Source organism: Ovis aries, chromosome 13 (genome assembly GCF_016772045.2).
Source record: "Ovis aries strain OAR_USU_Benz2616 breed Rambouillet chromosome 13, ARS-UI_Ramb_v3.0, whole genome shotgun sequence".
Taxonomy (NCBI): Eukaryota; Metazoa; Chordata; class Mammalia; order Artiodactyla; family Bovidae; genus Ovis; species Ovis aries.
This window is the reverse complement of record NC_056066.1, coordinates 31,498,303-31,559,250: the sequence shown is the minus strand read 5'-3', so window position 1 is coordinate 31,559,250 and position 60,948 is coordinate 31,498,303. Positions and strand designations below refer to the sequence as shown.

Sequence of the window (60,948 nt, the reverse complement as noted above, 5' to 3'; positions counted from 1 at the left end):
ATTTCATAATAGGCTTAGTCTGTTGTTGCCTCTCCTTTAGCTTGAAACAAGATACGAAAACAGTATATGCTTCAGAGCCATAATTATTTAATTTTTCCTTCAAATCAGCACCAGTGAAAGTGAAAGTACTATCAAGTGAACGTGCTTCTACTCAAAGTGCAGATATTCCTCATGGGGTCACGCAAACATCAACAAAAGGCTCAGGAGTTGACTAACGCAGGGGTCCCCAACCTCCAGGATCGAATGCTTGATGATCTGAGGCGGAACTGATGTAGTAAGAGTGCACAATAAATGTAAAGCGCCTGAATCACCATGAAACCATCCCCCTGACCCTGGTCTGTGGAAAAATAGTCTTCCACGCAACCAGTCCCTAGCGCCAAAAAGGCTGGGGACCGCTGGACTAACAGACATCAAGTATCCCAGATTACACACAGGGACTGTTATGACCATATGCTGGGAACATGTTCCCAAATTTCTGTACCTTGTCTGCTTCTGAGCTGTGAGGTAACAGCAGTGGCACAGATGAGCTGTCCAGGCTGAATGGCGAGAAGGCTGAGGCTCTGAAGCACAGAATTTCTGCAGCTTCAAAGGATCATGTAACAGTTATACTAAAGTGACAATTTATAAATAAGTAGAAGGCTGTGGAGAGATTCATGGAACTGCTAAGGATCACATATCTAGCAAGATAATTCTTTTGACAAAAGACATATCTGGGTTAAAATCTGAATTCCTAAGGGTCATGAACTAAAATGTCCACATCGTAGTAGAATAGAACCGCAATAAACTTGTGAAACATAATTTAGTTCTTATTCTTTTCTTCAACCAGAAGTATCACCACATCCTTTACAAAAAAAACCCATGTGGTCAAAAGGGATACAATTTACAGTGCAAATACTAAAACCATGTGTTTTATCCTGTGCCATCTACCATGTATAGAAATGGGCTTATTATAATGAAGCTTCCTTGGTAAATATTTAGTGAATTTACCTGTATTCTTCACTGCAACTTCTTTAGTCATGTTTCACAACTCCTTTAGGGTTACCATATTTTAAAACTACACAATATCAAACATATTCAATTGAAACATTTTTTTTCCCCTCTGAGGGAAGAGGAACAAAATTCAAAACCAGTACACAAGTATTTTAATCATACCATATGGATGTTTCATATTTGGCATCTTAAATACCTTCCAGATAGTATCACACACAATTAATCAAAAACATTCTCAATTGTTTACATACTAGATGTCTTTTTGAAGTATTAAGATATGTAATTATCCTGCACTTAAGAAATTTCATATAGCCTGACACAGAAACAATGGATTACAAATACTGGGTTTTTTTTTTTAAGCCATTAACCAACTGAAATAATATGAGGGTTTAAACCAGCTACTTAACAACCTGATAGTGTATATTATTGTAACTTGCATGTGTTTCTAACTTTACTCTGGGTATAAATTTTACTCAGCCTGATTCCAATTTGGCAACCAATCTCAGGAGAATAAGTAAAAACTAGATTTTTTAAAAAGGAAGTACTTCCCTTCCCTTAAAGTGATTTCAGTATCTTAATAGAAGATATGAATAAAAGGTAATGCGTCTTTTAAAACAAACATACCAAAATGTACACACCCTAAAACAAAGTTCTATACTTGTTGATGCCATTTCTAAAATACTTAAAAGCCACTGTGAGTGAATCAGGTACATACAAGCTTGAGAAAAGCTGATTTGGGTTTGAATGGGGATAGAAGGGAGCCAATTATTTTTAAGGGTTCAGATTTTCTTCACTGACTCTAATTGCAATTTGGTAAGAAGGACACAAAACTGTACTAAGCATTAGTGGACTGAGCACACAGCCTCTATTTATAAAGAATAACCACATCTGAAGGCTCAAAATGTTCACTTATATATACACTTTTCTGAGATTGAAAAATTTAGATTCACCACCTTTAACCATAAATCACATAATTCTGACTAACTTGTGAAGGGTTAATTAAGAAAAAAGAGGACTATAATGGGAACAGAGCATCAAATAATAAATAATAATTAACATAAAAAAAGAGAGATAAATCCAGAATGTGGGACACACTAAAAGACAACAGGTTTGATCTTTAAAAAGGCAAAAAGAGAGAAGAGATTAATCCAGACTCATAGAGAATAAAGGGACATTAAAAATGTGACCTATTTCCTGGAATTAAAAAAAAACTGTACCTATAAAACAGGGATAATTAGGGGTGATTGATAACAATTATATTATAGAATTACTACCTTTAATTTTCTTAGATGTGATAAAGGCTTAGGTTATGAAGGAAGAGGTATTTATCTTTAACAAAATACATGATGAAATGCTTAGGTATATAGTTTAGTGCAAAGTCTAACTTTGCCTATTCACACAATAAAATATATGTGGATATGCACATAGGGACACACCTATATACAAGCATGAATACACATACACACACACATATATATAAACATAAAAAGATAAAGTAAATGTAACAAAATGTTAATGATTCATGAATCAAGGTGAAGAGTACTCAGGTACTCAATATATTACTTCAATCTTTTTATAACTGAAAATTCTCAACATAGAGAGTGGCTGGGAAAAGCATCACTTATAGTATCAGATGCTGGCTTCCAAGGGCCAACCTAGTAACACAGTACTTCCCCTCTGTCTAATCGTAACCTCTAAATCAGTGGTCTCCAAATCGGGCAGATACATTCTAGGGTACCGACTAACGAACCAGAGATAAGTGAAGAAATATTAGAATTTCTATTAATAAATTTTCCTCTTATCCTTGTAAGATTTCTTGAGTTTCATAATGTACTACATGTATTACTACAGTAGAACTTGTACCATTTATAAATACACATATTTTGAGGCCATGAACTCAAAAATATTTGTTACTGATGGCATAAGATTAAAAAACTTTGAATATACTCTTTTCTAAAATACACGTAACTTTCTTAAGTCTATGAACACCAAAAGATATTAGAACCAGTTCCTTTCATGTTTATGCAGGAGCTTACTGACACTCAATATGTAGTCCTTACCAGAAACCCTGACTCAAAAAGAAACAGGAAATGGAGAATAATGGCATTGGCAAGTATTAACATAAAGCTAGGAGTAGGAAAATCAGCAAAGAACACTATGACCACAAGTTATCATCAATAAAGAGTTAGGCTTTGTTCAATAAGGAAATTTGTATGGAAAAAATATTTCTGAAGCTAGAAAAATCAGGGCGGGAAATAATCTCAAAAGAAGACCATATTAAAAAAAAAGTGCATAAAATTCAAGGCAGTTTTGATTAGAAACAGGGGCTCTAATCATAAGTAGCACAGAAAATAACCTAGGGACTTCCCTGGTGGTCCAGTGATTAAGACTTCGATTTCCAAAGCAGGGGGTGCAGGTTTGATCCCTGGTCAAGGAGCTAAGATTCCACATGCCTCACGCTCATAAAAAAACAAAATATAAAACAGAAACAATATTGTAACAAACTCATTAAAGACTTTAAAAATGGTTCACATCAAAAAAAATCTTTAAAAAAAGAGAGAAAATAATCTAGGTATTGACAAGAGCACTTAATCATGATTCTAAAATAAAAAGATAACTGAACATAAGGTCTTTGAGAAATAGCTAAGTAAGTTTTTTCTTTATGTTTATTCTAAAGGGTACAAAGATTCATTGACAATGAAAAACTTTTAAATTAGAAAATGATATGATTTTGTTATTAAATAAATAATGATACAACAGGGCTCTATAATTGCTAACTGGTAAGATGAGAAAAAGAATACAGTGATTTTAATGTCTTAAATGAAAATTTGACCAATTATACCAATGGACCTCAATTTAGAAAATAATTGTATAGTTTTTGCAGTTGCAGAGTTTATCATATAGGACATTAATTTATCCTTTATAAACTTGAAGCCTGGGACTAAAGATAAGTTTCATGCTGAATTATACATGTGTCATTTCTGAAAACTATGAGAAAAGAACGCTAAGGGTCTACTAAGCGTTTTAATTACAAAAATTAAGAGGTATAGAGACAAACTTTCAGAAGTCTTTAATACAGTGAAGAAAATCTCTGGCACAGAAAAAGGTTCCTCATGAGTAGGAGAGACAGTAACAGCAAAGCAGGACCACAGAGTTAGGGGAAATGAGGGGAAGGACGCACTATGCATTACTACTAGTAGGCAGGTTTAGGACATTGATGTATTAGCCATCCGACTGACCATGGGGTTTGTTGGCTACTCTTGCTAGACAGTAACTGGGCAGAATTTTTCCATTCAGATGTGACTGGCTTATGGATACACAAACTTTATAAAACTTTATAAAAGTAAAAAAAAATTTACTGAGAAGTAAAATTTGCTTCCCAGAAATTCATATTATAGCTAATTTATTTTATAAATAATTCAATTCCCTTTAAAAGGGGACAGCTACCTGTTAAACAAAAATTTTACGAAAGTGCAGCACATACTCTGGTTGCAGAACAAAATCACTGTGCTCCTAATTGGTCCTTTGCTATTTCTATCCTTGCCGTGTCACCTGAAAGATGGAAAATCCACTGCTTCCTTTTCAGTGGAATTTTTTCCATCTGGTATTTTCATACCTAGTAAGTGAAAGCTGTTTAGTTGCTAAGTCATGCACAGCTCTTTTGTGACCCCATGGACCATAACCCGCCAGGATCCTCTATCCATGGGATTTCCCAGGCAAGAAAACTGGAGTGAGTTGCCATTTCCTTCTCTAGGGGATCTTCTCAACTCAGGGATCAAACCAGCATCTCCTGCTCTGCAGGCAGATTCTTTACCGCTGAGCCACTGGGAAAGCCTAGTAAAAGAAAACTGCAAGCTTATAATATAGTATTAGTTTTAAGTATTCATCATTTAAATCTTTATAAAAGCCTAGTAATATGACTAGGCAAAGAAACTTACACATGCCTTGTAATAAGGGTAGCCTTTGCTCATTTCACCATTCTTTGACTTTTATAAGGCAAAACACATACTAGAGAATATGTTATTGATTTTACAGCACGAAGTGTATCAAAATAAAATGGGACAATGATACATTTTGCCATTGGTATTGGGGAATTCATCAAAAGACAGAGAAAAATACAGTATGAATTGAGACAAAGTGTATCACTTAAACTATTCAAATGGCTATGAAAAATATTACAATCTTTTGACAATGTTTAGCAAAAAACATATTAAAAGTTTTAATGTAAAGTTTGATTTCGAATTTTAAAATTACTGTTTGAGGGCAATGTACTCTAAACTCAGGAAAGCACAAATTAGGGTGATGTAAGATGGTGATCTAAATTTGAACCTACCTTGTCAAAGGTAGAATCATGGGGTCAAGAAGGAAAGCAAGTACCTGATCACAGTAGTCTCAGAAAATACAAATTAAATCTTCATTTATGGTGTGAAATCTGTTAATAAATCAATTCATATACTATGGTACTCAATTCTTCAGTTGTTTCAATAAGTGTTAAATAACAGCACAACTAGGGAAATTATAAATATTTAAGGAGATTAAAATATCAGTAGAAAACATATTTCATATGGATTAAAAGAAAAAGCATTCACTCGAAACTACTTCTGAATAAGAAGCCAAATTAATCTCATTCGGGAACTTTAAAAGAGAAGAGAGACAGAAAACAGCCTATAAATCCAGTTTCAAAGACAAGAATAAATATACAAACTCTTAAGCAAAGCCAGGAATCTCAATGACTTTGAAACGTCTACTTACACTCATTTTAATGAAGAATTAAAGGATACAATGTGTTGAAGACATATTTAAAAGGCTAGTAGCGGAATAAGACAGATGAACTGAATTTTGCCATAGCCTAAATAATTACAAGAGACTGAAATTGTAGTGTAATTCATGTTCTCTTTCCAGTTTAAAAATTTCTATCCTTTGCCTCTATCTTTGGTGTCACTGCCACCAATAAACACAGTATACAGCTTAGAAACCTAATTACTATCTTCGACTAGGAAAAAGTAAATTGACATTATCTCTTTAAAAGTTAAGATATAAAAGAATGCAGTCCGACTTGATTTTTGTCTCGTGGTCCCACAGTATTCTGATATATCATGCCAAAATGTCAAAGTTTAAAAGGGAACATCATCATTTGCTAGAAGTGCACCAAAAATTTAGCTACTGTACGCTGGTGTGATGACAGCTAGTAGTATGCAGAGGCTACAGAATGACATAACACATGTGCGTTCAGCTCCCAATTACTCCCAGGAAGGTTCAGTTGAATGGGAAACTGAAACAGGGACAGTAACACCTTCATGTACATATGCTACAGTTTTGTTCTCTTGCAGTTTAAAAGGATAGTGTAATTATCTTCAATTTACACAAAACATTATGAAACATGGTAGCTGCTCATGATTAAAATAAAATAGCAATGTCAATTAATTTAACAGTGTTAAATATATTCACATGATCACCACTCGTGATTCAAAATGGCCAGTAGTGAAGTTACACAGCAACCTATGTACACAACGTTTGCCACAACAGTGTTGGTAAGTTTGACTCTTTGCAGGCCAGGTGATTTTACGAGACAGATAATCTTACATTGATCCTTTCATATTATGAAAGGAATTATATGTTGTAAGCAGTTTCATTCCTCACAGGGGAGGGGAGGGGAGACCCTCTAAAAAGTCAGTACAAATTGAAGAGGGATCTCCCTTCTTGAACATTGGAACGTGTTGACCAAGATATGATTCCTATAAGCTGAGGGTAAACCAATCTTAAGATATTAAAGGATCTTGTAACATTGCCATTGGCGATCCGTGGGTATTTGCCACAAAGGGGACTCCAGTCCTATAGCAGAGCCTTCTGGGAGTACGGCTGCTGCGGCTGAGGTGGCTGCTGGCTGCCCCCAGGCTGGGGCAGTGTGGACGGTAATGTATAGTTCGGCACCTGGGACAGGCTGGTCCCTGCGTTCTGGTAGATGGTGACGTCGGGAGCAGCTGTGGCGGCAGGGGGAGGACTGTACACTGAAGCCTGGCTGGGATACGTACTTCCCGGGACGGAGCTGACCATTGTACTGTGGAGGGGAAAGAACACTGAGTTAGGTCAACACCGACTTACACAGCCATTCAGAGATCAGTAGGAAAGCTGTTCACTAAACAGTTACTCATTTAAGCGACCCATTCCATTAAGTATTTATTAAATGGCTAGAATGTGCCAGATACTGCTATTTGAGGCACTGGGATATCATAAAGGAAGACGGGGGGAAAGTCTCCACCATCATGGAACTTATATTCTAAGAGGAGGAAAAAGATGAGAAAAAAATGTGTAATATGTCAAGAGGTGGTGACAATAGGTGATACGAAGAAACACAGGGACTTCCCTGGCGGTTTAGAGGGGGTGACACCGACGACCTAGGAAAAAGGGCACTTCAGGCAAAGAGGACAGCAAGCCTGTGAGAAAAGGCCAGGCATGTTCAAGAGATAGCAAGGAGGCCTTGATGGCTGAGCAGGGTAGGCAGAGGGCAGAGCGGCATGAAGTGAGACAGCAGAAACAGAGGAGAGGAGCCTGCGTGCACAGGCCCTGTAGACTGCGGTCAGGATCCTGGCCTGTGGCTGAGGGGGATGGTTGTTTGTGGACAACCACAACTGGTTGGTTGTGGACAGAAGAGCAATTGGGACTTGGCTGGTTCAGTGGTTAAGAATTCGTCTGCCAAAGCAAGGGACCTGGGTTCGATCCCTGGTGGCGAACTAAGATCCCACGTGCTGAGGGGCAACTAAGACTGCACACCATAACCAGAGAGCCCGTGCGCTGCAACTGCTGAGCCTGCGCACCACGAGAGAGGCCCACGTGCTGCAACTAGGCAGAGAAGCCCCTACGTGCTGCAGTGAAGACCCACCACAGTCAAAAAACGGACAATGTGACGCGACTTGGTGTTAACAGGCTCACCCTAGGGTGACAGAAGTCTGGAAAAGTGACAACCCGAGAATCAAAAATCTATGTAAAAGAATAAGAAACTGTCTGCTAGATATGGACGGAGGGACACTGAAATACCTGCCTACCAAAGACACAGGAAAAAAATTCCTCTTGACTGTGATTTGCAATTAGAAACCTTGAGTCAAATGTCATATAGCTCTACGATGTGTACTTCCACCTCCATTGTCACTACTTCCAATTTTGTTAGCGTATGTTTGTTTTGCCATCAGTTTTCTCATTCAAACACACACAGATGCACATGTACCTACACACAACTGTTCCTAATATATCTTTTTAAAAACTGCCTCAAGGTGTTTGTGAAGACTTTTCAGTGACCGAAATATATAACTCACTGGCCTAATACATAATACAGCCCTTGAAACTCCCATCAAAACATTTATTTATCAAGTATCTACTGAGTCCCCACCAGGTGTAAAACTCTGTGCTACACAGTGTGGCTCTGAAGGTGATGGACCCCACTCCAGCTCTCAGGACACAACAGCCTAGTTGGGGACACAGACAAGATGATGGTGTCCTGGGGGCCTGGGACAGCAACAGAGGAGCACCATGCTGGCGAGGGAGACAGCGAGACAGCCTTGGAGAAAGGATGGAGCCTGGTGGGCTGCCGTCTATGTGGTTGCACAGAGGCGGACACAACTGAAGCGACTTAGCGGTAGCAGCAGCAAGGACTAGAGAACGAGTAGAACAGCCAAATGAAGAGGACTCAATATTTTGATATTAATGCTCTGCCAAAAGCACCTCTTGAAATGCACCTGTGTTTCTGCAGAGGTGATATTTACAGCTAGCCAATAGCCAGGCTGGGGGACACAGCACAGGCCATGGGTCTAGGACAGGTGGCAGGAGAGGACAGAGCAGTCCCCAGCCAACAGTGACACGGCACTCTGACTCTGCAGCACCTACTATCAGAGCAGCTCATTTACAAGGATAATACCTCAAGGCTCTGGACTAAGAGATCCAAGTCACCTCCAGGGATGAGAGCCACTAGAGCTGCACGTGACAGGGTCACCGAGGACCAGCTGGGATAGAGCAGTACCTCTGGATAAGGCTCAAGTTTCTAAGAGCGTCCTACTTCATTCTCGTACACTGGCTCACTTCTCAACAATTTCCACCTCTACTCACTTTGATCTAATTTTAAAGTAATATGTTACTCTCCTAAAAGCTGCTCCCTACTGATTTCCATGTAAGGGTATTTGCTTTAACAAACTGAGAATTAAAAAAAAATTTTAAAGTCCTTGGACAGACAGGCAGGGTCCCACCTAACTTCTCCCCTAAACTCTGTAACCCAGTAGGCAGTGCTGTCTTCTGCCTGCTGTCATCTGACGCCTGTAACAGGCTCCCCACTACCCTCCTCCTTAAGGTCACTTCAGAATACAAGACGTGACCACAAAATCATGTTCGGAATCCCTCAGCATCCCTAGAGTAGGGCTCCTGAGGTTGAACAGTACAACAGTGAAGGCAGGACAGGAGCTCTGAGACTACTCCAACGTGGATGCAGGTTCCCAGAAACTTCTGTTGTGAACTCTTAAGTCTACCTGTTTGAGTCAAAGGAATGACTTCTCGTTGAAGGAGAAAAAGCATTCATAAATTATGAATAATATAATGCATACATATAATCATTTACATGATGGGGCATTATATGTAAATGACCAAAACAATGAGCCTGACATTTCATCATCAGCTACTCGCCCCATGAACCATGTCAGCTTCTTGTTACTGTCTCCTTCCACGTGGTTTATTATGCTGTGATATATATATACTAACTTCCTACCAGGGTAAAAAGAAGGAAATATTTGTTTCTAAGAGACAGCTCAGAACTATAAATTGTAAAGGAATAATCAAAGAACACTTAGCTTTTTATGTGAAATTTGTATAAAATGTTAAATTACAGTAATCAAAATAAACAAGTTTCATTAAAGTCCTTAGCTAATATCACAGACTCAGAAAAAAACAAAAGAAATTCTGATGGGAAGGAATATCAAAAATACCTAGCTACATCGCTTCTCGGCCTTTTGGCTAAGATCAAGTGTAAAAATACCTAGCTACAGTCTGAGGGAGAATGGGTTCATGTATAGGTCTGGCTGAGTCCCTCTGCTGTCCACCTGAGACCATCACAACACCGTTATTTGGCTATACCTTAATACAAAACAAAAAGTTTTAAAAAATAATGAGGTAAAATCACAATCCAGCAGTTCACGGAATCAGTAGGACAGAGGACTGGCATGCTGGCTGGCACCGCCACACTGCAGGGGGTGCCAGAGAACCCACTTGCCACCACAGACAGGGCTGACCTTCTGCTATCAGTGATGACACCCATCCTGCATTTTTTAAATCCATTTTTCATGATTACAGACGATCGACGGCACTTGAGGGTTTCAACAGCACTACCCGCAAACAACAGTCAATAATCAAATTACTTGGGGTAGGAAGCCTGGGCTTGCTGAGTAGGAAGGGCTGGGTTTGCAGATGGTGGCACTGCTCCTTGGCTGAGGGAAGACAGCTGCTCTGGGGGCAGGCTGTAGCTCTGCAGGTGGCTCATCTGGGCGCTCCCTGCGACCAGGTAAGCACCACTCTGAGGAGGGTACACCTAGAACAGTTCCACATAAAACATGTTAGGTTCCCTCCGATTTTAACAGGCATGCTTTCAATTACAAACAGAACAACAATCACATCTCTGAAATCCTTTAAGTTACTTCTGCTGTCAGGCATTTGAAAAAGTTACTTTTCAGTGAAGTGGGCTTCTGATGATTTTTGTTCTTAGGTAAACAACAGCAAAACTCATGTTCCCCTCCATAGAGAAGCAGTAAAGAAACTGACCTTGAAATCTGATACTGATATAATCTCTCTTTCCATGTTGATACTGTATCTACCTAAAAGGAATCCCTGACTCAATGGACATGAGTTTCAGCAAAGTCCAGGAAATAGTGAAAGACAGGGGAGGCTGGCATGCTGCAGTCCATGGGGTTGCAAAGAGTCACATGACTTAGTGACTGAACAATAACAACAAGGGAATCCTCCAAAATGCTTAAGAAAGTGTATTTGAATTCACTGTTTTACAGCAACAATTCACACGTTTCTTGATACCTATTAGAGATATACTAAATATTTCCTAAGTTACAGTTCATTGAACACAGAGCAAGCTAAGCTACCCTTCAAAGTCTGCAGGGTCAGCAGACTTTGTCAAGGACCCAGATAGTACACGTGTCAGACTTCGTGGACCACACGGTCTCTGCTGGCACTACTGAGTTCTGCTCATAGAGAAAGCAGTCAGAAACGATGTAGAAACCGAAGAGAATGGCTGTATTTCAGTAAAAGTTTAAAAAAAAAAACAAAAAAAAAAACAGGTGCAAGGGTTTGATTTTTGCCCTTGGGCCATTGCAAATCCCTGCATCTAAAAACTGTATTTGTTTTAAGCCAGAGAGATTAAGGTCTCAAGTGCCTCCCAAATCTTAACATGCATAATATTCTAATTTTCTGTAGTATTCATTAGATCCTTCCATCTCACATGTTTGAAAACTGTTCAGGGAGTGCGACTCTCACTAGCTGTTACTGTAAGATGGTAACACCACCATCAGGACACGAAACCACCACCATCTGAGCGCCTGTGTTAAAGTCACAAGAGATGCACCACACACAGAATCCAAAAGGTCTTCACTGTAAACACAGTTAGTCCAGTTCTCACAAAGGCAATTGTTTGTACTTTGCAAAACCAACAGGAAGGGGTTCTGTTTGTCTGTTGGCTCGAGCTGGTATCATGACTCATGGGTACGTGTTGTCCAGCCCCACATTTCTCAGGTCTGGCTGCTCTTCTTCAGGGTTCTGGACCCTCCCTTCAGAAGTGGACCTCACCAAAAAACAAAAAAAAAAATTCACCTGCACAAAGTTTATGGTACTCTGTGTGGATAAAATACGGTTATCTGGCAAACTGCTCCCTATATCCTACACTTGGTGAGTTTGTGGGAAATGGGCTCTGGAAATAACTGCTGGTGTGACGAGTTTTAGGGGCCTGTGCTGCATCACACATGTTCCCATGTAATGGAACAGAAAAAAATCCAGATCAAGGCAGCTCATTGTAAAACTGAAAATGGTAGATACTCACAAGGACTTAGTAATATTAAGAAACTGTACTCACACAGACAAAAACTATCCTTCTTAACCAGAAAATTAGATGTGAAGCTTTGAAAATACCCAGACGTTTGGATCTCACAAACGTGAGATCTGTATTTTTTACAAATACAAATGCATCTGTATTTTTTTTTAACTTGATGGTGACTGATGTGCACTTCTGCATAAATATAATTTTTTAGAACAAGAACTATAGGTATAGTTAGCGTACTATACATTGTACTTGTCAAGTGGAAAAGTCTTCTAAACTTTATTTTTACTCTGAACATTACTTTTGGGAAGTTTCACATTTTACAAAAACATAGCTATTTCAAATAATCTCAAATATATTTGAAAATTTTAAATGAGATGCTTGAGCTTTTAAAAGCTTACCTGAGAACCAGAAACTCCGGATGACTGAATATAATACTGCTGATTCTGTAATTTTGCATACATGGAATACATGGGGTCTTCATTCATTAACTTGGTATACAAGGACAGGGCTTCCATCACTTTAACATTCAGTTCTGAGAGTTCTGAATGTTTTCTGAAATATTATACAAGAATGTAAAACATCACTGCTATTTAAATGTTCTAAGTAATAAGATGTATCAAAATAGCAAAAGTAGGCAAGAATGGTGTTAAGTAGACACTATTAAAAATGTAACTTAGTGACAAAAAAAATATATCTTATAGTTCAACTCCAAGGCAACCAAAAGTGTTTAAGATTTAGGTGTTGTACGGGTAAGATTTAGGTGTTGTGCGGGAAGGACTCGAGCTTATTGCACTTGACTTTACCTCAAAATATCTAGGTTTCCCTCATTAGTATTACAGATGGGTCATTTGTGGGGCTTGGTGATGCCACTAACAGCAAATATGATTACAACAGTTAACCCTTACTAAGAAAAAAAAAAAAGAAAAAAGAAAGGAAAAAAAAGAAGGACTAATATTAGAAAATCCCACACACAACGGGGCGGGGGGGACAGATGGGTGTAATTTCGATTCTCAAATCTAGTGGAAAACAAGTGAAAACAGGCATATCTGTAAAAATAAAAGGCATCTCCATTCCAAGATGCAGCTTAGAGAGCTCTGTAGGGAAGAGGGCACGCAGCACAGGCAGCACACACCCGGTCTCACCTATCGATATCCTCCAGCTTCTCATCAATGAGAGGCCCCATCTGGTGACACATTGCTAAGACGACGAGATGGAAGAAACGTAAGACAATGCAGCAAAAGATAGCAACTCTCTAAAAGATGTCATTTGGAATAATAAAAATTCTATCAATTAACCTTAGGCCCGCAGAATCCAAGACTGGTTCTCCTGGATATTTATAAAATCAGTATTTTCGACTGACTGCACTGCTCTCAGAAAACTTCAGTACCAATCTTCATTTTACAACATTTTAACATGTTGTATAAAATTTTTAATTTGGATAGAAAAGTATAAAAATTTGAATTCTACCAAAGGTTTAAACTGCATGTAAACATGAGACTGGTCACAGAAGAGCGAGAAATGTTAACAGTGTTTATATTGTCTTCAATTTTATTTAATAATAAAAGTACTCTGTAAGAGAACATTAGATATAACCCTTAATTATTTTTTACTTGTGAGATAAATGGGAAACAAGGTTTACCTTCAAGATGAAGTAACTCTGGAAGATCCGGTTGATCATCACTGGGATCTGTACTTTGCAACATCTGTAGCAACTGGTCCATTTTATCCTACAGGAATTAAACAGTTAATATAAAAAGCAACAAATCACTCTGCCACAATGACTTCTCACTTTGTTAATTAGATAATGGATGAGCTTGTAATTCAGATATGAAAACTTCCATTTTGCTTTAATGTATTTACTATCCATGTATTTCCTTTACTACCATGTGAAGTCACAGTCTTGAAAGCTATTTCTTCTTGTTTTCGAAACTGACAACAGAAATTCTCTTAAAGAAGAAGAAATAGAGCAACATTTAAATTTACAACATGTGAGTTCATTAATCTCTGATGTCATGCTCGTGGATTTCCGTCTCACTTTGTTTTGGAGCATCGGTAGCCTGGCCACAGTGACAGGTGTACCCTATCAAGCTGGCGTCATTACTTATGACTAACAACTCGGTTACTACTTCTCCACTGGGAAGAATACAGCAGCTGTTTTATAAGGCACAGCTCAGCTCTATTCCAGCTGTTCCTCTTCTAAGTAGCACCAGAAGGATTTATTCTACATTCCCTTTCCACCAATGTTTCAGTTTGTCATCAAAAAAAGGGAGGATGATTTGTGGTTTCTCTATTCTCCTGTGTGAAAGGCTGGAAGGCATCTCAAAGCAGTGACTCAGATCTATTTCAGAATCTTTTGTTTTAGACCAACAGAAATAAAGAAGCCATCATGACATAAATACTCGTAAGCATTGCATTAGCAGAGATGTATCTATATGTAAGTTTTAAAAATCAAAATATAGATCTCCTGTACCAAACAATATTACTATAATAATTGCAACCTCTTCTCCATTCATGGTTTTGACAAGGTTATACTACTAAGCATAGCTACTTAGATAAATTATTTAAAGACTATCAATTTGAAGCAAAGTCGTTACATAAACCAAAACAAAACTTTACAGTCTGCACAGAAGAATAGTTTGAGAGATAAATTAATCACCAAGAGCGAAAATGACACAAGTATATTAAAAAACACTCTCCTGAAGTCAAAGAATTTCATATTCTGAAATAGATACTACTTTTCAAAGTAAAAGAGTCCTAATTTAAGCAGTCTAACAGAGAAGGCACATGTCAGGAAAGTGTCTGAAGTCAAAAAAAGAGAGAAGGAGTAAAATGAGAGTCAGCTAGCAATTGGGTAACTTCTGTCCTCTTGGCTTACAGAATTCTATACCCTATTTGAAATTATCTATCAGAGAAATGAGGTTTCTAGATAGACCCTACATGCATTTTCTTTATTAATATTTATTTACTTGGCTCTGCCAAATTCATTACAGCACATGAGATCTTTGATCTTCTTGTGGCATGCGGGATCTAATTCCCGAACCAGGGATCACACCTGGGCCCCCAGTGTTCGGAGAGTGGAGTCTTCGCCCCTGGACCACCAGGGAAGTCCCCACGCATTTTCTGATGTCGTGATATAGCCAGAGCTGACTTCCCTGCCCCTATACAGGCCCTGGCTCTCAGCACAGCCTTCAAAAGAGTGCTCTTTGAACGTTAGTCCTCTGGCTCCCTCCAAGAAGGCTAAAAACCTACAAATCCCTTCACATATTTTAAACAGGAATTCTCACTTTTCATCATTTGTTTAAAATGTTACAAAGGATATAACTGCCAAAAAATTAACCACTGAGATTTAAAAATAAAAGCCAAGGACGTCACTAGCAGTCCAGTGCTTAGGACTCCACATTTCCAATGCAGGGGGCTTGGATTTGGTAGCTGGCCGGCGAACTAAGATCTCACATTCCGTGCAGTGCAGCCAAAAAGTGAAAAGTAAAGTAAATAAATAATAAAAGTCACACATTCTTTTGAATTTATCCAAAAAGTCTCATTACAATAGGGTTTGTAACAGCAAAAAGAAAAAAAAAAAACCCACAGAGAACTGAAAACAACCTAACTGTCCAACAGCAGAATGAAGTCATGATAAACCCATGCTATGGAAGATTAAGCAGGAAGTTAAAACGAGAAGGGACAACTATACCTACTGACATGGCAAGAAGGGGACTAGAGAGGAAATTTCCAGGAGAATTTTGACTTGGTCTGTATTATTTGAATTTTTATAACAACAAAATAATGCATTAATCAAGGACTGAATTTTTTAGAGAAGAGAAGAAAACCATTTCAACTTCAATATAAGTAATGTGCTCTCAGGCAAAAAGTCACTTACCTCATCAATGTAGGCTTGTTCTGGCTCTGGTTCTATTGTTTCTACCTGAACTTCATCACTAAATTGTACCGTCTTCTTCTCCGTTTTAACTAAAAAATATGTAACAATTATTTTTTCCATATCATAAATTTACAATTTGATCTTATACTTTAAGTTCCAGGAAAGAATCTAGGTGTTTCCTATATTCTCTTCAATCTGACAGACGCAATTTAAGGGATACACCGCTAGCAGATTAAGGCAATAATGACAAAACAATACATTATGAAACTGTGCAAAGACTTCTTAATTTTCTCTTCTAAAGATTTCATGTTTTCCATAACACATACTTCACTAAAAATAAGAGCTTTATTTCTGGAACAAAGATTAATCACCTATTACAAATGAGAGTTCAGTAAACTGCTGAACAAAAAGCAAAGTTTTACAATGGTATAAATGAACTCTGCTATTTAAAATTAATCCTCTTTTCAAATTACCAGTACTTTCAAAGAAAAATCTCCACTTTTCCACATACTCTTTCAATATAATGAATTTGGGAAGTGAGCTGTATATTCCCTGCATGACACTCAGACTTTTTTTTTACACTAAGGGAATGACATTTAGGCCAGTGGAGAACTTTACAAATGGCCTTGGCAGGGATCTGAGTTTTTCCACTAAATTAGTCTGTATTTTTTAGTTACATTATTCTTTGCCATGAAAGGGTGGTTACTAAGGGATCTGCAAACTAGAAGTACATATTTCTCTTGCTCAACGAAGCAATCTTCAAAAAGTATTCAATATATCACTAACTAGCAAGTATAAGGTTATGATTTCCACAGCAACTGACTTTCTCCAAAGTAATACTGAGAGGCACATACAGCCTTAAAGGAATGAACTTTCTTTGGGGATCTTTTTATCCATGTATCAATATAGTTGCCTTCCCTGGTGGCTCAGTGGTAAAGAATCCACCTGCCAATGCAGGAGACACAGGTTTGGTCCCTGGGTCGGGAAGATTCCCTGGAGAAGAAAATGGCAACCCACGCCAGTATTCTTGCCTGGAAAATCCCATGGACAGAGGAGCCTGGCGGGCTATAGTCCATGGAGACGCAGAGTCAGAGAAGACTAAGCATCTAAATAACAACAAATCAATATAGTCAAGCAGTATTCATAAAAATTAAGACTCAAGGTGGAAAGAGGGGGAGCGGAAAGGGGCAGAATTAAGGAAGGAAAATAATATTTATTAAACCACTAAATGTGCTTCATGGAATACTGCATTTCCTCAGTGAGTCTCCAATACAATCCTCTAAGATATACCCACCCTGTGAATGAGGTGAACAGTGGCTTAGAAAGATTAAAACCAAATCAATGGGAAGGCCTGGACCTGAATGCCCATCATTCCAGCTGCACTAGCCCACACTACTGGAACACAGCCTGTGACTTTACTCTGAGAACAATAAGTCATATCACTTATATATTCTATGTTGGACTTCCTTGGTGGCTCAGACAGTAAACGCATCTGCCTACAATGAGGGAGGACCCAGGTTCGATTTCTGGGTCAGGAAGATCCCCTGGAGAAGGAAATAGCAACCCACTCCAGAATATAAATGGAAAAGAGTTTAACCTCCAATAAAGGAATATATTCATCCCACAAAAGTCACAATCAAGAAAAAGTCTACATACACAAGAAATTTCAGCTTATCTCACTTTCCCATGGGAGAAAAAGGGCCACCTGCTATAGATATTTCTGCCTTTTATACTTGCCATCCTAACAGCTGGCCGTGCCCAAGTCTGCAGTGTTTTTTCTCTTAGGGGCTAATACTGTTACTTTGTATACGTGCATTATGTTTGTGTATTATGTGTCACATGTGTATAAATATCATACACACACACATATACACATATACAATAAAGTCCTTTCACAAAATCTTACTGCCTCTTCAAAATGTAAACAAGCTAAGTAGCTCAGGCATTTCTAATGATACATTAAGTGAAGTGGACCTCTATTTCCTCATATAGAACAATGCTACAAGGATCTTGCTAACACTCCTTTTCCAAACTTGAGAACTATAACTCCATTACATAAGCTCTGATGCTCTCTTTTGGGTGGTCCAGAGTGAAACACATGAAAATAGCTAGAAAATTCATTTTAAGGCTACCTTGCTATGTGACAGGGAAGAAGGTAAGATGGCTACTTTATCCATGCGACATACTGGATCTCATCTGGAATGGACATTCAAGGCAATTCTATCCAACAACTAACTCAACATAAACAAACAAAAACAAAACAAAATCACAGATAAAAACAAAACAAAACAAAAAAACCTCACAGCAAAATACAGAAAAGTTCACCATCATTAGGCAAGGTTAAAAAATGGGCACATTATGCACTGCCATTTAAACCAGGTTCTACAGCTTGTTCTTGACTTTAACAAAACAGAACTACATAAAGGAATGGGTATCGGAATCTGTCTGTATTAAAGTGACATAAAACATCCTGACAATAACTAGGAGACGGCACTGTTTTATCCAGTATCTGTGATGTATGTTATTAAAGCCTTCTCTTGAAAGAGAAGCATTTCTGTATTTTCAAAGAAAAGTGTATCTTTACTAATACACAGACACTTATTTATCATTTATTGCATAAACATTTATACAGTCTGTATTCTGGATAAGACTCAGTACCAAGTACTGCTGTAAATAAAACAACTGAGACAAAGATCTTTTCTTAAAATTCTAGTAAACCGAAAAAGACCAAAGCAAATGGTGATTTACAGCTTTCTTTGATCTCCTCTATCTGGCATTACAGAAAGATGAGATGAGCTGAGACATTTTGCCAAGATAACTAACATACAAAAACCCTTAATACTTAAAACATTTCAGTTGCTAATAGAAACCATTCTAGATGAGAACATATTTCTGCTTCCTTAAACAGAGGAAGAATATGACTTATTCCTGATGACTTAAACTTATCATTAGGAAGATTCATCACAGCATTTTGTTGAAATACAGTGGCCCGCCTACCAACGTTTCGATAGGCTACTGGAAGTTGACATCTCCTGCAATGATTACGCCTGCCCGTAATACCACTTTTCCTCCTTGGCCCCACTTTTTAGTCGGTTTCTCCTTGTCAGCAAAGCTTTGGAAATCAGAAAGTATTGACATGGTTAGGTATGGTTCCTTCTGAATATCTGACATTAAGTATAGGAAAGCCATTAAGTTGCTTAGAGGCCACTGCTTCCAAGTTTGAGGCTGGACACTAGGGAAATGAACTAACCTTAGAATAGGAAGAAATCTCCACAAGGTTACACTCCATTTGTCACACTATTATCAACTGATGATACCAAAAATATAAGATTAAATTCTACAACACTTCTTAATTTGCATTTCTGCAATGACATATAAATACACACACAGACATTTTTTTTTCCTAAATTAAAGTCTACAGCCTGATAAACTGACTGGGGAACTGCATTTTTAATAAACACCTTGGAGGCTCTAACATTTGAGAATTCTTGCTCCAGAAAGCTGAAAATTAGAGAATTAAGGATTACTGTACAGTGACAGACCAGAAAATACTTACTCATTTCAGGTTCAACAGTGAGATCTGCGGTCACAAAATTTGAGGGGAAGAGCCCCATGCCTTGATGGGTTTCCCCTTTCCACCAGTTGGGGTCACTAAGAGGAACAAAAAAAAGACAGCTTTACTATAACAAAGAATTCTTATTTTTATTTATCTTTACCTTTTATGGTGTTTAACTTATATCATTACCAGATGTGAAGCCTACAAGAATCAAATGAAGGAGGAAATGAATGTAGCATTATTACAAATACGAGATGAGGTCTCAGAGAAGACATGAGACTCTAAACACAGTTCTTTTTCATATTTCGGAAGGCTAGTAAATGCTCTGAGGATCTAATATAAGGCTCTGAACTCTCTCCCCCGTGAAAGACAGATTCCCAGACTTAACTGTCAACTTCAGGCCTTCTCTGGTGGTCCAGTGGTTAAGAATCTGCCTGCCAACGCAGGGGACATGGTTTCAATCCCTGGTCCGGGAAGATCCCACATGCAGCAGGGCAACTAAGTCCACATGTTGCACTATGAAGCCCGAGCTCTAGAGCCCATGCTCCACAAGAAAAGCCAACACAGTGAAAAGCCCACACGCCACAACTACAGTAGCCAGACCCTGTTCGTTGCAAGTAGAGAAAGCCCATGCACAGCAATGAAGACCCAGCACAGCCACAAATAAAAAATAAATATTTTCTTTAAAAACTGTCAACTTCAGGTGGTTAACAGGCTCCAGCCTAACAATCTTTTGTAACAAGATAGATGGTAGACTCTGAATCCAGACTTCCACTCCTAAATCAGTGTTCTTTGTAGCACACATTAGCATATTGTCCACCCACAAGAGAACACACATGATAGTAACTACGAGCACAAAATGTTCACAAGGAACACAATCCCCAGTGCATCCCCACGCTCACCACTGGATCCCCAATGCCTAGGATAAGGAAAGCTAGCCAGCACTCAAGAAAGGTTTTTTGAATGAATGAATGATCAAGGTTTCATGCAACTTCCAAATAACCAGCTCAAACTACTTCATTTTCTTTCACTCAAGAAAACATATTAGTACACAAGTGTGATCCTACAGGAATAATCTTAGATCTATTTGAATTAATCTTCAAAAACCACTTGCAAAAAATTTTAGCGCTTCATTATGAGTAACAATCACCAGTAGTCATTTTCAAGTAAACATACAACTGTGGTAAAAAAAAGAGATGCATTGTATCATCTCCCTGATGATATAAATTAATTCAATATATTATATATTTCTTATAAATTCCATAAATGCATATATATTTAGTGTATTTTCTAAAATCTTAGCTTTTTTACTAATTTAACAGTGTATAATATTAGATAGAACCAAAAATGAATAGAGTAAACTAGGCCTCCAAAACAAATAGAAAGTATTTAAGTGATAGATGAGAAAAAAATTAAACTATAAAATACAAATCCCAACAGTATGACACAAACAAAGCAACCAACTGTCTGTCCTACAGAGAAAATACCAGAGTCAATATTTGATTTTATTACGTTTGATAAGGCAGTCAGCAGGAATAAATGAAACACAGAATATATTATGTATCTTCAAGTGAATATTCAACTTAATAATAACCATCACCTGTCATCAAGAACTGTAATAATTTCTCCAGCTTTAAAAGTCAGTTCATTATCTTCAGCAGCTTCAAAGTCGTATATAGCACGAACTTTCCGGCCTTCATGTTGATGGTTAGTTAAGAGGTTGGATGTGCTTGGATACAAAGTGGAAAGGGTGGTTGACTGCTGCCTTTGCTCCTTCAGGGACAACTCAATGGCTGGAAAATAATGAGTTGTTTTTTTTTTAAAAAAAAAGAGAGACCCAAAATGTTAATACACCCAACAATCCTAAGAAGTACAAAAAAGTATCTGAGGGTAAAAAGTATTCTTCTTTCAATAATGTAGTGGGAAGCTAGAACATATCCTGATATAATAATAGTGAACAAAAATAATGACATCGATTATATTCATTCATTCACAGCTGAAAGCTTAAAAAATAAATAAGCTAACAGAACAACCGAAGAGCATGATGGCTTTTTTTACTGAACAGGTACAGTTTAAAATATTCTGGGTCATAAAGTGATATAAACTCAAATCTGCTTTTTAAATTTATCTACAGATATTTTACATTTTCTTTCATCTTCTCAGTTTATTTCTAATAGCTTAAGTTTACCAAATAATAATCAAAATCACTTTGGAAGTCAAAAGTCCCAAGCTGGAGTCCTTCACTGGGGGCTCATTAAACAGAAGTCTCAAAGATAGCATTTGAGAGCCTGTGTTTTATTGTTCCAGAGGTCATTCTCAGGTAAGCAATCTAAGAACTGGAATTCGGAAACAAATGCAATGAGAAGTCTCACCTAACTAACACTCCAAATAAATCTTAAATGTGTCTGCTCTATCTCCTCCCCAGTGCAGGCCATCACTCAGGCTTTGTAATGTAATCTTAATGAATTGACTACACCATTTTCAATTCAATACATAATCCCTTCTTCTCTGCCACCTCTGTTCCAAATTAATAAAAGACCAGATGAGAAAATAACACTTTAAAATTAACGTAAGAAAAAACAGGAAATCAGGATCCTGGGAGAGAGGAAAATATCTTAAGACATTTAAAAAAAAATTTGCAAAAGAAAAGCAAAAATTCTGACATCAAAATTTAAAACTTGTTTAATACAACATGCCATTATCAAAGTTAAACTATAAGTCAAAACCCAAGAGTAGACATCTACAATAGGTATAACTGAGAGTCATTTCCTAGGCAGGTTGATAAGAAGTCTAGCGGTCCCCAAGAAGAGAGGCGTCTGGAATTCTCAAGGAGGAAGAAAGGACAAACTTTTTTTCCTTCTCTACATTCCTTAGGATTATATAATAACAATGTATCCTGCCTGAGGACAGTCTCTGGATTAAACCTTCTGGCTAATTCTGTAAATTATGGAAGTAGACCTGCTCTTTACAAAGATTATGTAACAACAATGTATTCTGCCTGAAGACAGTCTCTGGATTAAACCTTCTGGCTAATTCTGTTATCTTAAAATGTAAATTATGGGAGTAGGTCTGGTGAGGCCTTTACAACCTCCAGACATTCTTTGGATTCATTGGAGAGTATATAACTTCATTGCTAATACTAACAAGAGGGTACTCTTTCTGCCCTCTTCTGATGCTTATGTCAGAAGCTTTCTCTATCTCCTTTATACTTTAATAAAACTTTATTACACAAAAGCTCTGAGCGATCAAGTCTCGTCTCTGGCCTCAGATTGAATTCTTCTCCTCCGGGGGCCAAGAATCCCTGTGTCGTGATTCAACAACAACCTTTCATAACAAGCAAAGATTGATATCCAAAATAAAAACTATATACACAGTATTACTATGAAAAAAATATAGAAAAAAAGACAATCAAAGCAGCTAATAAACATACAGAAAAGGACTGAACCTCATTAGTAATCAAGAAATTAAAATAATTAGGTATCATTTCAAACCCATCAGATTCACAAAAATTACTCTTTGATGATACCAAATGTCATCATGAGACTAGAAATAATAAGTGAATAATAAGAGCGTTCATACACTGTGGATTGGAAAGCCACAACTAGTAGCAAAGTTGAAGATGTACCTACTCCATAAGCCAACAGTCTCTGGATTAAACCTTCTGGCTAATTCTGTTATCTTAAAATGTAAATTATGGGAGTAGGTCTGGTGAGGCCTACAAACGATCTTTCACATGTGCACACACACTGAAGAACATGAAAAAGGATACTCAATGCTGCAAACGTGTTATAGTAAAAGAAATCAGAAAATCCAGATGTCCATCAGTAGGAAGGAAGATAGACTAAACCAGGTGCTTATTAGAACCTAAAGCAGGTGCTAATACTGGAATATTATACAGCAGTTAAAACAAATGAACTTGACATAAATATCTCATTATGAATAGATCTCAAACACTGCATGAAAAAAACCAGTTGCAGATAGTATGTACAGTATTTACGAAAAAAGAATTTGCTGGAAACAAACAAGTATTTGATATATTTATAGGTACACAGATAGTATAGTAAAAATATTATAGAAATAAGACTGAACAGACATATATGACAGTAGCTCGGAAGAGGAGAGCAAAGAAGTGATACTGAAGAGAGGAACAGAGGAGAACAGAGCAGATTTCAGCTTGGGCTGTGAACTCCTATTTCCTTTATTTTTAAACATCTCAGGGGAAAAAATATTAAGTAAGAGACCTATCATCTTCCCAAGGTCAGGGACTTAAAAAATGTACCTTTCGCTAAATCTTCCTCTTCTTTTTTGTTAGCCGCAGTACCAGGATCCTTGGCTACCAGAGCTGGGCTTGCTTTCGCTTGTTCTGCAGCCTAACCCAGAAAAAAAAAAATGATATTTGAAAGCTGTTCTCAAATTTTCCTACTCCAATTAATCTAAGAACTCACAAGACCCCTCCTTGAATCAATCCACCAGACTTCTGAACAAGAAAGAAATCCAAGGGGGAGAAGTCTCCACTTTGAAAGCTGAGGCAGGACTGGAGCCAACAGACTGCGCATTCATTTCTTAGGCATGACAGAAGAACCACACTTTGCCAGATGTGAGTGAGAAGGTGACACTAAAGGCAGCCAGTATGCAAACCAGCAAACACGGGCGAGAGGAGATCTCAGCATTTCTGGAAAATTTTACAACCAGAAAACGGGGCGCGAGGGGAAAGAAGATGACTACTTTTAAAACATCTAGACAAGAGTTGTTTCCTTCCAGCTCAGAAGTCAGGAATCCAGATTTCTATATAATAATATAAATGCTCATAAGATTATACTATCTTTTAAACTAAAATACCAGTAGTCAATGTTGACAATATATTATTGTCCATCTTAGACATATTTTGTAAATAAAGTACTGGACAAGTAAACAAACACACATTGATTCATGCTTATGGTGACCATTGAGGAGAATTAGACTTCAGCCTCATTTTTCAACCATTCCATCATTTACCAGAACTGCTGGCACGCACGCACACACACACACACTTTGACACCTCTGACACACACTTGCTTCTACTCATAACGTCTTCCCCTCTAGCTCCTTTTACTCCATGCACATTTTTTCCTACCAAGTTTCAACCCACAAGTCAGGGAACAGCTAAAATATCACTTTCTCAGTGAAACATTCCTAAACCCTCTAAGTAAGCATCCCCTCCTTTGCGTTCCTCTGATTTTCAACAAGGTCCTATGACATGGGTAGTTAAGAAGGCAGGCTGTGGAGTCAGGCCAAGGTGGCATACGTCCCAGATGTACCACTTTCTAATGCATGAACCTGGAGCCCATAAGCCTTCTTGTGTCTCAAGTTCCTCCTCTACAGAATGAGGCTGCTTACATGTCTATCTCATAACCAGGATGTGTGTTCCTTGAGGGCTGTTGTGGCAGTTTAGTCGCCAAGTCGTGTTCAACTCTTTGTGACCCCATGGATTGTAGCCCACTAGGCTCCGCTGTCCATTGGATTTTCCAGGCAAGAATATCGGAGTGGCTTGCCATTTCCTTCTCCAGGGGATCTTCTCCACCCAGGTATCAAACCCAGGTCTCCTGCATTGTAAGCATATCCTTTACCAGCTGAGCTACCAGGGAGACTCCTTGAGGGTATATGGCCCTAAATATTATAAGCAATGATCGTTGACTAAATGAAAGGCAAAATATTCAACCTTATAGTAAATACAGTCTTCACGTAATATATTTTATAATGTCAAACAAATGCACGAGGCATTTATTTTTAGCAAAGCTGATAAGAAAAGAGCTTTTGGACTCACTGAATAGAACATTAAGTATTTTCAATCTGACCCACCTCTAGCTGTAACCTTCCCTGTATAAATATGTTTTATTATCACACACCTCTTAACATTGAAGGTATGCTTCATCAGAGAACCTTTTTCATTATATATGCTTTTTGTTTCACAATTTAGTGAATTTCACAAAATAGACATATAGATCTTTTGTGGTCTGTGAAGGGATCTCTATTGGTCAAGAAGGAAGCACAGAACTGAGCTATATTAAGCTCTACATTCCTGAACTGCTCTCTTTTCAAAGTTCCTTTCTATCATCAGGTTCCAAGTATAGCAATGCTACTTATTAACCAGTCAAACGCAGCAGCAGGGCCAGCATCACTGCTCCCTCGAGGTCAAAAGTCAGTGCTATCAGAGAACCACAGCAGCAAGAGTCAGGTGACTCAGGATGACTTTTCTTAATATTTTTACATTATTTTTTTCTGTACCTGGATGAAACAACATACTTAAAAAAAAAAAAATCCTCATGTTTCCAGAGGCTTTTGTTAAATATGCTAACAAATATCTAGTCTGACTAAAATGTAAGCATAAGCAACTAAGTGGCTATAAAATTTGTAGGGACTTCTGCAGTTGATTCCAGATGACAGATTTTTTTTTTTAATTAAACAAGGAGCTCTTTACAAACAGGATTTTCAATGACAAGCTCTTCAGAAACTACTATTAAAAAAAAAAAAAGAAAACACCATTCTACCTCATCATAGTTTATATGCATTTTACATATTTCCTGTGGGCGAAACACAGCAGCTATAACAGAATGAGCTTTCACATACTTTATAACATCTACATGAAAAAAAGAAAAGTCACTCTTTCCTACTGCTAATCTACATCTTGAATCTTCTGAACAAGACAGGAATCCCACGTCTACACCCATCAGTACGTAAGCACTCTTCCCAGTGTTCACTCCACTTCCTATCCTTCAAATCCTAGTCCGACAGACACATATCTACTAACCTCAGTAGCAAACAGAAGGCAGGATCGTGTAGTGGAAAGAACACTGGACTGAGAGTTGGAAGGCCTGTTCCAGCTCTGTCAACCACTAGCTGTGGCCCTGGGCAAGTCACTTAATCATTCTGGGGCTCAGTACCCTCATCTGTAAAATGAGGGGATTAGATTAGAGGATCACTAGAGTGGCTCCCACAACTACCTGAGACTCGAGGTTAACCCAGCAAAGCTATGGATCAATCAGATCATTAACTCTCCTTCCTTCTCTTAGAGGAATGCAGTTTTCACTTGCACTGAAAGTCGTCCTTAAGAGCAGTGCTGCTCACGCTTTAATGTGCACAGAGTCACCGGGATCTTGTTAAAATGGAGCTAATGAATCCACTGCTTGGTGTGGCGTGTTTCCACACATGAGCGAGATGACAGTTCTAACAAGCTTGTAGGTGATGATGACTACTGATGATCCACGAACTACACTGTGAGCATCAGGCTCCAGAACAGGTTCTCAGGGTACAGAAACTGATATTCCACTAAGCAGCACCCTCTTCCGTTCTCCATCATTAAACGCTGCTTCTGTTGTCGTTTTACTATACCGTATCTTGGATTATTCTGCATAAAATTATTCCTTAACTACAGAGATTCAGAAATTATACTGAGTAGTAAAAACGAGCTATCGATTATGAGTGACTATTTCACAAGACATAATTTATCATTGTAAAATTAGTCATAAGCTAATTTTTTTTCAAGTAAGAAAAATATCCTGTTCTTCTTTCATTTCCAAAATATATTTCTGGATCTTCACATCTCAAGACTACTTAGATAAATCAGAAGTGCCTTAGGAAGAAAGTCTAGATAAATCACTTCATAATTCCCTTGAAATGGCCAAAACCCTGAATGCAAGCCCTTCACAACTAAGCGTTTTCCACTCATGTTATCACATCACTCATTACATTCCACCCCAAGCGGTATAGTGGAGAAAGACAATACAGTAAGTTACCAGACATTTTAAGCCTGCTTAGTCAGGTGGGCATCTTAAATAACAGTTACCCAGAAAAGAAAAAGAATAAAAAACATCCCCTTTCATTTTTTTTTCCTGTATGACGTAAGTTAGAGATTGAGCCTGTTACATAAATAATTTTTAAGGCAAATTAAGCCTTTCAGTCAATCATATTTATTAGGAAGAAGAAAGAAGACTTCTGTGCTGGTTAATTCTTATTAACAGGAAAGACATTTTATGTGTTTCCCCTTCTACTGAGCCCTTTATATCTCCCTCCCATTTTAATACAGGTGCTCATAAATTTCATAGTCCAAATAACCTCTAACACATCCTTAAAATTTAAGGAAACCTTGTTTTAGAGCTGTCATTCTTTGTAGATAAAATTACAACATGAAGAGCATTTAACAAGAATGTCAGTACTAATAAACCAATTTGCTCTGTATCATTAAAATTATATTAAAAAAAAACTTAAACAACAAAACAGTTAATTCATTTAAAAAGAAGAAACATTAGGGAAATGGAAGTTGGAAAACATTAGCAATCCACTATATATTCTTTTTTGGCACCTTTATATGCAAGATTATTATTATTAATAAAATTCCTCTGGAGTATTAACAACTTCCTGGGTTTTGTAAGAAAAAAAGAAAAACTCAAATAAACACGGTTAACTTTAGAAACAAACTGTAACATACACAAATGTCTATAAAATACCTGAGAGCCAATAGCTGGAAACGTAACACCCTGTTCTTTCAGGTTCTTAATCATTGCTGATATTAGACTAAGCTGTGGATCATTCTTGAATTCATCTGTCCATTCAACCATAAGAGCCTTCAATTTTTCACACACTTTAGGATGACCCTGAAAAATAGAGAAAAAAATTTAACAAAAAAGCACTTTGTGTTTAATGATTTAATACCGTACTTCAGATCTCTTTTTAAATCATAAATTATCCCTAGCTATAGGCGACACATAAGAAAACATAGATGGTTACTGGAAATAAGCTACTTTTATTTTCATACTATGGAAAAAAAATAGATGTTACCATCACATACACCACATCAAATCAAAACATTAGATATAGAGTTACTTATTTTGGAGATCAGAAAGATAGGACTTTTCAGAGTATTTTACAACTAAGAGAATTTCAGAGTATTTTACTCTATTTCACTGCATATGAAGAAGACAGGAAAATCTATTTTCTTTTTTTCAGATCAATAAAAAAAAATAAGTTGGAAAAGAGAATAAATAATACAGTTCTTTTATTTCTAATTCCTGATTTTTTACATGCATGACTGTGTTTTCCTCCAATTACTTAATTATCTGAGGCCTGGCCTGAGGCCCACTACTGTCCATATTCCTGGAAATTTCATTTCTTCAAAACAGCATCTCCCTCTTAAGTATAAAACCAATAAGTTCACTATAAAATATATGTAAAATAAAGTGAAGTTCTTTCTCTTATATGCAACTGCTTGCTTTTCAATGTAGTTGTTTATATTACTAAGTATACATCTTCAATTGAAGAAAATATTATATTAGAATCTCTTCATAAATAGCTGTACATTTTGAATGGACATTCAAGACATCAAAAGAATGGTAAGGAATTAGGAAAAAGAAAAAAAAACCCTAAATACAATATAACTAAATAACTGAATAAAGTAGCACAGGAAAAAATTATCACATAACCACAATGTATTAAAGAAGTCCAGAATTTTAAATTATCTCACTTCTTTACTGTTTCCTACTAAAATTTGGAAATGCTCATTTTCCCCAAAAAAACAAGAAGCATTTCCCCTCTTAACATTAAAAATAATATTTCTTAATAATTACTCCACCCACCACCAAGAAAGGCCAGAGAATGCATGAATTTTTACCGGGAAAACTTAGATATTACTTAGTAATTAAATTTTTTAAATTCCTTCAATTGCTGGATTTAAATGCCTTACATTTTGTTAAGCAGATGACCTCTGTGACTAAAAAAGCGCAATAAGAACTATGCCCAAAGTAAACTGGTAGGTTTTAATCAGATAAAAAAATGCACATATTTTTCATCAGAAGAAAGGACTGATGAAGAAAAAAGGTTAAATGTATCCTAATTTGGATTCACCAAAACCAACTCTCCAAGTTATATAAATACGTAGTCTCCTCAGCAAACCTAACATGGACTTATACATAGGATAGACATAGCCTAGAAAGAGCTAAAAAAAAACAAAAAAAAACACAGACTAGTCCTTTGTGATTTAAAAATGTGAAGAATTGAACAATAAAATACATGTAAAATACATGAAGAAAGAAGACAGTCTTAATTCATTTCTGGAAATAATGCTCTTTACCTTGTTTAATACGTTGCTTACTTCACTAGCAAAATCTCTCGAACATACTTCTAAGTGAAAAATTTTGCCACAGTTTGATACACATGCTCCTAGAAGCTAAAAGGATAAAATCAGAAGTTAAAAGGGCTTGATTTTGGCAGACAATTTTGCTGTAGATCTTAAAACGAAATCACTCACGGTGAGAGCCTGCATAGCCACATGAGGATCTTTATGGTTTACCCTCTTCATAATAGACCGAAGACAATCTTTAGGTCTAAAAAATGAAAAGTGTAACAATTAGTTGTATATTCTGCTTCCCCCTCTCACCTTAACTATAAAAGGCAATAAGCTGTGATATAAAATGGGAGAACCTGGTAGAGAATTTTAATTTTTATTAATGACACAATTGAAAAACTGTACACTAAAAAGTTCCTTCAAATTTTTCAACAAAATTAACAGGCTCTATCCTTAGCAATCATAGACTAGGCATTCGGAGCTAATTCTGGTTGGAAGGTTTTGAAAATAAAATGACAGATCAAGAGTTTTACTTCTAGTCATGATAGAATAAGTGGAACTCCTGTTGTAAATAATCAGAAAACTGGAAAAATATATTTAAAATACACTTGAGATGTTAGGCCACAGGTAGCATGGAATGATGTTCTGTAAGAAAGAATACAAAACAGATAAACCAGACATTTGCTTCAACTTTCTACACAGGGGCACTGCAGATACTGCAACAGGCTTTCTGTCTACAGGCAGTTTCTGTGTCTCAGTGCAGACAAAGTGACCCCAGGAAGACAACGGTGATCTCACTGAGTGGAGGGGACAGAAATTAGGATTTTAGCAGGCTAATTTTTGCACTTTTGAAAAGCATGTTGACAAACACAAAACTATCACTTCAAAGTATGGCAGAGGCCAAATATAAAAAGGATTATCTGAATACTAAAATTGAAATTATTTAAAAAATAATGATCCAAAGGTGATTCAGCACTCTGAGTAAAACTTTTTAGAAAATAATTCCTAATACTTGCTTTACCACCAAGGTTTAAATGAAATTTCTCATGTACTGTTCATAAATCACATTAAAAAAAAAAAGAATCTAAATTGCAGGGACTTGTGGAAAGGAGGATGGAGAAAGGCACTTTCAAATGGATCTTGTACTTTTTATTTCACTCATTTCTATACTGCTGAAACATTTTGCCACAGCCAATTTTAAAAACCAAAGCAAAGACATGTCTGACACCAAAGTACAGTTTGCTACGGCAGCCATAAAAAGGATAATGCCAAACAGGAAAGTGAACTAGAATGCTTGAGTCCTGATAAACACTTCATATATGCTAACAAAGCATTATCTTTTTAGGTACATTAAGCTAAAAAAATAATCCATTCAGAGTTGTATATAAAACTGGTGCTATTAAACAACAGAAATGACCCACAAAACACTAGTATTAACTACCTCATTCTGTTCCGTGTTTTTTTAAGTTATCTTTTCAGTATTTCCACAAGATTATAAGTAAAATACAGAAGTGAAACTGAAGTATATGTATACACATACCACTATTAAATCTTACTATGCAGCAAAAAATAATGGCTAAAATACTGTTTTCAAAAAGGCGTAAGAGTTATAAGCGATTCTATATGTATACTTATAGCTGATTCACGCTTTTGAACACAGCAGAAATCCAACATTGTAAAACAATTATCCTCCCATTAAAAAAATATCCTATGAAAAACCATAAAAAAGAAAAGAAAAAAAAGTTGTAAGTGAATTTAAAGTAGGCGTCCCCTGGTTATTATCCTCTCGACGATAAATGAACGTGGACTACAAACACAGCATCTGTACAATTTATCACGTATACACGTGCCCCTCTGAGAGTGAAAGGCGGTGCTAACCAGGCATAGTGTATGCACAGAGTGAAACTACCCAAGGCAAACTGGATGCGTGTCACCCCAGCCGAAATTATATTCATCCAAATATTATCTTTTTATGCATAGATCTCGGACATGTAGTTCATACGAGAGTGAGAGAAAAAGGCAGTACTTGCATCAAGTTGTGGCTTCTAATGTCTTTTCCTTATATCCTAGGCCAGATAAGAAAACAGGCCTTTCACAAATGGACACGGCTGCCTCGGCATGTGTCAGTTCTGGTGAACTAAAGCATCAAAGTCAGTTTCTTTATTCACAACATTACTCCAATCCACCTCAACACACTGTACTGTGGGCTTCAGAGAAAAGACAGATTTAGGAGGGGGTCCCTGTCTATCCTCTCCCCCCACACCACTCTCATCATTTAGGTTCTATGCTTACAACATGGCCAATGCTCAAGAAAAAGTCACTGAGTCAAATGGGACAAACACTACTTTTCACTGTTGTACAATAGTTACTATTTTGAATGACTAAATAATCTTCACTATAAAGCTCTGTTTGTTACCAACTTCTGCATCTTCCACTGAGTTTGCTTCCCATGTGGAAAATGTACATGCTCTCACAAAATTTATTTCTGAAACTTGCATGGTAAGGGAAAAATGCACAATAAGAAGTGTGGCGAGAAGCACAGGATGTGAAGAGACTGATGGTACATACAGATGAAGTATTTCATAAAAATGCCTGCTAAGATAAAATTTGCACGTGCCTTTAGAGGGGACTACCACCAGATTCCACCACCAATCAGTTAAATCCTGATGTCTCTCAAAACCCTTCCCCAAACCCCATTTTCGTATTTTAAAGCAATCTGTAAGACTCATCCACACTTTTCCGTACCTTGGGGTGGAAAAACAAAAAGATAGGAGGGGTCTAGGATACAGACGAGAACAAGGAAAGAATTCTCCCTCACCTTTTCCAGCCCCAAATAATGCTCTTAACTTAGATGTGATAAATGGCCACAGCGTAAATCACACCACTGTAAAATGTAAAGGAAGCATATTGTCTCCTGGGTTTCCAAAGTCAGGGTATAAGGCAAACATGGTGGTTAATCAATTTTCCTTGCTAGGGAGTTCCAGTTGGAACTCATAACCTACCATCTCTCAAGTATGCTCGATACGGGCAACTTCTCCTCAATTACTGAAGCAAAACTGTTAAGCGAAGAAGATGGCTGGTATATGTAGGGCCATGTTTAAAATATGAATACCCTGAACAATTACACTCAGTGTGGGGAGATATTCACACTCTGCAAGAGAAACGGGAACTGAAATTCTGAGACAGCACACAGAGTTCACTCAGTGGATAGCAGACCAAGTTTTCAGGAAAAATAAATGGAGGGGGCTGCAAAAGAACACAGTTAAGTCCGGAAGCTAAACACGCATGCGATGCAACTCACGGGATCAAAGAAAACGAAAACTAATTTTGCATTCCTGCAATTCTCTTTTCAAAGGACAATGAAAGTTCAAATCTCTTTGAAGAGCCCTGAGTACATTTCCAAAACTGTCACATTATTTGTAAATATCTATCTACTTGTAGGTATGTTGCTGTACAGTTATGACAGTTAAACAGCTCAACATTTGTCCCTGGTTATCAATTAGTGAGATTACCTGAAAAGGTCTTTCCATTAATATATAAAGAGAAAGACAAAAATATTCAATGATTTTGCTGGATAAAAGGAGTCAAGATTTATGAGTTCTTACACTTTGTACAACTTTTTAGAAGTCTCTTATTTCAAATAAGTCTCATCTCTACATCTCAGATGAAAAGTACTTTTGTACCATAAAGATATCAGGTTCAACTGTCATAAGATTTTATACGCTTGAGGAAATTATTACCATTCAAAGAGCAGTGAATTTAAATTCTAATTACTGCATCTATTACTAAACCAATGACTTCAGATCAATCAACTTTTCAAAATGAGAATACCACCTCTATTATTCCCCTCATGGGGCCTGACAGAAGAACAATAGGGCATTTCCCTTAAAGTATTGTAAATATAAAAGAAAAACAGTTTTTTAAAAAAAGTAACAGTAATAACAATCCATAGTACAACTCACAAATGTGTTTGCATGGTTAACCTCTCATCACCTTTGAGGCAGGACTGAAAAGGTACAGAGCTATTAGCTGTGTGTTTCTAAATAGGGGCAGAAAAATTCTTGTCATGTAAGACTATCTGGCGTATCACATCTCTGGCCCCTGCCTAATCGATGTCAGTAGTAACCTCCTGTCATCGTGAGAACCAAAACCATTCCTAACAGAGCGACACCACTGGGCTGAGAACCACTGCTAGACAAAAGCGGCACTGTGATTCAGGAGAAAGAGATGCAAGGCCTGACAGACCTCATCTGTAAAAGGGGACTTCAACATTTCCTGTTCAGTATGTTATTACGTTACTCCCAGAATCGTGCCAGGGACTTAGAGACACTCAATGTGAGTTCTAGAAAGCACAAATGTGTCCTATTCTTCTACTGAGTTTTACTTTTACAGCTTTAGCTTTCAAAGCTATTTTACAGTGATTTAAATTTTACATTTTCATTTTATATGCTATAAAAAGTACTTTACTACAAACTATAATTTAAGGACATTGTAGAGTCGGGAGGGAATATATGTGTGCATACTTTTACAGGTCTTAGTACCTAGCAGGCATACACTGAAAGAGATGAGAACTCAAATCTTTGCTGATCAAAGTAAAAAATACTTAATTAACAGATAAGATAAACCCACTTGGAATGCTAAAGGAAGTCTAATTTAGAGGATGACTTTCAAAAGCATAAAGGCATTACATTAACAATAAAAGAAGTTTAAAATACAAAAAAACTGAACTGAAATGACTAATAACTGTATATTCAATGTCATATTCAAACTGCATAAATGATTTGTAATATACATTACATAAAACACAGTCTACACAGCACAAGGGGAAAAGGGCAAAACACTGAATAGAAATAATCAAATTCTCGATTCTAAGCTTATTAAATAGGTATTTCTTATGAGACGACCAAGAACATGAACACAGTATATAAATTACGTTATTTGGTTAGTGAAAGAACAAGTTCATGTTTGGGAAGGACTTCAGCAGAAACACTGAGGATTAACAGAAATGCAGAGAACACTCACTGAATTCTTAAATTTAGTACGATATCTGAATTTCCCAGATCATATAACACAGAAGTATATATAAGTCAAACAAAACACAAGGTTATATCATGTATGTGAGAAAGAGGAATCACTAAAAACTTAATAAAATCAGTATGTTGTTTTTCTGTCACTAGGCTTACAACCCCATGGACTGCAGCCCTCCAGACTCCTCTGTCCATGTGATTTCCCAGGCAAGAATACTGGAGTGGGTTGCTATTTCCTTCTCCAGGGGACTCTCCTGACCCAGGGATCGAACCTGTGCTTCCTGCACTGGCAGGCAGGTTCTTTACCATCTGAAACACCTAGGAAGCCCATTTTATATACATTACCAAGTGTAAAATAGGTAGCTAGTGGGAAGCTGCTGCATAGCACAAGGAGCTCAGCTCAGTGCTCTGTGAAGACCTAGAGGGCTGAGATGAGGAGGGGAGGGCGGCCTGCGAGGGAGGGATGCACATATACATACACCTGATTCACTTCGTTATACGGCAGAAACTAATGCAACATTGCAGAGCAATTTTAAACTCCAACTGAAAAAAACAACTGGTACGTCTTACTTAGTTCATGGTTTTGACTTTTAAATAAGCATGCACCATAGGTACTTGAGGACTCAGCACAAAGAAGTGAGAAAAAACATAAAACTGGTAAAAATAACCTGAGTAAAGAAATCTGACTTTCAATTTGCCTCTACAACTTTCAAACAAGTCACATTAAAATCTCAGTGCTGTAGTTTCCTCATCTGTGAAATGATCTCGGGAGTCATGAGGACTCTGTAGATCCTGTTCTACTGAATACATGGTGCTTTAAAAAACCATGTAAAATACAAAAGGAAAATCATCGTCTGGGGCAAGTAAAGATGGAAATATCAGATCTAATCAGACCCACATCCCACTGCCTGGTCAAGGTCTTGGCACCTACAGCTGTTACCAATTTCTCCTGAATCATCACATCACTTTCCCCTTACAAATGGTGTACCCTCTTTAGGGTATAATACAGTCTATTTTAAAAAAGAAATTTCCCATCAAACCAGCAGTTAAAGGCTTCACTTAAATAGCACCAAAAAGGACAAAATGGGCTTCTCTAGTCCGTCAGTGGTGAAGAATCTGCCTGACAAGGCAGGGGACGTAGGTTCAATCTCTTGGTCAGGAGGACTCCCTGAAGGAGAGCATGGCAACCCACTCCAGTATTCTTGCCTGGGAAATCCCATGGACAGAAAAGCCTGGTGGGCTGCAGTCCATGGTGTTGCAAAAGAGTCAGACAAAACCTAGTGACTAAACAACCACCAAAGGATAAAATATATTAAAAAACTTCACCAAAAATGAATGAGATTTGTTAACAGGAAAACTTAAAAACACTATTAAAGGATAGAAACAGAAAGATATGCTACATTCTCAGATAGGAAATTTTTAATATCAAAAAACTATTCATTTAAAACTAAGCCCATTTTAAAAAAATAGTTCTGTTCATAAACTAGCCAGACCAATCCAAAAGTTTATGTGAGAACAGTAGAGAGGGATAAGAATATTAAGAAACTGTAAAAAAAAAAAGAAGAAGAAGAAGAAAACCAGCCCTGCCAGTATTAAAATGTATTATAAGGTTTTAATAATTAAAACCACATGGTAGCAGCACATGAATAGATACATACTATATGCTCCTAATTGTACATTTTGGAAAAGGGGAAATTACAGAAATAGTTTAAAAAAAAAAAAAGGTGGTTGCCAGAGGTTCCAAGAGAAAGGAGAGGGATGAACAGGGGGAACACAGGACATTTTAAGGTTGGTGAAACTACCCTGTGTGATTCTGTAACAATGGATGTATGTCATTATGGACTTGTCAAAACCCATAAAACTGTACAATATAGAGTGAGCCTTAATATAAACCACAGACATTGGTTAATCCATGGACAGAGAAGCCTGGAGGGCTAGCGTCTATGGGGTCGAAAGAGTCAGACATGACTCAGAGACTAAACCATCATCACTACCACCACCACACTGATTCATTTCTTATACTATATACCACACTAATGCAAGACGTTAACAATAGGGGAAACTATATATAAGGGGGGTGGGTTATGGAATTCTTTGTATTATTGGCTAAATTTTTTTGTAAATCTAAAATGCTATTTAAAAAAACAAAGTACATTAATCATAAAACAAAAACTGAAACTATAAAGAAAACATAACTCAAAATTCTGAAAACCAGAAAACTGGTTAAATTCAGCTATATAAAAATCAAAAACTTCTAAATGGGAAAACAAAGTCAAATGAACAATGGAAAAAATATATACATAATTCATATAACAGATGAGGTATGTATAAAGTCCCTAACACAGATAATAAACAGTCAATAAAAGAAAGACTTCAAGACCTAAGGCCAGTCAACTGAGGGTATGACTGTCACAAATAAAACATTGGAAGAGATCTGTTTGAAGCTACGCTCTAATCTGAAGACACCTAGGTGAGAGATTATTTTTCCCTTAAAAAAAAAAAATCAAGACATATTCTATCAACCTCCGGTTAAAGCCCAAAGATAGTCAAAGTCCAGGTCCAGGAAAAGACAACATAACGCCAATGAAAAATATTTTTAACAAACTCTTTCCCAAAGGTTTATATTCATATTTTCCATGAACTATCAACGACTATCATTTTCTTCTTCTAATTTTATGTGAATAAATCAAAAGACTTACTATCTAAATAGATCCCTTAGCCAAGTACAGAGAAAAGTTTATCATGTTTTCCACTCTCAGTCAACTGTATTTTTGTCTAAGCAAAGATAGTTAAGATAAAAAACAATAGTACAAATTAATCTGGATGTCAATTACAGAATATTCATTTTTTATTGTGGGTAATCAATACGTACTCTCACATCTATCTTTTTTACATATGAAATTATAAACAAATCAATCAAAACTAACAGAAAAAAGCTATTTATTATGTGAAGACACATTAAAGAAAACTGCTACTATTATTCTGAACGTTCTCTTGATTTTTAACAGAGACTTTTCAGTCTATCATATGACCTCACTAGCTAAGCATTTTTCAGAACTTACTCAGACACTGGAACTGCACACTAAACATCATGTGAATATCTTCCGAAGTCAGAAAAAAAAATTTCATAATTTTTTTTAAAGTTTTAAGTTCAGCATATTCAAACACTTCAGGGTGACAGGATACGTTAAGGAATTAAGTAATTACAAATGTTTATTGCCTACCAATGTGGGGAAATTATTTTCGTATTTGTATAAAGGAACAATAGAAAGATACCAAGGAAACAGAAGTGGTTACCTACAGAGGATGGGGGAGAGAAATAAGGACAGGAGTTATTTTGTCAATATTTACCTTTATAAGTTATTTTAATGTTTCAGCCATGTGAGTAACTATTTTTGAAACAAAAAAGTAGATATTTATATAAGCATAAATATTTCTATAAATCAACAAACAAATACACACATATGTGTGGTTCAAAGAGGAATAATTAAGGAGGGTTTTCTGAAAGACTGCTGGAACCATGTTCCTGGTCACAGTTCTCTGAGTAAATGAAATTTCACAATAACTGGCTCTTCATTTCCCCTTAAAACTTGAGAATATTTTCCAAATGACCACAATTCCAAAACAGTTTACAAGAAAGAATTTTTTTCTTTTAAAAAGTGCCAAAGGATTTTAAAATATTATTTTCTTAGGGGATAAACACTTTAATATGTTATTTTATTTATATACTAAATAATTCTACAATATATTGCTGGTAACAAATCATTTTGATTAAAATAAACAGATCTTACAAAAACAGAAATGTTTTTCTTAAAGTTGCCTCCTCTTCCCTAAATCCATCCTCTTAAATAGATCTGTACATTTTATAAAATCACAGATTAACTCCATATGACAATGTTTATTTTTTGACAATGTTTTTTAAAAAAAACCTAGACTGTCGCCTAGTACACACATAACCTTATGAACAGCATACTTCAACCTGCCCTTTCTACACCAGTCTCAGGAAAACTCATGCCCACTTTTCCTTTCACACCAGTGACATGTTTCAACCTTTTCTAAAGCACACCAGGTACTCAGAATACTTCACTAACAATCTACAATAAATGTATGTTCAATATTCGTATGCTACCATCAGCAACCCATACTAAGCATATCTAGGTTCCTAGACAATATAAACCAGATCTCCCTAAGTTTTCCATATACCTAATTATAAAATGATTAAAAAAAAATTAAAACAGAACTGTAAATGGTTACCAGGTTCAAGGGAAGAGGGGAATGGTAAGTTGTTTGACAAGCAGAGTTCACCTGAGATGATGAAAAGTTCTGGAGATGGATAGTGGAGATGATCTCACAGTAATGTGAATGTACTGAATGCCACAAACTCAGACCAAAGAAAATGTTTTCATGTATAATAATACATTTGTCTTTGCAATAATGCAGCCATAAAATATTTTTATTGCTTTTTACAGAGAAAGGGACCTAGGAAGACAAAAGTGCTGAGGGCCCATGAAAATCAAAATGTGGCCCTAATGCTCATTTCCTACCATGAAGTCAAGGCACAGCAAGAAGGTAAAAATACAACCAGATATGTATGTAAAACATTATTTTTAAAGAGAAATCACACACATAAACAAACTTTGAACCCTAGTGAGATTACAGTGGTATCTCAACTATTATATAGTCCTTTTCAAACAATTCTCTATTAACAAGAGCTAGAAAGAGATATCACATTTACATAAACAAATAACTGCATGAAAATTAACGTAATGAGACTTTAGAGGAACCAGAGAGCAAGAACTATTAAGGAAGAAAAAACAAGTGAAAAGGGAAAAGAAAGAGGAGAGGAAAAACATATTAATAAAAAACAAAAAGAACCACCCCTCTATTTAAATTAGCAAAGCTGAGAACATTTCCCGAGTAAATTCACAGATTTGGCAGAATGTCAATTAAAATCTCCAAAGGAGAACAAAATATTAAAGAAAAATACTGAGAGAGAGAAAGCCCTCTAAAGTAAATATGAAAAAAGTTTAAAATGAGCGGGTGTCTAAACCTACTGATACTAGATAACGACAAAATACAAATAAAACACAACTGTTCAAAGCAACAAATTAGTACACTTTAAATACATATCTAGGTTCTCAGGCAACAGAAACCTGACCTGAGGACAATATGGATGGAACTTTGAGGGCACTGCACTAACTGAAACGAGACAGAGAAAGACAAACGCTGTCTGGCCTCGCTGGTATGCGAGGTCTAATAAAATCAGACTCGCAGAAACAGAACCCAGTGGTGGTTGCCGGAAGGGTGGAGGGGTGGGCAAAATGAGTAAAATGGGCCAGAAGGTACAAACTTTCAGTTACAAGACAAGTAAGTTCTGAGGGTGTAATGCAGAGCACAGAGAGTATAGTTACAATGCTTGGTTGTATGTTTCAAAGTTGCTGAGAGAGTACATCTTTTCACAGTTCTCATCACAAGAAAAAAACAGGAAATAAAATTAACAAATTAGAGTTTCTAATAATGATGTTAGCTGCAGAAAAACAAATTGATCTCTTTAAATCCTCACAACGTATCATATGGGATTTTTAGATGGGTTCAAATTTATTAACTAGAAAAATATGGAACATTTCTAGTCATGAAAGGGAGTTTGTCTTTTCATTTCAAGCCACTAACCATATTATTACAAAAAGCATCTCCAAAATGAAGAACACCAAACTACAGATAAAATGAAAACTGATGGGGTGAAGAGAGGAGGGGACTTTCCAACTGCAATGCTAGATAAAAGCTTTATCTCCAAAACACACAGGGATGGAGCTAGGTGGATACCTCATCCTCAACAAACTGTCAGACAATATCAATTTAATCAAAAAGAAGCAGAGGTGCACCCACTTACCCATGCCCCAGATACTATTATAAACACTTTGCACGTAGTAACTAATCTCGCACTCACCATAAACCCCCTATGAAAAAGATACTGTTTTTATTCTCAAGTAGCAAACTAAAGTTACTATGTCCACCGGTGACACAGCTAAGCAGTCAGAGCAGGGTCCCAGCCCAGATCTCATCCCAGAGGCCATGCCCTCAACCACTAGGCTATTTGCTTTCCTCTGCATAACAAGCTACAAATCTACATCTACTGGACACATATAAATTACTATTACACAAGACAAAATTCAAACAAGAATGGTTTTGATAGCGTGCTTTGAGGATTTAGATTTTGGAGTCATTGGGATAAGGAAAGGCTTTATGGAAGAAATAATATCCAAAGTGGGTCTGGAGGATATGAGACACCACTGAGAACAGAGATGAGAATATTCCCCACTGAAGGAACAGAGGGACCAAAAGCAATACAAAAGGCTAAAAAGCACTGGCAACTCAAATATTTGAGTTGAAAAGAACGTATTGTTGCTGTTTAGTTACTAAGTCATGACGGACTCTTTTGCAACCCCATGGACTATATAGCCCAGGAGGCTCCTGCATCCATGGGATTTCCCAGACAAGAACACTGGAGAGGGTGACCATTTCCTCCGCCAGGGGGATCTTCCCCATTCAGGGATCGAAACTGCACCTCCTGCATTGGCAGGCGGATTCTTTACCACTGAGCCACCAGGGAAGCCTGTTGAAAAGAAGAGTGAGTACAAAAGAAGTACATGAAAAATAAATGATTCAGAGGCCTAAGGAGGTTCTAGGCTTAATTCAGTGGAAGACAGGGGAGTAACATGGTCAGAGTTGTCACATGGCAACTGGTTATAAGAACTGGACAGAAAAAGACAGAAGGAAGAGACAAGGTTAATTCACTAGTCTAAGCATGGTTAAGGATGGCTCAAGTAAAGTATGGTCAACAGAAATAGAGAAAAAGGACTAGACAAGCAACATGCAGCAGCCACTTGAACTTCAAGTAAATTAAGGAAGCAACCAGGCCGGAAAGAACAAGACTGAGGATACTAAAATGCAAAGACAAAAGGATGGATGAGGCCACGACTTTAGGAGCCTGCCAGGAGGAGCACATTATAGGCTAAAAAGATCTCAAGTGAAGGGACAGAAAGGCCTTAAAGACAAACTTTCCTGCCTAATCTGACCAAGTTCAGGAACTTAACTAAGGAGACTCTGACATCAACATCGTGAAAGAGATCATGGATCAAACTGACAGAATTCAGTAAGAAGCTAAATGCAGGGGAGAGCCTGAGGGTTTAAGCAGAAATGAGAATAACCCTGTCTTTAACAGAGGTGAGGACAAAGGAGGGAATGGAGGTCTAAAGCAAAAAGGGATATGAGTTCAGGATTCTAGATGGTGAGACTGAGGCTTATAACATGGGATATTCTGAAACTATGCTGCATCCATGGGAGTAGTGCTTGAGTAAACAGAATCAGAGCTAAAAATATAGAAGTCACATAAAGATACTTGGAAGCTGTGAGAGAAAAAAAGAAAGAAAAAGTGCTGGGTTAAAAAAAAAAAAAGGATCAGAGAAAGTTTAAGGAACTACGTCTAATTAAAAGGAATTGAAGAGCCTGAGAAGGCACCATCAGAGGGTTCATACTACAACCAGGAGAATCCAGCATGATTTAGCAGCGCTCTCAAACATTCTTCACAGGAAAGTATATAAATAAGACAGCACTTGTGTGGCACAAAGAGATAAACGTGGCTACTCATAACTGGACGTTATTAGCCCAGAGTGGAGAAAACCACTACTCAGTTAATCCCCTTGCTGCACTGTTTAGAAAGCCCTGTATTACCAAAAAGTCTGTAGGCCAAAAAGTTTACAATTCTACTTTCCTAAACTGTCTCTTTCCATAGTCAATGATTAGTTGAGTCGAATGTGCAGATGTGACAAAGACAAGAATACAGAAATAACCAAAAAATTTGGTATCTGAGAATTCAGTGATGACTTTAAATATCAGTGGGAAAAGAAACAACCTAAATATCCATCAGCAGATGAGTGAATAAAGACTGGTGTGTATATAATGGAATATTACTCAGCCCCAAAAAAGAATAAAACAATATGACTTGCAGCAACATGGATGGACCTGGAGATTATCATACTAAGCGAAGTAAGCCAGAAAGACAAATGCCATATGATACACTTACATGTGAAATCTAAAGTATGAAACAAATGAACCTATATATGAAATAGAATCGGAGACACAGAGAACAGACTGGTGGTTGCCGAAGTGGAAGGGATGTGAGGGAGGGAAGGAGTGGAAGTTTGGGATTAGCAGATGCAAACTATTATACAGAGGATGGCTAAACAACAAGGTCCTACTGTGTAGCACAGGGAAATATATTCAACATCCTGTCATAAACCACAATGGAAAAGAATATGAAAAATATATATAGATAAAAGTGAATCACTTTGCTGTACAGCAGAAATTAATACAACATGTAAGTCAACTATATCTCAATAAAATTTATTTTAAAAATCAGTGGGAAAAACTAGATTTTAGGAGACAAATATGGACAAGGGTGAAAAATTAAAATATCAATACTATTACTGGTCATGCTGTCCCTACTGTTACAAGGAGTAACCTAAATGAGACGATTCCTCAAATCTTGCTAGTGAAAACATTCTTTTTTCAAATCAAATTGTGATTGTAGTAATAAGCTTTACCTTCCTACTCCAGTTTTATTCCCATTAATAAATAGGATGAAAATATAAAAATCCTTTGAAACCCTGCAACACTTACCCAGTGCGAGACTGACCGACTTTATCACAAATATCCAAAATGAGGCCCCAATCCTCAGCAGTATTCATCTCACTGGTTGCTTTCTCTGTATATTACAAGAAGAAATTGCAGAAACATTATTTCTAAAAAGTCTTTAAGAGGTAAATGACTACATTCAAATTACCAAACTGTAGTATAACCAAGTACCAACAAATCACAATAGCTGTCAACATCTGGTTAATGAAATATTTAAGTCTATCTTTAAAAAGAGGTGGGGTACCTTTGTTACCTATCACAATTATTTTCTCCACTTATACTTCACTTGTTAGTTACTTGGTATTAGGGAAAAAAAGGGGGCCACTGACTTTTTGTTATAAAAATGCACACATACACAAGTCTATCCCTATCTGCACACAGAAAGACCAAAATAAGGAACTCTTTCATTATCAATAGTTAATAGTTAGCTTCACTAACTATTTACATAGTTAATTCTTAGCTTTACTTGCCCTCGAAGGAACATGACAAAGAACAGGTTTCTATCAAAATGTTTCAGGGAATTAAATTATCTATTTGTTGAGTTTGGATTCTGAGAAGTAGTGTGGAGGGGGCACTGAACAAAAGAAAACCAAGCTTTAACTGAATATTTTCCCTTAAATCTAAACTTGACAAGTTAAAATAAAAAAAACCAGAGGTGTGGCAGATTAAATCAAATCATTAATTTAGACCCCTTTCTTCATTACAATAAAGGAATTTTAATGAAAACACACAAGGATAAGGAAAACACGAGAAGCAATAACAGCCAACAATATCTCAAAAGCTACAGAACAACACTGATCCATGCTAAATTACTGAAAAGACCCAAGAAAGGTGAACCATGTATTGTTAGGAAGAAAAGAAGCTTAAGAACTAGTCTGTTGAATCCTCAGGAAATTCAACTATTGCAATTGAGAATGAAGAAAAAGAGTACTTCCAAGTTAGCAAAATGGGTTAATGCTGTTTGAAATGTAGGCAGGCTCTATTCTCTCACTCAAGGGCTCTAGCAATCACTTCTCTATTCCGAGAAAATGACTGATGGTTTACTTTCTGTAGGTAAAGCAAATTTTTTCTAGACAGGGAGACACCAGGTATAGTTAAGACTTAGGCAGCAAAAATAAGGAATTCCCTCCCCCGCCCACCCCCCACCAAGTTTTCCAGTCTGGCATGTAAGCAGCTTGGAAGTATTCACTTCATCCTAATAAGTGAAACACTGAACAAAGTGAAAAGTCAATGACTCTTCTTAGAGCCCTCAGAAGTGAGGTCACAAGGCAAACTGATGCCCCCAAATTAGACATATAGATAGGCAGACACAGAACCACAACTTAACAGAGCAGAAGCTCATCAGCACAAACATCACCAGGAACCAGTACCAGGGGAGGAAAATCTACACTGAAATTATCAAACTGCTGGAGGCTGAGTGTGCACAAGTCTGAGTTAAAACACCAAGAAGAGGTGGCTTAGAAGACTTCCCATACTTTGGTGAGTTTCAATTGCACCCTTCTTCCAGGTTCTCAAGGTGAACATCACAAAAATTTCCCCTGTTTTTCCAGTAGGGGGAGAGAAACTGACCATTCTGAAATACACCAGAGTATTCTCTTCCTAAAAAATCCTACCCTCAAGAGAAATTATTTTATCAGTCTTAACCAACTAGTGTTTTACCAGAGATTAACCCAACTGTGGGAAGAGAAATACCAAAGCTAGCTTGTTCCAGCCTTCCACATGGGAGAAGGGGAATATCCAACTCCAGCCCACTGGAGCCATCCCATCCCACTGATGGGATGAGCAGGGGATGGACACAGAGGAGCATGTGAGAATTCACACCCCAGGGGCAGAGACACTCACTGAGCCTAAATCCCAGGACAGTTGGCACCTGATCATCACATCACTAAAGGCGGATGTCCCTTCGTCTAGTATATCATATCCAGGGGCTGGCAAGCCACATTATAAGGCAAAGAGCACAACTGGAAGGGTATCAGAGTAGCATCAGAACCAAACTCAGCCATGAGAAGGATGTTGGAATTATCAGACCAGAATTTTTAAAGAATATGACAATATGCTATGAGCTCTAATGGAAAAAGGAGGTAATATGCAAGAACAGATGGACAATGTAAGCAGAGAGATGGAAATTCTAAAAACGAAATACTAGAGATCAAACAATAATATAATATAAATGAACATCCTTGGATGGGCTTATCATCAGTCTGAACACAGCTGAAGCAAGAATCTCTGAATCTAAGGACATGTAACTAGGAATTTTCAAAACTGAAAAGCAAAGAGAAAAAGTGACAACGGAGGGGGCCGGAGCGGGGTGGGGGGGGGCCACTGGAACAGATTATCCAAGAGCTGTGGGAAACTATAAAAGCTGTGACAAAGGAATCACTGGAATACCAGAGAAGAAAGAGGAAAAGAAAAAGAAGAAATATTTGAACCAAATATGACTCGGAATCTCCCCCAAATTAATGTCAGACACCAAATCACAGATCCAGGAAGCTCCAGGACCACCAAGTACAATAAATGTCAAATAAAGAAACAAACCCTCTACACGCTGGCATATCATATTCAAACAGCAGAAAATCAAAAATAAAGGGAAAAAAAAAAAAGAAGCCAACAGATGTAGAGAATGGATTGGTGGACACAACAGAGGAAGGAGAGGGTGGGACGAATTGGGAGAGCAGCACTGACGCTATACTCTACCATCTGGAGAAGAGGCGGCCAGTGGGGCTGCTGGGTGACCCAGAGCGCGAGCAGCACTGACTCTGTACACTACCATCTGGAGAAGAGGCGGCCAGTGGGGCTGCTGCGAGACCCAGGGAGCGAGCAGCACTGACCCTGTACTCTACCATCTGGAGAAGAAGCGGCCAGTGGGGCTGCTGGGCGTCCCAGGGAGCAAGAAAACACCTTACCTATTCAGAAGTAAACAGAATGATTATACCTGACATCTCAGAAACCACGCAAACAAGGAGAGAACGGAACGAAATCGTATTGTGAGAAAATAATCACCAATCAAGGATTATATATCCTGTAGAATTATCCATAAGGAAAAGACAAAATCTTTCTCAAATAAAGAAACATCAAGGGTATCTGTTGCCACTAGACTGGCCTTGCAAGAAATGTTTCAAAAGTTCTTCAGGGAGGATATAGAAGATATGCATACATGAATGTGTGTGTGTGTGCAGGCATATGTATAAATGAAATGAAGCACAGCAAGGACACCAGGAACAAAAGAGAGAAATTAGGAATATGAATATTTTGTTACTAGAAGGTGAGCTGTACTATCACTGACGTGGCACAATGTTATCTGAAAGTGAACTTGGACTAGTTGTAAATGCATATATATATTGTAAACTCTTAGGCAGTTACAGAAAGTAGAAAAAATATATATAACTAATATGCTAAAAAAAAGAAAATGGAATCATCTAAAATATTCAATTAAAACTCCAAAGGCAGGTCGAAGAGTATCAGAAACAGAAATAAAAAAACAAGGGTTACAACTAGAAAAGTATAACAGATATGGTAGATGTTTATCCAACAATATCAATAGTCACTTCAAATGTTAATGGTCTAAATATAGGCAGAGATTGTCAGAGTGATCAAAAAATAAGATACAATTAAATGTCAACTACAAGAAACCCACTTTAAGTATAAAGACACACATATAGAGTAAAAGGATGGAGAAAGATACAGCATGCTGACACGAATCACAAAGAAGTGGGATTAGTTATATTAATGTCTGATGAAGCCAACTTTGGAACAAAGAAAATCACCATGGACAGAGGCATTACATAACGGTAAAGAGGTCAATTCTCAGAGAAGACAACAATCTTTAACATACACGTGCCTAACTGCTACTGCTAAGTTGCTTCAGTCGTGTCCAACTCTGTGCGGCCCCATAGATGGCAGCCCACCAGGCTCCCCCGTCCCTGTGCTTAGCTAGAGAGTGTCAAAGTAACTGACACAAAAAATCATGTAAACTCCAAAGAGAAACTAAGTCACTAAGTCATGTCCAACTCTTTTGTGGCCACTGTGGACTTTAAGCCTGCCAGGCTCCTCTACTCATGGGATTTCCCAGGCAAGAACACTGGAGTGGGTTTCCATTTCCTTCTCCAGGGGATCTTCCTGATCAGGGATCAAATCCGCGTCTCCTGCATTGGCAAGTGGGGGTCTTTACCACTGAGACATCAAGGAAGTCCCTTGTTGGTTTACTCTATACCTAAAACAAGGTTACTGCAGACTTACAGAAGTCTTTCAAGATCTAAATTCTTGTCACTATGTCACAACAACATACCAAGAACTCCTGAACTGATACACTATGTCACCATCTGCACCAGTAGAAAAAATCTGTGTCTGGAGTATTTTCTCTTTTGCCTCTATTGGAATCCTGAGAAAGTCCACCAGGAAAAAAAAAAAAAAAAAAAAGAAGCAAGCAAGATGCAGCTACAAGTAAAAGAATTTCTAGAGTCACTAAATTGTTTTAAATGAGCTTCAACCATGAGGGGATCTGTATTAATTCAAGAAACACCAGAGAGCTAAGAAAATTTTGAACAAGGAAACAATCTGATCAGAGTTGGACTCTTAGGGGAAAAAAATGAATCTGCTGCCAACATGTAAAAAAATCGTTTGGGAGAGGGAAAAGAAGAAACTATAATGAGAAACTTAACATAAATCTGGAAACAAAGTAAATGAGCTACTTTGAAAGCAAATGCTGAGATGCTGTTTAACGTGTTCTCACTGGCAGGTATGCCAAGATGGTAACAGTAAATTGACCTGTTGAAGCTTCCATAACTGTAAATCCCTTAAACATAACAACTTCTACTTTGGGTAATTCTTTGAACATTCATGTTTTCAGTCTAAATGCTCAATAAATGCTAAACTTGATCATACAACTGCAATATGAATCCGTAAGGGTCACAGAAACATAGACCTTTAATAACATCTATTTCAGTGTTTTTTTCAAATTTTACTTTTCAGTGCAGAAACCCTCTACAAGTTAAATCTAATGCTAGCTACCTGGAGTTAGCACACACTTCACAGGTTGAAGGTACAGGACTTCAAGTCTCCCCTCACTTCAGACACAAGAAACAAGCCCTGGGCTTCCCAGGCCACATGCATTCTGACCAACTGGCTACAGATTCAGGGGTTTCCACTTCCCCTTGGGTTCACTGATTCACTATAACCACTTACAGAATGAAGAAAGTCACCTATAATTACAGTTTTATTATAAAATATACAAATGTCAACCAACCAAAGAAGAGATATGCACAGGGCTGGGGCTGGGAGGACCTCAAAGGCAAAGCTTCTGCACCCTCAGGACTCCTCATTCTCCTGGCACGTCACTGTGGATCACCAACCAGGAAGCTCAATGGAGGCTGGGTGTCCACGGTTTTTATTGGAGTTTCATCAAGAAGGTATTGTTGACTGAATGAGGGGCCACCTCCTGGAACTCCATCTCCAAGCCTCCTTCTCCTTTGTGGAGGTCCAGTTGATACCATGTGACTCAAAGCGCCAGCCATCTAATCACAAGATTAGTCTTTTTGGAGGGATCAGCCCCCATACTGAGTGATTTTACTAGCATAAACCAAAGGATTGTCCCAGGAACCCACCATAAATATGAAAGATGCTCCTACCACTTGGGAAATTCCAAGGATTTAAAGGTTCCCTTCCCTGGGTGATCTGGTTCGCTCTCTGGGTTGCGAAGATCCCCTGGAGAAGGGGAAGGCTACCCACTCCAGTATTCTGACCTAGAAAATTCCATGGACTGTATAGTCCGTGGGGTCGCAAAGAGTCAAACACAACTGAGCAACTTTCACTTTCACTTTTCCCTGGTGGCTCAGATAGTAAAGATTCTCTGACTGCAATGCAGGAGACCTGGGTTCAATCCCTGAGTTGGGAAGAGCCCCTGGAGAAGGAAAATGGCAACCCATTCCAGTATTCTAGCCTGGAAAATCCCATGGGCAGAGGAGCCTGGAGGGCTACAGCCCATGGGCTCTGAAAAGTCAGACACGACTGAGTGACTAACACTTTCCAGAAAACATGGACAAAGATTAGTAAAATCCTTTATTATTCAACCATTTCTAAGAAAAATTTATCTTAAAAGAAACCCAACGTGTGAAGTAAATCCAAGGGGAACTGCTCTGAGGAGTCCCAGAACCTTGTCCCATTAAACCCCCAAACCATTTGACACCCAAGAAGACTGAGTGAGTCATCCCGAACAAGATCCTCCAGTCTAACATTTACAGTCTGCAGATTCAGCATCCATAGGTCAAAACTGTCAGAAAAAGAAAAATTCCAAACGGTTCCCGAAAGCAAAACTTGAATGTGCTGTGCATTAGTGACTATTTACATGGCACTTACACTGTATTTACAACTACTGACAGCATTTACATATTACTGCTGCTGTGCTGCTAAGTCACTTCAGTCGTGTCCAACTCTGTGCGACCCCATAGACAGCAGCCCACCAGGCCCCCCCGTCCCTGGGATTCTCCAGGCAAGAACACATATTACTAGGCATTACAAATAATCTAGAGATGATTTAAAGCGGTGGTCCCCAACTTCTTTCGGACCAGGGACCAATTTCATGGAAGGCAGGGGTGGGGTGGGGTGGTGATGGTTTGGGGGTGATTTAAGCACAATACATTTATTGTGAACTTTATTTCCATTATTAATATATCAGCTCCACATCAGATTATCAGGCATTAGAGTCCAGATGGTGGGGACCCCTGACTGAAAATATATGGGAGTATTTATCTCCTTTGGGATGAACTCAGAGGGAGGCGTACTTCTTCTTGACTCTCCTGAATACCTCGAATCTGAATTTTCCTTCCAGAATCCCTGAGGGGCTTTGGTCATGTGTGGTTCAATAAGACTGATTGAACAAGTCTCTCAAAATAACTGGAAAAGAAGGAAACATTGGCAGGAAAAGGAAAGATCTCATGTTTCCAGCAAAGCCCTCTAATGCTTTATTTTTATATACATATTTTCTAAAATATGTTCTTTTAAGATTGCAGGTTTCTTTTTGTAACTAGATACTTATATCAAGCACAAGTAACTGCCAAAAAATATGCTAATTTTCGGAAATAATTGCCTAAACTTTACGATAAAAATATTTCACTTTTATTGTAGTTTCTCTAGTTTAATTATTAGTGGGTCAAGTGTAATACACTGTTTATATCAACTACTTTTATTTTTCTTCTGTTACATACATATTCATGGCCTTTGCCCATCTCTCTTTTTGTACGTCTACATAAGCGTCTTAGGGCCTCCCTTATAGCTCAGCTGGTAAAATATCTGCCTGCAATGCAGGAGACCAGGTATGATTTGGGGTCATGAAGATCTCCTGGAGAAGGAAATGACAATCCACTACAGTATCCTTGCCTGGAGAATCCCATGGATAGAGAAGCCTGCAGGCCACAGTCCATAGGGTCGCAGGAGTTGGGCACGACTAAGTGACTAAACGTGTCTTATTAATTTATAAGTGTTCAGTATTTGTAAAGAATATTTTTAAAAATTTTCTATGGTAAAAACATTTTTTTCCAACTTGTAAAAAAAAAAAAAGTCTATGGGAAGATGTGCATACGTTATATAAACACATTATGCCATTTTACGAGGGACTCTGAACATCAGAAGTTCTGTGTCCACGGGAGTCCTGCAGATATTGGGGGATGACTGTACTTCATCTTAGAAAAGGAAAGCAGGCTATCACTCTGATCTGGCAGGGCACTTAAATAATTAATTCATCATTCTCACTGACTGGTAGCCAAGCAGATTTTGTAAAAGCACTTAAATCTTGAAACCTATCAGTTTATTTATTAATACAATATGCTCTGTAATAGCCTATATGAGAAGAGACTCTAAAAATAAGAGAGTACATATATATGTATATGCATAACTGATTCACTTTGCTGTACAGAAACACAACACTGTAAATCAACTATATTCCAATAAGTTTTTTAAAAACAGCAAAAAATACATAATAGTTAAGCTTACTAAAACCTAACTTACTAAAATGTAAATAGTTAACTAGAAACGACAAGCTTATGTCTGATATGCTAAACATTTTCCTATGCGTAAATAGGATCAGGATCCAACTCAATCTTAACAGAGATCAGAGATGCCACTCATCTCAGAACACTAAAACTATTCACATTATTTACTGATGCTGCCTCAAGATCAAGAGCAATAGCTCAGTTCTTCTAGGCTGTAAAACAATAAACATTTTTTAAATCAGAAAAATATAAACTATCAGAGCAGTTCAACATGGATTTGTAAACAGCGACGTCAAACCTCTTCATTTTCCAAGACAAAAAAAAAGGGTTCGTGGGAAAGGGAAAAGTGACAAGCAAATATAACAGACTTGCTTCCAAAGAATTCAAAGCTTCATAATGATCTCATTTTATCCTCAGATTATCCTTACCATTATACTCAAAAACAGGAGACTGAGAAATTTGCCTAGCAGTACTCAGAAAAATCACACACTAAGCCTCATCTGAGTTTCAGCAGTCTTCTCAATGGATGGAAGAACTTTTTTCTGATAAGGAGCTACTTTTGATTTTCTCAAAATTTATGACTACAAGAGATTTGGGGAGGTGCTGCCAGGATGACTGTGTACCATGTTCAGGCTATGGGAAAAAGACTCACTGAATCAGTCTGGAGATGTAAGAGTTCATCAAATCAGCCAAGGGAAAACACAAGTCCTAAAGAAGTCATCCTCTTTTGGAGATCATCAGACTCAGTTTTCCAGAAATGTTTCACCTAACTTTCCTGTCCATCCTGAGCACTGGAAATCCTATTGGCAGAGCAATCTGAAGCTCTTCTAACCAGACCAGATGGGGAAGCAGGTATCAAAGGAAAACATGAAAGTGTCTCAGAAAAGAGCCCAAGATAGAAATGAAAACCTAGACGCATCAGAAAGAATAACCTACAGAAGTAAAACAGGAACAGAAGAAACACTGAATAGAAAACCTCTTAACCCAGTGGACAGCAGACCCTTAACAGATCTGTATTCTGGGTTTTCACATTCTCCTCCCCAGTATGCGTTACAATAACTGATTCCACCTCTTAGAATCTGAGTGCGTGCATGCTAAGTCGCTTCAGTCCTTTCCAACTCTTGGCAACCTTATGGACTGTAGCCCACCAGGCTTTTCTGTTCCTGGTATTCTCCAGGCAAGAATACTGGAGTGGGCTGCCATCCCTAGAAGGCTCTAGGGGTCTTCCCAATCTATGGACAGTGCCTGCATCTCTTCTATCTCCTGCATCGGCAGATGGGTTCTTTACAGCTAGCACTACCTGGAAAGCCCTACAGAGGGTGCTTATATTCCGCTAACAATTACCAATTATTTAGTATGAGTAAAGACTGAGTTGGACAACTTGCACTTGAATTCTGGTTCAGCCATTTACTAGCCCACTGATCTTTATAAAGTTAATTAAATTTGAAAGACAGAAGCTGAGTAGCCTCCTCCAAATTGTTGTCTAACCTGATTATAAGAGGATCTGAAATGTATCCCTTGCGCAGGTACTGGGGTGAGTGCTTTACGTCCATCATCTCCTCAAAACAGCCTTTAATGGGGATTAACGAGGAGAAAAGTACGTCAGGTCAGAGAATCCACAAACGAAAAAGCCATGGTGTAAAACCAACCAGGAAATATGCCTTGAGGAGAAATGTAGAGGCTGAAGAGACTAGGGTTAGGTCCTATATGCTATGCTGAAAAGGACAAATTCCTGTGGAAAGCTGTAGATTCACTCAACTATTTTAATCAGAGGAGCCATAAGATCACAGTTACATTTTAGAAATATCACTGCCACCTGGAAAATAACTGGGGACCTACTAGAAGCAGGGATAAGACAGCTGCTGGAACACTCATCAGAGAGCAAGCTAAACGTGCCTGGGTGGAGGCAGTGAGGAAATAAAGGATGGGAGACATGAATGGAGGGACGGATGAATAAACTTAAGAACTATTAGAAGCACACAGACTACGGCAGCACCAGAATCCTTGAGGGCAAGTTCAGGGTACCCGGCTCACAGCAGACAGCATGTATTTCCTGTGAGAATCTACAAAATGACAATTACAGAATTTAAGAATGACATCCAGGTTCTTGACATATGTGACTACGTAAACGGAAGCACCAGTTATCAGAATAGAGGAAAAGCATACTCAAGAAGAAAAGTTTGAATGTAATTCTGCACATGCTGAATTTGAATATTCAACTCCAGTAAAGAGAATGTTGTGTGTTTTTTAAGTCCACATTCTGCACACTTACTAAGAGCCAATGCCGTACCTGCAGTTTAAACCCAAAGCCCAAGCAAGGTCTTTCCCTCACCCTAAACTGCAGGAGACTGTGATGCTGACATTTATGAAAATTAAACTCGTGATTTGATACTGACTGGGCTAACAAAACATGTCCAAGATTGTAGGGTATGAACCGGACCAAAGCAGTGTGACTATGAATGCAAATGCAGTATTATAAAAACTAACACATGATGATTCGGCAGAAGCAGGGTAATGATTTCAAAGAGGTCTCTTGGGTTTCAAACCAAGATAACCAGAACATAATAAAATAAATTACATAATGAAGAAAGAACCCATCTGGAAAGATAAGCTCAGATTTCTGACATTGATTTTTTTAGGTGGTAACAGAACACCAAATAGACAGGCAAGGCCAGAGAGGGAGCAAAAATCAACAACTCATTATTTAATGAATACATATTGAGTGCTTCCTATGTAACAGGCATTGGCCCCTAAGGTACTAGGAACAAAACTGAAAATTTCTCATCCTCCAGGAGTTTATATTCTACACAGGAGACAATCAATCAATCAATCAATCAATCAACGGGAGGTAGCTGAGTACAATGAAGAAACACAATGGAACAAGGACACAGGGTGAAGATGGATTTTTTTTTACAGAAAGAAATTAGGGGAAGCCGCTCTTAGAAACTTATTTGAACAGTCTTGAATGACCGATGAATATCAAATCTTCAAATACTTGGGGGAAGAATGTCCTAGACAAAGAAAACAGCACAACGTAGATACCACAGCAGGAATGATCTTGGTGTACTAAGCACCAAGAAGCTTAGAATGAAAGTGTCTGGAGATCATAATATCAGAACACAGGAAGGACAGACTGTGAGCCACACTAGGAACCTGCATTTTCCAATAAGTGGCATGGGAAGGTCCTGGAAGATTCTGAGCAGGTAAATGACAATATCTCAGACTTTTAAAACAACATGGATCTTTGTAAATGAAAACTGATTGGAAAGGGCAAGAATGGAAGCAAAAGAAGCTGACAGCTCCTGCCACAGTCTATCAAAGAGAGAAGGATGACTGGAGTAAGATAACAGTGATGAGCGAAGAAGTGATGACATTCTAGATATATTTTTAAAGGAGAGCCAGAAGAACTGGCTTAGAGTATAGACGTGGAGGGTGAAGGAAAAGGAGAATCAATGATGACTCCTAGACATCAGAGCAGAGAAGGCAATGGCATCCCACTCCAGTACTCTTGCCTGGAAAATCCCATGGACGGAGGAGCCTGGTAGGCTGCAGTCCATGGGGTCGCTAAGAGTCGGACACGACTAAGTGTCTTCACTTTCATGCACTGGAGAAGGAAATGGCAACCCACTCCAGTGTTCTTGCCTGGAGAATCCCAGGGACAGGGGAGCCTGGTGGGCTGCCGCCTATGGGGTCGTACAGAGTTGGACACGACTGAAGTGACTTAGCAGCAGCAGCAGACATTAGAGATGAGTGACCGTAAATATCAGCAATGCTATCTATTGAAACAGGCAAGGATGAAGGACTGAGCAGGTTTGGGGAAGAAACCAAACACTGTTATTATCTTTATTTCCCATACTAACAATAAGGAAACCAAGGCACAGTATATTTAAGCAACTAAGCAAAGTTACATGGCTGGTCAGTAGCTAACCTGGGAATTGAGTTTAAGCAGTGCAGCTTCAGAGTCTGAATTCTTAACACTAAGCTAAATCACCTCGTAAGACTGCAAAGGGAAAAAAAATATATATCAAAAAATAAGTTCTAGGACTGAACATTTTGAAGTCAAAAAAAAGAGAGAGAGAGAGAAAGAGAGGGAAGCCAAAAAGACTTAAAAAGAACTAAGCAGAAAGTTAGAATAAGTCTGGTGCCCTAGAAACCAAGAGAATAAAGTACATCAAAAACAGGAATGCTAAGAGATCAACAAAGAAATGGACTAGGAATTGACCAATGGATTTGGCAAAATGGGATTCACCAGGGACTTTGAAATAAAAGCTTGATGGAATGAGTTATCTTTATAATTCAAGAGTTCAAGTGAGCAAGAAATAAAACATCCGAAATGAGATGCATGTGTTCAATAAATGTTTACTGAATGTTTATTAGTGCCAGACAGTGGTCTACATGTTGGGGATACAGTGGTGAACAAACCAAACAAAAAGCTCTGTCCTTAGGGAGCATATGTTCTAATAACACATTGAGGCATTTCTTCAAAGGAAAAGTTATCTTCAGTATTTTACTTCTTTATGTAAAATGTTACGTGGTAAAATTCAGTAAATTTCTGCTTTATGGTTTCAGTTTACCAGTTTATTGATGACTAAAGCTAACGACAATTAATTTTGAAGTGGTAAAAATATATGCTAATGTTAAGTGATAAATATATCAAGTGAGTTAGTGAGAGTATATCACTGATATGCTCACTGATGGATAAAGTGAGAAGAAATAGTTATATGTATTATACATACTATATTCTGCATGCTATTCTAGCAAAAGTATTTTAAATGGGAGTCTACTGGACTCTGTCCAAGGATGATTTACTGGGAGTCTCTGGCAAGTCTTCTTAGATAACCTTTCATGATATTTTGATACATGGATCATGGGGAAAGAATTGATGCAAACATTAAAACCTAGCTTTTCAAAGGTATAATTTTCTGGGACTTCCCTGGTGGTCCAGTGGTTAGAATTCTGCTTCCACTGCCAAAGGCACAGGTTTGACAGAGAATTAAGACTCTGCCAGTCACCAGCCAGAGCAACCAAAAACAAACAAGCAAGCAAAAAAGTAAGCTTTTCTGGAACAAAACAATGCTCCTGTACTCAAGAAGCTTACCCTAGCAAGTTCAACTGATACATTCTCAATTCAACAAACTTTAATTATGCATCTCCTCTGTAGCAACAAGTAAGAGTTAAGGAGCATAACGCAAGATACGACTACCTTTAATACGAAATAATTTAGTAAAGACAAAAAGTATTGCAGGAGGTCTGAAAAGAGTGGCAACAGTGGGATAGAACAATGTTTCTCTACTGGAAACTATTTTGTGCCCTCAGGGGACATTTAGCTGTGTCTGGAGATGTTTTAAATCATAGCTGTGGGTTGGGTGGGGAGAGGTCAGGGATGCTACTAAACACCCTACATTGAAAAGGACAGATACCCATGACAAAGACATTTACCTGGTCCAAACCATTTGTAGTGTCACCTATGGAAACTCCAGGTTAGGGTAATCAGGATATGATTCAGGTATGAGCTGGATGCTGAGTTGGCCTTTAATCATTAGGAGGTGCAGAAAGGTAGAAGAAACAATACAAGCAAAAGTGTAAAAGCAAGATGGAGCCTGTGTCTGAATGGGGTGGTGCAGGTACTGGGAAAGGATTTGACATTAAGAATCCAATGGAAATGCGGGTTCAAAGGGCAATGGGATATAAAGATGACTGGGTAGGTGGAAGCTCGGTTACATACAACCATGAAAACTAGATCAAGGTGATGGAAACAGAAGGAGCAGGTATTAAGAAACTGCTTTAACCATTTGCCCTGGAAATTAATGTAGTAAGTTATAAAACTGCTCGAGAGCAGCGACCACGTCTCTTATTCATCACTATCTTACGTCACTGAGCAGTGTCCTATAAACAGTGTGTGCTAAGTACTCATTAAGTTAAATGTTACTTCCCAATTATTTATTTATTAAATACTCCTAGTGACCTCTAAAGCTCCATCCACTGCTAAGATGCAGGACATTCATTTAAAATGTCCCAAAAAAGTTATCATTGAGTTGATGCCTACTATCTAAAGGCACTGCAGGAGATACATGTTATTTCACTGAACCACAAACAGGATGTATTTTCCCTCTCTTTAAAGATGAGGACACCAAGACTCAAAGAACTTAAGTAACCTGCCCATGATTTCCCTCTGAGCTAGGGAGTGGCAGGGACAGGACTGAAACCTTTTCTAATCTTAACCTAAACCCTCAAGCTTCAGTGGCAGGCTATAAATTGGGAATTAAAAAGCAAATTCAAACCTTTCATAATTAACTATGTAAACACAGAAATAGCAATTCCATAAGATCATCCTTATTTTTCTTGACTATAACAATTAGACATGGTATTTAACCTGCTTTCATTTCACACCTGTGCGCCAAGGTAGTTACTAAGTGTATTCAAATCACCCCAAAATTCTCTCAGGGAAAACTCAAACTCCTGTCATTATTACCCTCAGCCCAGGAAAACACACACACACACAGCTAACCTGTTGAATTGATATGATCAGTACTTAAAACCTGTGATTCACAAAACAATCACAAAAAAAGAGTATTTCAAATTCAGAACAAATTAGCATTTTCAGATCCCAGGTCCTATTCTACACTTAAAAGTACTGAGACCTACACTAGGAAGGCATCCCAGCGACTCAGGTCCTCAAGCGTGTTTATATTGTTGTCAAGTATTCCATCTTCATCTCTCTCCCAGTATCTTTAAGAGTCTACCCTTAACCAAAGCTCTCTCCTTCCTCTCCCTCGCACAGTTATAAAACAGATTTTAAAGTCCTCTAAGGAAGCTAACCTAAAACATTATCCCAGTTCCCAACGTTTGACATGTGCCTGAGAAACCCTTTATCACACAGCTTATCATCCTACGCCAGCTGGGACTCCCTAGCTCTCGATTCTGTCCTCCCAGGAGCAATGTCCCAGCACCAGATGCCACACCAGCTGTTCCTCCGCGGCCTTCGACACCCACCTTTCCAGTTCTTTAGGAACCCACAGCCCTAGCTCCAGGCCTATTTCCCAGACTCTCTCAGTCTCCCCCCTTTTTTTGTCTTCAAGAAGATGCGACAAGCCCCCAACCTCCTCCAAACCCTTACAGAAAGAGCCTCAGGAAACAAGCAGGGTTCCGCCCAGCCCGGGGGTCCAGACGGTCCGCCGGGAGCGGGCCGAGCGGGCTCGCGGTCCGCCAGGGGGTGGACAGGGGGCGGCAGAAGCACTTACCGACATCCTGATCGAAGGGATTGGTGGCAAACAGAGGCATCTCCACTGCGTGCAGAGGTGTCCGCAGGGACTCCCCCTCGACACCACAGGAGTCAGGGTGCGACCTAGGAAGGAAGTCTCCTCGGGCAAAAACAGTGGCCGAGACGGACTCTCCGGGCCCGCGACAACCCCAGCTCTCCCCGACCCGCAGCAACCGCGGCAGCGGCGGCGGCGGCGGCAAGAGCGGAGGAGCCGCGAAGGCCCCGGACGCGGAGCCTGTCGGGAATCTGGGTGCCCTGGGCTTCGCCTGTCCAGAACCTGCCCCGAACTTGCCCCGCAGAAACCGGCCCAACCCCAGAGCCCCCTCCGCCCGGACCCCCTTTGACTGGCCCCACGGAACAGTGGCAGGGATGCCTGCCTTTCCGGACTTGGCCTTGGTCCTAAGCCTCCGGAGGACTGGGTCCTCCAGGCGCGCCGAAGACGACTAACGAGCTCAAGCGTGAATCAGAGGTTGAGCAGAAAGAAACGGGGTCGCGTCTGGGTAGAGAGAAACCCTCTTTCCCCCGTGCTCCGATGGTGGTCACAAGTTTGTGGTCCCTAGGGCGGAGGATGGAAACTCCTTTCCTCATCTAAGTAAAAGGGGTTATGAGTTCAGGTCGCTGCCCGCGGTGACAGGAAGCTTCCTCTGGTAAAGTCATGTGAGCGGGCGGCTTGGCCCGAATCCCGAAGAGGGGAGTGTCAGGCGCGCGGCTCCTCGCGGAGGCTGGGGCGGCGCTGGCACCTTCCAGCGAGTCCCCGAAGGCCTGCCTGGAAGCTCTGTCGAAACCTCTTCTGGCTGGGCGTTGGCAGCTACTAGCTGTGTGATCCGCAGGCTGTTAACAGTGATTGGCAGTTGACCAAAAAGGTCTGCGATAGACAACCTCCCCCCAAAAAAGCCGAGCAAAAAAAAAAAAAAGGGCTGAAAAATGGATCTAAAGTTTGATCGGTGGTTAGTAATAACTTAAACTACTTAGTAATTTTATTTATAAGTTTTCTTAACAATAACAAAAACTGTTCTCTGTATCCTGTAGAAATTCTAAGGAGCATCTTCTAGATTTGTGCATCCCACTTAAGAGGAACTTGGAGCATCTTGCATGTAAATTTACCAAAATTTACCATAACTGCTGACTGCAGGATGTAAATATTTAGAACATGTCAACAAGATGAGTGTTGTGATAGACGAAGAGTGCTTAGAAAAAAATCCATCTTGAGGTCCCGTTTTTAAAAGTGAGAAATGCAGATTAAAGTAGCGTTTAGATACGTTTTTGTCAGACAAAGATGAAAAAGAACCAGGGATGTGGGGAATCGTACACTCATTGTTAAATGAAATAATTACTCTCCCAGTAGAAATATTTGAAAGTGTGTAACACAAGGTTTTAAACTGTGAATACCTCTGGACCCAACAACTTTTTGAAATTTACCCTAAAGACTTGCTTTAACAACATGAACAAAGTTATTTATGGCAATATTGCTTATAATATCAAAGCACTGTTAACCAGAAAAATGCAGGACATTAGGGATTAGACAGATAACTTCCTTCTCGGTCTCTCAGTTTCCTCATCTGTATGAAACAGGAGTGATAATCGGGTTGTAAGGATCGAATGGATTCATACAAAGGAAGCCCTTGGATACCCAGCATATCAGTTCAGTTCAGTCACTCAGTCATGTCCGACTCTTTGCGACCCCATGAATCGCAGCACGCCAGGCCTCTCTGTCCATCACCAGCTCCCGGAGTTCACTCAGGCTCACGTCCATCGAATCAGTGATGCCATCCAGCCATCTCATCCTCTGTCGTCCCCTTCTCCGCCTGCCCCAGTCCCTCCTAGCATCAGAGTCTTTTCCAGTGAGTCAACTCTTCGCATGAGGTGGCCAAAGTACTGGAGTTTCAGCTTTAGCATCATTCCTTCCAAAGAAATCCCAGGGCTGATCGTCAGAATGGATTGGTTGGATCTCCTTGCAGTCCAAGGGACTCTCAAGAGTCTTCTCCAACACCACAGTTCAAAAGCATCAATTCTTCAGCGCTCAGCCTTCTTCACAGTCCAACTCTCACATCCATACATGACCACAGGAAAAACCATAGCCTTGACTAGACGGACCTTAGTCAACAAAGTAATGGCTCTGCTTTTGAATATGCTATCTGGGTTGGTCGTAACTTTTCTTCCAAGGAGTAAGCATCTTTTAATTTCATGGCTGCAGTCACCATCTGCAGTGATTTTGGAGCCCCCCAAAATAAAGTCTGCCACTGTTTCCACTGTTTCCCCATCTATTTCCCATGAAGTGATGGGACCAGATGCCATGATCTTTGTTTTCTGAATGTTGAGCTTTAAGCCAACTTTTTCACTATCCACATTCACTTTCATCAAGAGGCTTTTTAGTTCCTCTTCACTTTGTGC

General features: G+C 38.3%; 1 protein-coding gene across 2 annotated transcripts; it reads right to left on the bottom strand.

Annotated features, from left to right (window-relative positions):
• Window positions 1-785: 785 nt before the first annotated feature.
• On the bottom strand, window positions 786-58,740 carry STAM (signal transducing adaptor molecule). 2 transcript variants are annotated; one of them, XM_004014248.6, is made up of 14 exons: window positions 58,538-58,740; window positions 43,300-43,384; window positions 29,777-29,852; window positions 29,600-29,695; window positions 27,981-28,127; window positions 23,777-23,867; window positions 21,098-21,290; window positions 19,498-19,592; window positions 15,942-16,030; window positions 13,704-13,791; window positions 13,207-13,261; window positions 12,463-12,616; window positions 10,383-10,552; window positions 786-7,048 (listed from the first exon to the last, which is right to left on the bottom strand). In XM_004014248.6, exons 1-14 carry the CDS (start codon window positions 58,575-58,577, stop codon window positions 6,823-6,825), a joined length of 1,605 nt encoding a protein of 534 aa, XP_004014297.1. In that variant the 5' UTR covers window positions 58,578-58,740; the 3' UTR covers window positions 786-6,822. The 2 variants fall into 2 exon arrangements, with proteins under 2 accessions (XP_004014297.1, XP_012043837.1); XM_012188447.5 differs by lacking the exon at window positions 43,300-43,384 and having other exon boundaries at window positions 58,538-58,611.
• Between the last annotated feature and the right edge of the window lie 2,208 nt (window positions 58,741-60,948).

What these genes read in the sequence shown, in the direction of transcription:
- STAM (XM_004014248.6), bottom strand. Translation starts at nt 58,577, where the DNA reads ATGCCTCTGTTTGCCACCAATCCCTTCGATCAGGATGTCG. An exon ending in AACAAGCCTACATTGATGAG is followed by an intron (nt 13,792 to 15,941) that starts GTAAGTGACTTT and finishes TAATTCCTGTAG; the next exon opens with GATAAAATGGACCAGTTGCT. An exon ending in AGAGTTACTTCATCTTGAAG is followed by an intron (nt 13,262 to 13,703) that starts GTAAACCTTGTT and finishes TCGTCGTCTTAG; the next exon opens with CAATGTGTCACCAGATGGGG.